Genomic DNA, 72,089 nt, shown 5'->3' with positions numbered 1-72,089 from the left:
TGCCAGTAAGGGGGCATGTCATTGGTGCAGCTTATATACAAGATGCATAACTTTTACCAGCTGTACATATACAATTATATACATTAGATACCCGGGTTATGCCAGCATGGACCATGCCACCATATATAGGATGTATAACTTATACCAGCTATATATATAAATATATACATTAGATACCCAGGTTAAACCAGCACAGTCTATATGACTATATACAGGGAGCTCTATTACTTATACAAGCTGTACATATATGTTCAAATAGCGAACATCGGGTCAATCTAGTATATTTAAATTCAGAAGATACCCAGGACATACCAGTATGCTCAATATCTTGGTCCATATGACTATATACAGGGAGATGTATAACTTATATCAACTGTACAGATATAATTATATACAGGAGAGAACCAGGTTATTTACCTCAAGGTCCATATCACTATATCATAGACTGCATTTTAATGGGGTGCGCAGTATAGAGTGACTTGGGTGGGACTAAGTAATGAGAATGGGGGTGGAGTGGTGGGAGGGGTTAGCACAGTTACGATTGGCAGAATAGTAAATAGGGTTACACTTAATATAAAAAAATAACAAAAACCTTCTAAACTGTATGGTGACTAATGCTAGAAGGTTGACAAACTGGAAATAATAATGTCTGAGGATAATTCTACATAGCGGGAATAACTGAGACCTGGTTAGATGAAAGATGTAACTGGGATTGTAAAAACTGGAAAAGGGGAGGGGTTTGTCTTTAGGTAAAATCCTGTTTAAAGCCCACATTACGGGAAGATGCATGTGAGGGACATGAACATGTGGAGTGTTTATGGATAAAAATAGGGAGGGAAAAATAATAAAATCCTCATAGTGGTTTTCTATAGGCCATCAAATATAACAGAAGCCACTGAAAATCTATTACTGAAGCAAATAGATAGAGCGGCAAATCACAATGAGGTAATTTTCTGGGGGGGGGGGGGGGGACTTTAACTATCCAGATATAAACTGGGAAGCTGAAACCTGTGAATATCATAAAGGTAACAAGATTCTGTCAATAGCTAAAGACAATTACCCTAACCAACTTGTTGTTGTTAGTCGTTTAGTCGTTCACGACCTTCAGTGACCCTAAAGGCGAGCTCCCTCCATGTGTTTCGGTTTGGCACTGCCTCTTTTAGCTGTGTGATATCCATGCCACTATCAGCTGCCAAGCCATGGTCCTCCTTGTTCCGTGCTGGGCGTAATCACAATAGAACCTCTATGACATCACAAGGCAGCCTCAAGCCTCAACTGCCAGACAGCCAGGCTTATTGCATACTGTCTAGAGATGAGCGAGCATACTCGTCTGAGCTTGATACTCGTTCGAGTATTAGGGTGTTCGAGAGGCTCGCTACTCATGACGAGCACCACGCGGTACTCGAGTCAATAACATTTACTTCCCTGAAATGTTAGCGCCATTTTCTGGCCAATAGACATGCAGGGAAGGCATTGCAACTTCCTCCAGTGAGGTTCCAGCCCTATCCCACCCCCCTGCAGGGAGTGGCTGGCGAGATCAGGTGACCGCCAAGAATTTAAATCTTTCCCGCCAGCTGCTCGCCTCAGACACGCGCTGGCAGAGATTCGGGACAGTGCTGCTGCTATAGGGAGAGTGTTAGCGTCTGCAAGAACCCCAACGGTCCTTCTTAGGGCCACAGATAGAGAAAAGAAAAAACGGTAATCCTGCGCTGCTTTATGTAGAACAAAGACCGGTTCTTTTTATAAGATTACAGCGGTCAGTAATGGTTTATAATCAAAAAAACATTTATTATTACAAACTGAGGTCACAGCCTCATATAAAAGTAAATAAATACTTGTGGAACAAATATGCGACGCGTTTCGACGTGCTGGACGTCTTTCTCAAGCATACATAAGACCAAAAACAGCCAAGTATATATAGCACAATAAATTACATACCCTTCCCCGAAAAGGTCACCGGAGTTGTGCTTGGTTCCGGTGTACAGCGCCATCTTGGGCCATGAGTGATGACGTTAACTCATAATGCCCTATGAAACACCTCCGAGTCGGCTGCGAGAGCCGACGTACGGGACTTGGTCACATGACTCCGCATCATGAGTCATGGCTTTTCTGGCCAATTGAAAGACAGGGAAGGCATTACAACTTCCCCCTGCGAAGTTCAAGCCCTATACCACCCCCTGCTGTGAGTGGCTGGGGAGATCAGATGTCACCCGAGTATAAAAATCGGCCCCTCCCGCGGCTCGGCTCAGATGCCTTGTGAGTTAGCTGAGGGAAAGTGCTGCTGGTGCCGGAGCTGCTGTAGGGAGAGCGTTAGGAGTTAGTGTAGGCTTCAAGAACCCCAACGGTCCTTCTTAGGGCCACATCTAATAGTGTGCAGTACTGTGTTAGCACTGTATTTTTTTTTTTTCAAAATTGGATCTGCAGAGCGTTGCGCCCTGCAATAGGGACAGAAGTGGTGGTTAGGCAGGGAGAGTGTTAGGAGTGAGTGTAGGCTTCAAGAACCCCAACGGTCCTTTCTAGGGCCACATCTATCCGTGTGCAGTACTGTCCAGGCTGCTGTTAGCAGTGTTGCATTTTTTTTTCTTTCTCAAAACCGGCTGTGCAGACCATTGCACCCGGCATTAATACTACAGGGATAGAATTGTGTAGGCAGGGCCAGAAGACATATATTATTCATTGAATAGACGCAGTGTGGCTTTTCCTTTGAAAAACAAGGGAAAAAATTCTATTTCGCCTGCCTCTGACAGTCCTCAGGGCTCTGGGTACGTGTGTGCTGCGTGCAGAACGTAAAAAAAAATCAGACGCAGCCAGCTACGTTTTACTGCAGGCTTGCGCCAATTTCTTTCCTGCATGGGAAATCCCTGATCTGCTGTAGCGAATAACTTTGCATCACTGCAGTTCTTTGACACATTTGCAGGGCCACAACACAGTTATTAAACTTAGTATTCATTGAATACACGCAGTGTGGCTTTCCTTTGAAAAACAAGGGAAAAAATTCTATTTCGCCTGCCTCTGACAGTCCTCAGGGCTCTGGGTACGTGTGTGCTGCGTGCAGAACGTAAAAAAAAATCAGACGCAGCCAGCTACGTTTTACTGCAGGCTTGCGCCAATTTCTTTCCTGCATGGGAAATCCCTGATCTGCTGTAGCGAATAACTTTGCATCACTGCAGTTCTCTGACACATTTGCAGGGCCACAACACAGTTATTAAACTTAGTATTCATAGAATAGAGGCATTGTGCCTTTCCTTTGAAAAACAAGGGAAAAAATTCTATTTGGGCTGCAGGCTTGCGCCAATTTATTTCCTGGCTGGGAAATCACTGGTAATACAGCATGCTGAGGGGTAGGGGTAGGGGTAGGCCTAGAGGACGTGGACGCGGCCGAGGACGCGTAGGCCCAAGTGAGGGTGTGGGCACAGGCCGAGCTCCTGATCCAGGTGTGTCGCAGCCGACTGCTGCGCGATTAGGAGAGAGGCACGTTTCTGGCGTCCCCACATTCATCGCACAATTAATGGGTCCACGCGGGAGACCTTTATTAGAAAATGAGCAGTGTGAGCAGGTCCTGTCGTGGATGGCAGAAAGTGCTTCGAGCAAGCTATCATCCACCCACAGTTCTGCGCCGTCCAGTGCTGCAAATCCGAATCCTCTGTCTGCTGCTCCTCCTTCCTCCCAGCCTCCTCACTCCACTACAATGACACATGCTCAGGAGCGGGCAGACTCCCAGGAACTGTTCTCGGGCCCCTGCTCAGATTGGGCAGCAGTGGTTCCTCTCCCACCAGAGGAGTTTATCGTCACTGATGCCCAACCATTGCAAAGTTCCCGGGGTCCGGGGGATGAGGCTGGGGACTTCTGGCAACTGTCTCAAGACCTTTCAGTGTGTGAGAAGGACGATGACGATGAGACACAGTTGTCTATCGGTGAGGTAGTAGTAAGGGTAGTAAGTCCGAGGAAGGAGCGCACAGAGGATTCGGAGGAAGAGCAGCAGGACGATGAGGTGACTGACCCCACCTGGTGTGCAACGCCTACTCAGGACAGGTCTTCAGAGGGGGAGGCAAGGGCAGCAGCAGGGCAGGTTGCAAGAGGCAGTGGGGTGGCCAGGGGTGGAGGCAGGGCCAGACCGAATAATCCACCAACTGTTTCCCAAAGCGCACCCTCGCGCCATGCCACCCTGCAGAGGCCGAGGTGCTCTAAGGTCTGGCAGTTTTTCACCGAGACGCCTGACGACCGACGAACAGTGGTGTGCAACCTTTGTCGTGCCAAGATCAGCCGGGGAGCCACCACCAACAGCCTCACCACCACCAGCATGCGCAGACATATGATGGCCAAGCACCCCACAAGGTGGGACAAAGGCCGTTCACCGCCTCCGGTTTGCACCGCTGCCTCTCCCCCTGTGCCCCAACCTGCCACTGAGATCCAACCCCCCTCTCAGGACACAGGCACTACCGTCTCCTGGGCTGCACCCACACCCTCACCTCCGCTGTCCTCGGCCCCATCCACCAATGTCTCGCACCGCACAGTCCAGCCGTCGCTAGCGCAAGTGTTTGAGCGCAAGCGCAAGTACGCCGCCACGCACCCGCATGCTCAATCGTTAACCGTCCACATAGCCAAATTTATCAGCCTTGAGATGCTGCCGTATAGGGTTGTGGAAACGGAGGCTTTCAAAGCTATGATGGCGGCGGCGGCCCCGCGCTACTCAGTTCCCAGTCGCCACTACTTTTCCCGATGTGCCGTCCCAGCCCTGCACGACCACGTCTCCCACAACATTGTACGCGCCCTCACCAATGCGGTTAGTGGCAAGGTCCACTTAACTACGGACACGTGGACAAGCACAGGCGGGCAGGGCCACTACATCTCTCTGACGGCACATTGGGTGAATTTAGTGGAGGCTGGGACAGAGTAAGAGCCTGGGACCGCTCACGTCCTACCCACCCCCAGAATTGCGGGCCCCAGCTCGGTGGTGGTATGTTCGGCGGTGTATGCTTCCTCCACTAAAGCACCCTCCTCCTCCTCCTCCTCCTCAACCTCTGTCTCGCAATCTAGATGTGTCAGCAGCAGCAGGACGTCGCCAGCAGTCGGTGTCGCGCGGCGTGGCAGCACAGCGGTGGGCAAGCGTCAGCAGGCCGTGCTGAAACTACTTAGCTTAGGAGATAGGAGGCACACGGCCCACGAACTGCTGCAGGGTCTGACAGAGCAGACCGACCGTTGGCTTGCGCCGCTGAGCCTCCAACCGGGCATGGTCGTGTGTGACAACGGCCGTAACCTGGTGGCGGCTCTGCAGCTCGGCAGCCTCACGCACGTGCCATGCCTGGCCCACGTCTTTAATTTGGTGGTTCAGCGCTTTCTAAAAAAGCTACCCACGCTTGTCAGACCTGCTCGTAAAGGTGCACCGGCTCTGCGCACATTTCCGCAAGTCCCACACGGACGCTGCCACCCTGCGCACCCTGCAACATCGGTTTAATCTGCCAGTGCACCGACTGCTGTGCGACGTGCCCACACGGTGGAACTCTACGCTCCACATGTTGGCTAGGCTCTATGAGCAGCGTAGAGCTATAGTGGAATACCAACTCCAACATGGGCGGCGCAGTGGGAGTCAGCCTCCTCAATTATTTTCTGAAGAGTGGGCCTGGTTGGCAGACATCTGCCAGGTCCTTGGAAACTTTGAGCAGTCTACCCAGGTGGTGAGCGGCGATGCTGCAATCATTAGCGTCACCATTTCTCTGCTATGCATCTTGAGAAGTTCCCTGCAAAGCATAAAGGCAGATGCTTTGCGCTCGGAAACAGAGGCGGGGGAAGACAGTATGTCGCTGGATAGTCAGAGCACCCTCCTGTCTATATCTCAGCGCATTCAGGAGGAGGAGGAGCATGAGGAGGATGAGGAGGAGGGGGAAGAGACAGCTTGGCCCACTGCTGACGGTGCCCCTGCTGCTTGCCTGTCATCCTTTCAGCGTGTATGGCCTGAGGAGGAGGAGGCGGAGGAGGAGGAGGAGGAGGAGGAGGAGGAGGATCCTGAAAGTGATCTTCCTAGTGAAGACAGCCATGTGTTGCGTACAGGTACCCTAGCACACATGGCTGACTTCATGTTAGGATGCCTTTCTCGTGACCCTCGCGTTACGCGCATTCTGGCCACTACGGATTACTGGGTGTACACACTGCTCGACCCACGCTATAAGGAGAACCTTCCCACTCTCATTCCCGAAGAGGAAAGGGGTTCGAGAGTGTTGCTATACCACAGGACCCTGGCGGACAAGCTGATGGTAAAATTCCCATCCGACAGCGCTAGTGGCAGAAGGCGCAGTTCCGAGGGCCAGGTAGCAGGGGAGGTGCGGAGATCGAGCAGCATGTACAGCCCAGGCAGTGCAACAGTCTTTAAGGGCCTGGACAGCTTTATGGCTCCCCAGCAAGACTGTGTCACCGCTCCCCAGTCAAGGCTGAGTCGGCGGGAGCACTGTAAAAGGATGGTGAGGGAGTATGTAGCCGATCGCACGACCATCCTCGGTGACGCCTCTGCCCCCTACAACTACTGGGTGTCGAAGCTGGACACGTGGCCTGAACTCGCGCTGTATGCCCTGGAGGTGCTTGCTTGTCCTGCGGCTAGCGTCTTGGGTGTTTAGTGCGGCTGGGGGAATCATCACAGATAAGCGTACCCGCCTGTCAACCGACAGTGCCGACAGGCTAACACTCATCAAGATGAACAAAGCCTGGATTTCCCCAGACTTCTCTTCTCCACCAGCGGACAGCAGCGATACCTAAGCAATACGTAGGCTGCACCCGCGGATGGAAGCATCGTTCTCTCTCACCATCCAAAACGGGGACATTTCTGCTTCATCAATCTGTGTATAATATTCCTCCTCCTGCTCCTCCTCCTGAAACCTCACGTAATCACGCTGAACGGGCAATTTTTCTTAGGGCCACAAGGCTCACTCATATAATTTTTCTAAAAATTTTTTATACGTTTCAATGCTCTTAAAAGCGTTGGAACTTTAACTTGAAACAATTTTTCGTTAAACTGGGCTGCCTCCAGGCCTAGTTACCACTTAAGCCACATTAACCAAAGCGATTAATGGGTTTCACCTGCCATCTTGGTTGGGCATGGCCAATTTTTACTGAGGTACATTAGTACTGTTGATACACCAATTTTTTTGGGCCCTCACCTACAGTGTAATCATAGCAATTTCTATGTTCTTCGCCTGCACTCATGGTACAGAAAGGTGTGTGGGGTTGGCCTACACTTTAGCTACATAAATGTAACTTGGGCCTTGGCTATACTGCAGCTACTGGAATGGAACTAAGACTGCACTCCCACTATACTGCTGCTTCGGAATTGTTCCTGGGGCCGGTGTAGGCTGCTACTATTACTTAAATGGAACTTAGACTATGCTCCTCCTATACTGCTGCTTCGGAATTGTTACTGGGGCCTGTCTTGAGTGCTACTATTACTGAAATGGAACGAAGACTGCGCTCCCACTATACTGCTGCTTCGGAATTGTTACTGGTGCCTGCCTGTCTTGAGTGCTACTATTACTGAAATGGAACGAAGACTGCGCTCCCACTATACTGCTGCTTCGCAATTGTTACTGGGGCCTGTCTTGAGTGCTACTATTACTGAAATGGAACTAATACTGTGCTCCCCCTATAATGCTGCTAGTGATATGTTAGTGGGGCCTGTCCTAATGCTACGGCTGAAATGTTACGAATTATGGGCTCTGCCTATACCGCTGCTAATGGTATGTCTCTGGGGTGTGGAAACAGAGGCTTCCCAAACACATGATGGCGGCGAGGCCATTTCCCACCAACGCGGTTACTGTTAAGGTGCATATAACCACGGACACGTGGAGAGGACACGTATTGCCTCAAAAACATCCCCCTCCTCCTCCAACAATGAAAACATTCTTGGCAAATGCCTTTGCATTGGTTCGTCTGGTGGCAGTCCAAGAATTTCACCTTTACCGACACAACAAGAGAGCCCCCCCACCATCCCTCCGCCACGGCCCACTTAATCCTGGCCACATTCCGAAAACCAACAAAATACAACCGCGCTACTAGGTCCGCAGTCACCACCACATTACCATCAACGCGGTTACTGTTAAGGTGCATATAACCACGGACACGTGGAGAGGACACGTAGTGCCTCAAAAACATCCCCCGCCACGGCCCCCTTAATCCTGGCCACATTCCGAAAACCAACAAAATACAACCGCGCTACTAGGTCCGCAGTCACCACCACATTACCACCAACGCGGTTACTGTTAAGGTACATATTACCAGTCTGACTGGGGCATGCAGACACCTTGACAGAATGAATAGTGTGTGGCACATAGGTTCCCCATTGCTATGCCCACGTGTGCAGCTCCTGATGGAGGTGGCACAGGATTGGATTTCTCATTGCTTCTGTACAGCATTGTGGGCTATCGCCCCACCACTTTTAAAGAGGGTCGCTGCCTAGCCGTGCCAACCCTCTGCAGTGTGTGCCTGCAGTTCCTCCTCATGGCAGACGCACTTCTAAATAGACATGAGGGTGGTGTGGCATGAGGGCAGCTGAAGGCTGCCCAGGGACACTTTGGTGTGCGCTGTGGGGGGGAGGGGGGGCGGTTGGGCAGCATGTAAGCCAGGAGAAGTGTCAGTGGAGTGTCATGCAGGCAGTGATTGTGCTTTGTTGGAGGTAGTGTGGTGCTTAGCTAAGGTATGCCATGCTAATGAGGGCTTTTCAGAAGTAAAAGTTGTTGGGAGGGGGGGGGCCCACTCTTGCCAGTATTGTGGCTTAATAGTGGGACCTGTGAACTTGAGATGCAGCCCAACATGTAGCCCCTTGCCTGCCCTATCCGTTGCTGTGTCGTTCCCATCACTTTCTTGAATTGCCCAGATTTTCACACATGGAAACCTTAGCGAGCATCGGCGAAATACAAAAATGCTCGGGTCGCCCATTGACTTCAATGGGGTTCGTTATTCGAAACGAACACCCGAGCATCGCGAAAATTTCGGCCCGAGTAACGAGCACCCGAGCATTTTGGTGCTCGCTCATCTCTAATTATAAACCATTACTGACTGCTGTAATCTTATAAAAAGAACCGGTCTTTGTTCTACATAAAGCAGCGCAGGATTACCGTTTTTTCTTTTCTCTATCTTTGTATGATCCGACCTCTTATGAGGCACAGATTTTTTGGTGACAACTGCAGCTCTCCAGTGATTTTAATTCAGTGGATTTCCTGTTAAAGAAAAATGCTATATGCCTACCTGGACACTAGGTGCTGACTTGTTTACCCTAGGGTGACATGTCTGGCACCAGGTGAGTTGATACAATTTATGATTGATTGTCTGGAACAGTGTTTGGCGCTCTCCTTGACTTCCTTTTTTTCTTAGGGCCACAGCTCACCTAGTGCACTACTGTTGTGGCTGCTGGCAGCAGTTTTGCACAATATTTTTTTATATATATATATATATATATCGGACGTTCAGGCTGCAGCGTTCTCAGGCTGCAATCTGTACTATGTAGTATAGGGGCAGAATTGGTCAGGCAGGGACAGTGGGTAGTGTAGAAGAACCCCAACAGTGCTTCTTAGGGCCACATCTTACCGTGTGAATTTCACTTGTTGCTGCTAGGAGCAGCTTTGCACCAAATTTTTTCTTCCACCTTGGGCTTTGCAGACTATTGCGCTCTCAGTCTGCAGCCAATTCTACAGAGTATAGGGGCAGTATTGGTGAGGCAGGGACAGTGCTACTGTAGAATCCTCTCAACAAGTACCCCAAAAAAGCACCTGTTTAGGGCTATCTGTGACCGTCTGCATTTAACTCCGTGTCTGCTGGTAGTTGTAGTACCTCATTATTGCACAGCTAGGCATGCTTGCAGTCTTCTGAATTATTTTTTTCCTGGCTACAGTTTGCATTACATAAGCGCAGTCTCACTCCAACTGCACGCCAATAAGAATTTACATTTTTTTACCCTGCTGTGTGTCTGCTGTAAATCGCACGCACGGTGACAGACCCCCATACAGGGAAACTCACATTGGCGCAATATACCCTGCATTGCATTGCACAAAAATTACGAAAAAAAATAAGGAAAATCATTACAGCTAGCTGTGACTCTCTGCATTTCACTGCGTGACTGGTGTGAGCTCAGGGAGTATCAGTATTGCATATTGCACAGCTAGGCGTGCTTGCAGTCTTCTGAATAATTTTTTTCCTGGCTACATAAGCGCTGTCTCACTCCAACTGCACGCCAATAAGAATAAAAAAAATTTTTTTACACCGCTCTGTGTCTGCTCTATTCATAATCCACCATGCTGAGGGGTAGGGCTAGGGGACGTGGACGCGGGCGATGACGCGGAGTCCCAAATGAGAGTGTGGGTATAGGCCGAGTTGCTGGTCCAGGTAAATCACAGCCGGCTGCTGCGGGAGTAGGAGAGAGGAAAGTTTCTGGGGTCCCCAGCTTCATATCACAATTTTTGGGTCCACGTCATAGACCTTTATTACAAAATGAGCAGTGTGAGCAGGTCCTGTCGTGGATGGCAGAAAGTGCATCCAGCAATGTCTCCAGCAACCTGCCTTCAATGCCGTCCACTGCTGCAACTCTGAATCCTCTCGCTGCTGCTCCTCCTTCCTCCCAGCCTCCTCACTCCATGAAAATGACACATTCGAGTGAGAAGGCAGACTCCCAGGACCTGTTTTCAGGCCCCAGTGCTGATTGGGAAAAAATGGTTCCTCTCCCACCTGAGGAGTTTGTTGTGACCGATGCCCAACCTTTAGAAAATTCCCGGGGTCCGAGAGATGAGGCTGGGGACTTCCGGCAACTGTCTAAAGAGCTTTCGGTGGGTTAGGAGGTCGATGATTATGATGAGACACAGTTGTCTATCAGTGAGGCAGTAGTAAGGGCAGTAAGTCCGAGGGAGGATCGCACAGAGGATTCGGAGGAAGAGCCGCTGGACGATGAGGTGACTGACCCCACCTGGTTTAATAAGCCAACTGAGGACAGATCTTCAGAGGGGGAGGCAAGTGCAGCCGCAGGACAGGTTGGAAGAGGCAGTGGGGTGGCCAGGGGTAGAGGAAGGGCCAGAGCGAATAGTCCACCAGCTGTTTCCCAAAGCACCCCCTCGCGCCAAGCCAACATGCAGAGGCCAAGGTGCTCAAAGGTGTGGCAGGTTTTCACTGAGAGCGCGGATGACCGACGAACAGTGGTGTGCAACCTTTGTCACGCCAAGATCAGCCGGGGAGCCACCACTGCCAGCCTCACCACCACCAGCATGCGCAGACATATGATGGCCAAACACCCCACAAGGTGGGACGAAGGCCGTTCACCACCTCCGGGTCGCAGCACTGCCTCTTCCCCTGTGCCCCAACCTGCCACTCAGATCCAACACCTCTCTCAGGACACAGGCACGAGCGCCTCCCGGCCTGCACCCACACCCTCACCTCCGCTGTCCTCGGCCCCATCCAGCTATGTCTCTCAGTGCAGCGTCCAGCTGTCGCTAGCAGAAGCATTGGAGCGAAAGCGCAAATACGCCACCATGCATCCGCACTCTCAAGCTTTAACCGTGCACATAGCCAAATTGATCAGCCTGGAGATGCTCCCGTACAGGCTTGTGGAAACTGAGGCTTTCCAAAACATGATGGCGGTGGCCCCGCGCTACTCTGTCCCCAGTCGCCACTATTTTTCACGGTGTGCCGTCCCAGCCCTGCACACCCCATCTCCCGCAACATTGTACGCGACCTCACCAACGCGATTACTGGCAAGGTCCACTTAACAATGGACACGTGGACAAGCACAGGCGGGCAGGGCCACTATATCTCCCTGACAGATTGGGAGAATTTAGTGGAGGCTGGGACCGCTCACGTCCTACCCACCCCCAGAATTGCAGGCCCCAGATCGGTGCTGGTATCTGCGGTGGTGTATGCCACCTCCACTAAACCGTCCTCCTCCTCCAACGCAATCTGTACCTCACAGTCAAGACATGTCAGCAGCAGCACGTCGCCAGCAGTCGGTGTCGCGTGGCGTGGCAGCACAGCGGTGGGCAAGCATCAGCAGGCCGTGCTGAAACTACTCAGCTTAGGAGAGAAGAGGCACACGGCCCACGAACTGTTGCATGATCTGACAGAGCAGACCGACCACTGGCTTTCGCCGCTGAGCCTCCAACCGGGCATGGTCGTGTGTGACAACGGCCGTAACCTGGTGGCGGCTCTGCAGCTCGGCAGCCTCACGCACGTGCCATGCCTGGCCCACGTCTTTAACTTGGCAGTTCAGTGGTTTCTGAAAGGCTACCCACACTTGTCAGACCTCCTCGGCAAGGTGCGCCGGGTCAGCGCACATTTCCGCAAGTCCACCACGGACGCTGCCACCCTGAGGACCCTGCAACATCGGTTTAATCTGCCAGTGCACCGACTGCTGTGCGACGTGCCCACATGATGGAATTCTATGCTGCACATGTTGGCCAGGCTCTATGAGCAGCATAGAGCAATAGTGGAATACCAACTCCAACATGGGTGGCGTAGTGGTAGTCAGGCTCCCCAATGCTTTACCGAGGAGTGGGCCTGGATGGCAGACATCTGCCAGGTCCTCGGAAACTTTTAGTAGTCTACCCAGATAGTGAGCGGCGATGCTGCAATCATTAGCGTTACCATCCGCTGCTTTGCCTGCTGAGAAGTTCGCTGCAAGGCATAAAGGCCGACGCATTGCGGTTGGAACAGAAGATAGGGATGACAGTATGTCGCTTGATAGCCAAACCACCCTCATGTCTATATCTCAGCACGTTTTGGAGGAGGCGTAGGAGCAGGAGGAGGGGGAAGAGACAGCTAGGCACACTGCAGAGTGTACTCATGCTGCTTGCCTCTCATCTGTTCAGCGTGTATGGGCTGAGGAGGAGGATGAGCAGCCATGTCTTGCGTATTGGCACCCTGGCACAAATGGCTGACTTCATGTTAGGCTGCCTTTCTCGTGACCCTCGCGTTAGACGCATTCTGGCCAACACGGATTACTGGGTGTACACACTTCTTGACCCATCGTACAAGGAGAACCTTTCCACTCTCATTCCCGAAGCGGAAAGGAGTATGAGAGTGATGCAATACCACAGGGCCCTGGTGGACAAAGTGATGCTAAACTTCCCATCTGACAGCGCTAGCGGCAGAAGGCGCAGTTCCGAGGGCCAAGTAGCATGGGAGGCACAGAGATCAGGCAGCATGTTCAGCGCAGGCAGGGGAACACTCTCCAAGGCCTTTGCCAGCTTTATGGCTCCCCAGCAAGACTGCGTCACCACTCCCCAGTCAAGGCTGAGTCGGAGGGAGCACTGTAAAAAGATGGTGAGGGAGTACGTAGCCGTTCGCACGACCGTCCTCCGTGACGCCTCTGCCCCCTACAACTACTGGGTGTCAAAGCTGGACACGTGGCATGAACTTGCGCTGTATTCCCTGGAGGTGCTGGCTTCCCCGCTGCTAGCGTCTTGTCAGAGAGGGTGTTTAGTGCAGCTGGGGGAATCATCACGGATAAGCGTACCCGCCTGTCAACTGCCAGTGCCGACATGCTTACACTCATAAAGATGAACAAAGCCTGGATTTCCCCAGACTTCTCTTATCCGCCGGCGGAGAGCAGCGGAACCTAAAGATTCTTTTCGCTGCAACCGCAGATAAAAGCACTCTTCTATATCACCGGAAAAACTGGGCATTTAGCTTTGTCAATTTGTCTCTGATATTAGTCCTCCTCCTTCTACTCCTCCTCCTGAAACATCATGTAATCACGCTGAACTGCCAATTTTTCTGCGGCCCAAAAGGCTCATCTATTTTTAAACAAATTTTCAACGTTTCAAAAGTATTGATACTTTAATATGAAGCAATTTTTTTAACAGGGCTACCTCCAGGCTCTGTTACCAATTAAGCAACAGCGAGCTGTATCTTTCAAAAAATATTTATGGGTTTCACCTGCCCTCTCAGTTGAGCAATTTTTATGGGGTACATGTGTACTGTTGGTAAACTAATTTTTCTGGCCCTCGCCTATACTCTTATCCAACTAATTTTTCCAGCCTTCGCCTACACTCATGGTACCCCAATGTTTCAGGGGTTGGCCTATACTCTTGCTACAGAAATTTTACTGGGGTCTGCCTGCCTATACTTCTGTCACATTAATGTTACAGGGGTCTGCCTATACTTCTGCAACAGAAATGTTACAGGGGTCTGCCTATACTTCTGCTACAGAAATGTTACAGGGGGTCTGCCTATACGTCTGCCACATAAATGTTACAGGGGTCTGCCTATACGTCTGCCACATAAATGTTACAGGGGTCTGCCTATACTGCTGCTACATAAATGTTACAGGGGTCTGCCTATACTGCTGCTACATAAATGTTACAGGGGTCTATTGTGCCTCACCAAAATTTCCAACTTGGGAAATAAAGTTGCAGGTAATATGGAAGGTAGTTGACAAAACTTGTCTCTGGTTTTGCTTCCAATAGTACAGCACGCCACCAAATGCAGATGCTCAGTGACAAGAACGCTCCAACATGGGAAAACCCATAGAATGATCCAGGCCAAACAAAGTCTAAAGTCATTAATTATCTGATCAATGATTCAAACCTCCAGGATGGAGACCGTCAAACCCGAAATTATATGGGTAAGAATGGTTGTTTTTAAACCAGCGCAGGAGAGTGTGAACGCCATTATGAGGAAGAACCCAGACAACGAAGCTTAAAATGCGTAAACAGAGTTCTTTGTTTTACATATCTGCTCCCGTAAAGATGCTTTTAAGGAATATACAATAAAGGTCAAGTTTTTATAGTATCCTATGAATGCTGGTGGTATTTCCTTGGACAGTGCAATGTTCTCCTTTTTAAATAGTTATTCTGTTCAAAATAGCATGAATCATGTAACTTAAACTCATAGCAGACTTAAAAAGGGGAAATTCTTTATAATAGTCATTACAAATGTTTACCTAGTTGGATCTCTCCTAGAACATACTTACTAAACAAATAGCACAACCCGGTAGTAAACTGGGAGAAGGGGGACATTGTTAAATGGAGCCCTGGTTGTTTGTCTGGTTGCATTTCTGTCGATCTAGCTTCTATTCAGGCAGAAGAGCTGCCGGAAGTCATCACTGACCTCTGTGATGTGTTTTCCCCAGAGGGGACAGACAGATTGTCACTGCTCAGACAGGGGGAGTGTGCAATTAAACTCCTCCCTGACTACGAGTTCCCCAGGAGCCGCATAACCCCCCCTAAGAGACTGACGCTCAAAGATTATACCCAAGAGGGTTTTAGGATGGATCCTGAGAGGGTTCAGAAATTGAAGAAGTGTGTTGCTACGGCTCCGGCACTGGGGCAGCCAGATTCTTCTGGGCCGATTATTGCCGAGGTCCAGACAGAGTTACGGCGAGCAGTTCAGCGGAGGAAGCGAGTTGCTTACAGTCACCGCTCAGAGGGGGCGGAATTCCATGTTGGAGACTTGGTTTGGTTGTCTACCAGAGTTATAAAACCCAAACAACCGTCCGCTAAACTGGGCCTGCGATTTATAAGTCCATTTAAAATAACTGAGAAGAGTAACGCGGTTGCTTTTCGGTTAGAAATTCCCAGGGCGATGAAAATTAACAATGTTTTTCACAAATCTCTGCTCAAAAGATTCATCGATCCTGGGACTGACCCTCCACCCCCGGCTCCTGTGCTAGCGGATGGGGAGGAGCAGTTGGTAATAAGTCACATTTTGGACTCCCGTCGAGTCAAAAAATTTCACAGATCAAACCCTGGTCGTCCTGTGATCCTAAGGTTCCTGGGGCCCCTCCTAGAAAGGTGGGTACTGTTGCAGCCGTTCTGAGGTTCCCACCTTGCTTTCAGGCCAGACCAGGGTTTAGCAGCATTTCTACCTCTCCTGGAGCTGAGAGGTGTGGTGGTTGCAAGATTAATGTCAGTCAGCACCTGGTGCTAAGTAGCTCTGCTCCTATTTAAGCAGGGCTAACAGTCACTCCTGTGCTGGTCAATCACTTCAGTCCTATGTTGGACAGCGACAGAGCAACACAGAGTGGTGGAAGCTCTTAAGATTAAGCTAAGTTCTTTGCTGTTTGGTTTTGTTTCTCCTTTTGTTTTGTGCTAGGGCTCCCTTATAGGGACTGGTCAGTGGCCCAGGCACGAGTGCAGGCTCGCACTTATCAGTGCGGTCGGTCTGCCGAGTAGGCAGGGCCCCCTCCCGGGTTAAGGGACAATAGGGAGAGCATTCCCCTTTAGTTTTTGTTTCCTTTTGCACAGTTGTGCCTTTGATTTAGGTAATTGAGGTTGCACGCCCAGAGGACGCAACATATACAAGTTTGGTATCATAGTAATCGTACTGACCATATAATAAAGTTAATAAAGTATGTCCTTTTTGTTGCAGTTTGTGCTCCATAGAAACAAGATGCACCGAAAGATGGCGGAATGTTGTTTTTTTCCGTTTCTCTCCACTTAGAGTTTTTTTAAAAGTTTTTCAGTACATTATATGGTACATTAAATATCACCATTGAAAAATACAACTCAACCCGCAAAAAACAAGACCTCATGCAGCGACGTCGATGGGTAAATAAAGGAGTTACGATTTTTTAAAGGGGTGGAGGAAAAGAAGAAAATTTTAAAAAAGCAAAAAAGTGTTGTCACTAAGGGGTTAAAAAGGGCAACTTGTACGAGGTGAACAGAACAGCCAAGTAAGGGCTTTCCCCAAGGAAAAGCTTTAAAGCTAGCTATAGCTGTTTCTTGTGCTTGAGAATTTTTTTGTGGGGAGAAGGAGGAAGAGAAAGCATGGCTGAAGCAGGAGAAGGATTGCAGCAGCCGTCCCACCAGCAACAGTACCTAGAGGGCGGAGTGTGCTCCTCCTGGAAACATGACAGCAGATTTTTCATTTGGGAGGTAAACAGGAGGAGGAAACATGTCGGAAACAAGAGGAGAGCAGCAGCAGGGCCACCAGCAACAGAAGCTCTGGCCATTCCTCCAGCTTAGACACCCAGAAGTCAAAAGGGTCAACGCTATATCTGAGTACATCCACATGGATGCTGACATACTCTTGGATCATCATGGATAAGTGCTGCCTATGACTGTGAGTCCTACCTGTGTTGTTGCTGTAGGCTGCAATGGGCTGAAAAAACAATGCCACACCTCTGTTAGACTTTACCTGCCACCGTTAGTTGGGCTGCTGCAGCAGCTGTAACATATGCAATATGGAATTCCACTATGTAAGCACGTCACAGATTAGGCAGTTGAGTGATAGCCCGAACTATCTCTGCACCTCTGCCAGACAGGAGGTGGCAGGGTGTGAACACCGAAAGTGCAAGCAGCGTTTCTTGGTCTTTTCCAGCAGGTAATGTAAACTTGGGTAACTGTTTGGGAAGCGCTGCTCTACCAGGTTCATCACACGGCCAGGCAAGGTACATGAGTGAGATTTCCAAGGCAAAGGGCTTCCAGCAGGTTGGCCCCATTGTCACACACAGCCTTGCCTGGCTTCACATTGTGTGGGTTCAGCCACATGTCTGTCTGGGCCTGCAGAGTCATCAAAAGCTCTTTGTTGGTGTGGCTGTGTTCCCCTAGACATATGTTTTAGGGCAGCATTTTGGGGTTTACCATGTGTAGTACTGTATGGAAGCCAGGCTTTGTCATATATGGATATCTGTGCTGATGAGGAGAGTGTTGAAATGTGGTTCAAAGAGGTAGAGGAAGAGGGGGTTGAGGAGGGAACAGACATGGATGAATGTCCCAAAAGTCCTGGAGGTGAAATGTAGACCACCACTTTTGACTTCATGCCTCACCTGCAGAATATTGACCCAGTGTGCTAAGAAAATGTAACACCCTTGCCCATGCTTGCTGGACCACATGTCCATGGTCAGATATACCCTGCCTTATGGACATGTGGTTCTGCAAAACCAGAGATACATTATCACTCACATGGAAGGTGCAGGACAGAGACGGCTTTTTGCCCTCTGGTCCAGTCAATGTTGGTGGAGGTGGCAATGATGGTGGTAGCTTAACTTCTGCTCTCCGTTTCTCACTCCTGCCTCTGAAGTCTGCAGCCCAATCATCAATTTTGGAAGAGAGACCTGAAGTAGGTGTGCTACTGCCCCTACAAAAAATTGTCTTTCTGTGCTCAGAGGCCAGTGCATGAGCAGATAGGTAGACAGAGGAAGAGATAACTGCAGGAGAGAAAGGGAAAGCAGGATGAGCACTATCATACCTTTAAGGGGTCACAATTGAGACCCGGCCCCTTGGTTAGGGAGGCCCACGAGGCCCCCGCCATATGTTGTCTAACCACTGCGGCCCATGGGCCAGCTCTGGGTTGAGCTCAAGGAGCGGAAGAGTGTTATCCAAGGCAGTCAATTCCATGCTGTAGACTTCCATAAGTCAGACCGTGGCTCTCCTTTCCATAAGTCATACCAGCTGAACATATATAATTATATACAGGAGATACCCAGGTTATATCAGCACAGTCCGTATCAATATATACAGGACATGTGTAACTTAGGCTGACTGTTCATACACATTGTGCTGAGGTTGCTTACATTCTTGCACCATTTGCAGCTGGGATAAGACAAGCCTTAGCTATATGTGACCCATGTGCTTGCACAGGGTGTCACGTACCAGTTTGCAGGGCGGGCATCAGGTAGATGTAGCTTGGGGGTGATAGCCCCCTTAGATCCGACCAGCCAGATGATTTTCTTCCTTCATGTGGCAATGTCTTGTAAGGCTACATGAATCATCATCCTCCTGGTTTTGTGTTTCTTCCCCTCTGAGGTGCGGCTTTCAGCTCATAAGAGCTTGGTTCTGGTATCATATTTAGGTACTGCGCTTAGTTCTGGTGCTTTATTTAAGTTATAAGCTTGGTTTTGGTACAGTATTTTTTCATTGAGTTGTTGTATGTTGGTATGCTGCTATCCTGTGTTATGATTTGTGGCCACCATCTTGCCTTATCTATTTGGCTCGCACCATGCTGGCTTCCAGTCAGTCTCTTCCTGAAGGACTCACATGCGGACACAACAATGGTTGTATTATATCTAGTAACTTCCCCGTAAGATAAGTGCAAATGCAGACGGCCAGGTCAGATTCCGTCTGCAAGATTCTCGCAGTGGGATGGGAGCCTGTGCCCCTTCAGTAACCCCTGGCTTACCTGTCTGGCGTGTTCACTCTGCCCTTTGGGTGTGCCGGCTGGTGCACAGCCGCACAGGCGCAGTGCAGAACCGGCGCAACAGCAATGACGTTGCCATGCGAGCCTCTGTGAGGCTTGCACTGAAATAAGACATGCTGTGATTTCTATCCTGTGAGTGGAATATCACAGTTGATTTCCGCTCGTGGGCATGGAAATGTATTTTTCAATGCATGTCCTATGGGCCTGTATTTGCTGCAAGATCCTGAGCCTCGGATCCCACAGTGCAAATATGCCTGTGTGCATTAGGACTTAGGTGTTCTGGATCCTGCTAGAATTGCTAGTTGTTTGCAGTTAGTGTCTTCTTAGTTGTGATTCTGTCTGGTCTTGACTACTCGGCATTCTCTACCCCTTATCTCAGTTTCTTTTATTGAACTACACTTTCTACCAGCTCCATATAGCCAATGATGTCATTGAATGGCTGTGATTGGCTAATGCAGTGCAGTTAGCCAATCAGAGAATTAGCTTTCTGGAGGCGGGGCATTCACGCCCCTACTTCCAGAAAGCAATGCTCTGTCGGCGAGGAGGAGGTACCGACAGCCTGCAGCAGCGCCGCGGGAGGTGAGTATTGCTTTTTTTTCCCTACACCGTATTCCCAGCGTATAAGTTGACAGTTGGGGGGTCGTCTTATACACCCGAAAATACGGTAATTTAGAAATTGATTGCAGCAACACATATCACAAAATTTGGGGCGGGCCATGTCTACCATTATGTAGTGTCCCTTCTTTTTACAACATTCTGTAAACGTCTGGGAAGTGAGGAGAACAATTGCTGGAGTTTTGGGAGAGGAATGCTGTCCCATTCTTGTCTGATGTAGGATTCTGGCTGCTCAGCAGTCCTGGGTTTTCTTTGCAAGATATTTTGTTCCATAATGCATCAAATGTTGAAGGTCTGGACTGCAGGCGCCCATTCAACACCCAAACTCTTCTTCTGCAAAGCTATGCTTTTGTGATAGATGTAGTATGTGGTTTAGCATTGTCTTGCTGAAATATACAAGGCCTTCCCTGAAAGAGACGTTGTCTGGATGGGAGTATATCTTGTTCTAAACCTCCATATACTGTCAATATTGATAATGCCTTTCAAAATGTGTAAGCTGCCCATGCCATAGGCACTAATCCAAACCCATACCATCAGAGATGCAGAACTGTGCGCTGATAACAAGCTGGATGGTCTCTTTCCTCTTGAGTCCGCAGGACACGGCGTCCGTAAGTTACAAAAATAATTTCAAGTTTTGATTCATCTGACCGCAGAACAGTTTTCCATTTTGCCTCAGTCCATTTTAAAGGAGCTTAGGTCCAGTGAACACGCCAGCACTTCTGGACTGTGTTGATATATGACTTCTTCTTTGCATGATACAGCTTTAGCTTGCATTTGTGGATTGCACAGCAAACTGTGTCCACAGACAATGATTTCTAAAAACCATTTCTGAGCCCAAGCAGGGATTTGCATTTCAGAATCACGCCTGTCTATAATGCAGTGCCGCCTGAGGGCCCATAGCTCTCAAGCATCCAGTATTGGCTGTCTGCCTTCTACCTTGTGCACTTGAATTTCTCAAAATTCTCTAAATCTTTTGATGATGATTATGTAGCATAGCTGGTCGGATTTTCCAATTCTTTGCATTTTACGTTAAGGGACATTTTTCTGAGTTTGTTCCCTAATTTTTAGAAACAGATTTCACAGATTACTTAGCCTCTGACCATCTTTGCTTCTGAGAGACCCTGCCTCTCCAACACATTTTTTTATAGACTGTTTTATGACTTAGTAGAAAATCTATCCTCTAGCTGTTTTTCATTAGTACCAATTTGTAAGGAAAATGGTCCAGATTGGAATCCTCAGGTTGTGAGCAACCCAGCAGGAACAGTGTAGGGTACGTAGTCAGGAGGAAGCTGGAGGTCACACATAGAGAAGGAGTAACAGTAAGGCAGCAGGCAGGTATGTAGTCAGGAGGAATTCAGAGGTCATACATGGAGAAGCAGTAACAGCAAGGCAGCAGGCAGGTATGTGAGCTTGACTAAAGGCTGAAATCTCAATAATCAAACAAGGGAGGCATGCCAGGACCAGGTTTAAATAGCATGACTAATCAATGAAAACTAGGTAGGGCCTCTTCAGGAAAGCTGGAGCAAGGAACCAGGATCAAAGTTCAGCAGAGAAGCCCTCTACAGGAAGAATAGGGTACTGGGAAGAGTCCTCGTCTGGGACACAGGAACTCGAGCGGTCAAGTCCAGACAGTAGTCTGCGTCTTTCAAGATGCCCAAATCACAACTAAGCATACCCTCACGCATAAACAGATGTAAATAGATACAATGCAAGGTATTGGTTCGTATTTTGGCCAAGATATTTAAGCCCGCGAACCCACTTCAAGCGTTGTACACTCTGTTATGTCATTCACACTCACAAACAGGTGAAACTCTGGCGGAAACTCGGAAACAGCAGACCTAAATCACAAACAGACATACACTGACTGAAAAACACCACCAAGCATACCAGCATGCATAAGCAGATGTTAATAGATATGATGCGAGGGACTGGTTCGTATTTTGGCCAAGATACTTAAGCCCTCTAGCCCACTTTAAGGGTCCTCGTTGTCTCGTGGGTCCCTACTTTCACAAGACAACTTCCACATGAAACCTGCCTGCATGCGGGGTGATTGTCCCAACACGGACGGCCTCGTGCTGGAACCTAGGGACCTACCTAGACGACACACAAAACACAGCAGGAATTAACACAGTTCCCACCAATATACCAGGGATTTGCATACAACACAGCACACCATGCACCCTAAACAGGACTTTTCACACCACATGTCTGGCACATGCATCGACACATAGGAACAGGACACTGTTAACACTGAACAAACAGAGGAAAGCCTAGCAGCCTCTAGCAGAGGAGCTGCTGTACATATGAGCAGCAGACCGGTGGTGATTAGCTGGCTGCAGAAATCCACACCCAGACAGCTCAATCAACCCCCACCTGTGGGGATGCACTGTTGGAAACCTATGTAGAACAGATCACCCTAACAGTACCTCCCCTTTAAAAAGGGGCCTCCGGAGACAGAGGTTTGAGACCCGGGGGACTGGCTGGCTGGAGAAATCCATACCCAGCTATCTCAATCAACCCCAAACTGTGGGAGGCTGCACTGCACTGGAATCTAACACCTGTGGACATCCCAGGGCCTGGCTTCTGGGGTGCCTCCGATGAAAGGCCCTGGTGAGAACAGGGGCGTAAACATTGCAGGCTGGCTCCCAAAAAAATTCTCCTCCGGACTGTACCCCTTCCAGAGTATTAAATACAGTAATCGGTATTTGAACATCCTCGAGTCCAGGATTCTCTCGACAACATATTCTTCTTCCCATTGGACCTTTACCGGTGGAGGAGGGGGTTACATTCTTCCTGGAAGAGGATTTTGTTTAAACTTTTTTTAGCAGAGAAACATGGAAAACAGGATTAATCTTCAAACTGCTAAGAAGCTTCAAATGAAATGCTACTTGGCCAACTTTTGGGCAAGGGCTAGAGAATATCTTAAGTCCATGAAATTCCCTCCTGCTCCAGAATCCAACATGGCAGTACATTGTAACTTGTGACCCCCAGCACCAATCTGTATGGGGAAGACAGAATAAATTTGTGAGGAAGGTGCCTCTATCTTCTCTTACATTAAAGAGGGTATGGCCTGAGACCCTGAATCCATCAGTTCGGAAACATCTGAAATGTTTCTCATTTTGGTATTGGTGAAAGCGATGGTTCTTTGGCACCGATTAGAACAATAATGGGCAAAATGTCCTGTGTTCCCGCAATAAAGAGAGAGACCCTCTGCTCGACGCTTCTCTTTCACAGTAGATGGTGGATAGGGGTCCACGAATAACATCAACTTGTATAGGTTCTGATCTCTGGTGGACATATGGAGCAGGAGGACTGAACGAATAGGCAGAGCGATCTCCAAACCCCCACTGTCTCTCCTTCCTTCGCTCAGTGAGTCTTTTATCAATATGGATACATAATAGAATGAAGTCCTCCAAATTGTCTGGAGTCTCAACTCTAGTGAGCTCATCCTTAACTAGATATGATAATCCTCGCCATAACTAGCTTTTCTGAGCAGCCTGATTTCATGTGGTATCGGTTACCCAGTGACGAAACTCTGCAGTATATTCAGCCACTGAGCATTGCCTGTCGCAAGGTATGTAACCTTCCCTCTGTGGAGGCGCAGCAATTAGGGTCATTGAAGACTTGATACATAGCAGTAATGGAGTTGTCAAAATCATTGAGGAGGTTACTACCTTTTTCCTTGTTGACCTATTTTCAGGCACCCAATAAGTGGTTATGTATCCTGCTTATGCAGATCTCATTAACCAAGTGGCAATGTCCCTAGTACTCTCATCCATCTCTTCACACTATTATTAGGTGTATATTAGCATATCATGTCATCCTATATAGGATATGGTTGTGAGTCATAGGCTCTGACTCCTATTAGTGATGCTACATATGGACTTGGATGTCCTGATATATCCACTGTTGTATTGAGTGCTGCTGGTAAAAAATTTTGAGGATTCTGTATACACGAAGAAGCAGTCACAGAAGTGCAGCAGGCAGGTACGTAGTCAGGAGGAAGCCAGAGGTCAAACACAGAGAAGTAGTAACAGCAAGGCAGCAGGCAGGTACATAGGAGGAAGCCAGAGGTCTTACATGGAGAAGCAGTAACAGTAAGGCAGTAGGCAGGTACATAGTCAGGAGGAAGCCAGAGGTCATACACGGAGAAGCAGTAACAGCAAGGCAGTAGGCAGGTACGTAGTCAGGAGGAAGCCAGAGGTCATAAACGTAGCAGTGACAGTAAGGCAGTAGGCAGGTATGTAGACAGGAGGAAGCCAGAGGTCATACACGGAGAAGCAGTAACAGTAAGGCAGATAAGTATTGAGGAGGAAGTTGAAGGTCATACACAGAGAAGCAGTAACAGTACGGCAGCAGGTAGGCATGTGAGGCATGCCAGGACCAGGTTTAAATAGCCAGACTAATTAATGAAAACTAGGTGGAGCCTCCTAAGGAACAGAAGCTCGAGCAATTGAGTCCTGACACACTTTTTTCAGCCTTTTGTTACTGCTGTCCCAACTTTTGTGAGATCTGTTGTGGTCATCAATTTCTAAATGAATTAATTTTTTTCAGTTGAAGTGGAACAATGTCTCTCTTTGACCTTCTGATATGTGCTCTCTGTTCTATTGTGAATACAATATGATTACATGAACATTTTCAAATTATTGCATTCTTATTTTGTCAACATTTCATTACATTTTACAGTGTCCCAACTTTTTTGGAATTGGGGTTGTACAATATATGTAGATTTTTTTCTTATGACGGGTGGGCGTAAAAAAACATTTCTCACAGGGCGCCATCTAACCTAAGGATGGCATTGGGCTCAGAGGGGAGGAGGTAGTCCCCAAGCCACTGCTTGAAGTTCAGATCATGGAAACAAGATAGTTCTTAGTTAAAGAGAACTCCAGCCACTACTCGGACGCCTCTGCCCTGTGCCAGTCACTGCACTGGCTGCCCGTCAAATACAGAATACAATTTAAACTCACTACTCTTATCCACAAAGCGCTCCACAGCACTGCAATGCCCTACATTATCTCCCTCATCTCAATTCACCACCCAGCCGGCGCCCTCCGCTCTGCTAACGAAATCAGACTAAGTGCCCCTCTAATTTGAACCCCTCATTCCCGCCTCCAAGACTTCTCCAGAGCAGCACCGGTCCTCTAGAACACACTACCAAAAAATATCTGGAGAATCACTGACACACTAAACTTCAGGCTTGCTCTAAAAATGCATCTCTTCAGGCAGCGTATCATATCCCCTAAACCAAACTCCTCTGTACTCCGCCTGATAACATGCTCTGTCTTACCGACTGCAGTCAAACCAATTCAGCCACTATACGGCCTGACCATCGTCTATGTGTATAGCATCCCTCACTCTCCACCTCTCCATACCATGCACATCTCCAGCCCATTTACCTTCTGTATCACCCCATTACTTGTAGTGTGTAAGCTTGTTGAAGCAGGAACCTCACCCCTACTGTTTCCATTTGATTACTTCATGCAACCATTGTCTTGTTTTATTTCCCTTGTCTTGTAAGCGCTGCGGAATATGTTGGCGCTATATAAATAAAGATTATTATTAATGACTTCCTATTCATTTTCACATATATTCTTTTGAAGTGCCGTGATCTATATTGTATATAACATGTTTTAATTCATTATACTTCTCCACATATTTGAAGACTTCATTTCATTTACTCCACTTCCGGTATTTGGCACGCTTGCCATACTATATCCCAATTTTGAACCGTGCATTTACATTGGCTGCGTGCCATTTCCGGGCATTGGATCACATTCTTGGATTTGGCACCTTTTTGTTGGAACACACGTATGGTCTCAAGCATGCATGTCCACTGTGCGAATGCAATTACATTCTATCCACTCTTATGTCACTGCCAAATCATGGATATGTCACAATATTAATCCAACTTCATATCCTACCTGTAATAAGTCTGTGCTTGAAAAAAGGAGATATAATTCTCCGGAACGTGTTACACTTAGAGATGAGCGAGCGTACTCGCTAAGGCAAACTACTCAAGCGAGTAGTGCCTTATGCGAGTACCTGCCCGCTCGTCTCAAAAGATTCGGGTGCTGGCGGGGGAGAGTGGGGAGAAACGGAGGAAGATCTCTCTCTCACTCTCCCCCCCTGCTCACTCCCGCAACTCACCGCTCTCCCCTGCCAGCACCCGAATCTTTTGAGACGAGCGGGCAGGTACTCGCATAAGGCACTACTTGCTCGAGTAGTTTGCCTTAGCGAGTAAGCTCGCTCATCTCTAGTTGCACTACCACTGTACTTCTCTTCTTTTTGGATATAATAAATGTTTATACAACTTGTTTTTGGATGGAGCCTCATGTTGCCTGAGATTTCTGGAATCCCCCATACACACACATCAAGTGAGTACCTTAAAATTTGCCAAAAATGGTTATAGCATTGATTTTAACACTTTGAATGCAGGATTTTATTTGTTCCTGCTTTACGTGATTTACCTATATGGCAAATTTGAGCACTCGACAATCTCCATGCTGTCATTGAAAACTACCGGTTTATTCTTCTGGGAACTGTCGGTACCCCAGTTCTTGGGATCACTGAGATTCCCAAGGGCTGGACCCCCACTGATCAAAAAGTTATTTCCTATCCTGATGAGAGGGGATAACATTATATTTGTTTTTTTTCTTTTTCACTGAATTGAATGCGGAGACCAAGAACTTGTTCTAACACCCCTTTAATCATTTTACGTCTGCATTGCTCGTTTGTGCTGTCATGGCGTTAGCTATGAAGATTTTCAGGTTGCAAGAATATCAAACCAGTAGTTAGTCAGGTGGCAAAATAAACAGTGTAGTTCTAATGCAAACATTGAATTAGGTAAAGCAATGAAAGGGGTTCTAAACACTGAAATGGAATTTATCAGACGTGAACCATGAAGGCAAAATTCATTACTCAGAGTTGATCCGATCTTCTGTAAGGTCCTTATATGTGCAAACTTCAATGAACGGTAAAGTTTCACTAGAGAAAGCGTGCCAACCTTGTGATTTATATTGGCATTTTCTGGGGCTCTTTTCTAGCTGTGGGGACATTTTAGTACTAAGGGCGCACTGTGTAGCTGGGACTTATGTGGCTGGTACAGTTATACTAGAGCATTACTTACCTGGTTCAGCCATAGAGGGGCACTATGTGGCTGGCTCACTTATGGTGGAGCAATGCATGGTTAAGAGTCTTTGAGGTGAGTCATTGTCCGTGGTGCTGGCAGTGCTGGCACTTTTATTAGGCATGGAGGATTGTGATCACTCACATATCAAACAATTTTTAGCTCTTAGTCAAGTTCCGAAAGTTCATGTGTTTGCAAAGTGTTATTACAATACATATTGGTCAATGTTTAAAAGCTGCATGGAGTTTTCTCGTCCTTTCGAACAATTTTTATTTAGGGTCTTCTTGTAAGTCCACGCTACTTCCAATCTCTGCTTCAGTGTCCTTTAACCGGATGCTGGTTGTCCTCACACATGAAACTACTACTGCCATCGAGGATAAAACTTCCTCACAAGTCAAAGCTGTTCCACAAAATAAGAACTCTGGTGTACAAGCAATTACTAGGTGAAGAACCACAGGAAGACATAAAAAGTGAAACAGGATGGAGGTAAAAAAAAAAAAACTTTACAAGAGTTGCTGTAATCCTAAAAAGGATGTAAAAAACTGATCTACAGCCTCATCGGGAAGAATTTCTGAAGATATGAGTGCAGATGGTTAGCTAACAGGTCCCTGTAGCAATCACCATTCAAGGATTGTGCTATGATGACCTAGACAAAAAAATGCTCCCTAGACTGTGACACTGCCACCACTGGCCAGTTGAACTCCAACAGTGCACCCATGGAAGATGGTTTCTTGCTGTTGACTCCATATGTGGACCCTGATATCTGTATGATTCAGCAGGAAATGGGACTCATCACTCTAGATGACCTTCTCTCAGGTGTTCAGGGTTCATTGATGCCTTTCCTGGGCCCATAAAAGGTGTTTTTTGGTAAAGATGCAGGGTCATCAGGGGCTACCTTGCCCATCTTCAACTATTAAACTTCCCGACTTTTGTACTGCTGGGTCAGTTGGTCCACTGTGGCATCTTGTTGCTGAGATAGTAGATGTGCCACCTAATGCTTCTCTCTAAAATCAACTGCAGATGGCCTGCCAATGTGTAATCTTCTGCCTGATGTCTTTCCATGGTTCAATCAGTCTTGGTAAACGCTAGAAACCATTTTTTGGGAACTGCAAACTAGCGCAACTATTTCAGAAATGCTAGCACCACACCTTCAGGCACCAACCATCTGCCTATGGTCATAGTCACTCAAGTCACCACATTAATCCATGACTCCCAAATCTTGCTGCACAAAGAAGTCAGCACATTATCTGAGCAGATACTGATGCAGCCATCACATGGTACCACGTTACTGATGACAAGATGTCACATGCCAGCTGTTTCTAAAGCAGTGATGTTTTAGTTGATATATTACTAATTTTATAAGGCCCCGATATAGAAGAATATATAGCTACTCTAATACTGCCCCAATATAAAAGAATATAAATACTATAATACTGTCCCCTATGTACAGGAATATAACTACTATAATACTGCCCCACTATGGACAAGTATAGAACTACTATAATACTGCCCCATATGTACAAGAATATAATTAATATGATACTGCTCCCTATGTACAAGAATATAACTACTATAATACTGTCCCTATATACAATATTATAACTACTATAATACTGCCCCCTATGTGCAAGAATATAACTACTATAATACTGCCTCCTATGTACAAGAATATAACTACTATAATACTGCCCCTTATGTACAAGAATATAACTACTATAATACAGCTCCCTATGTACAAGAATATAACTACTATAATACTGTCCCTATATACAATATTATAACTACTATAATACTGCCCCCTATGTACAAGAATATAACTACTATAATAATGCCTCCTATGTACAGGAGTATAACTACTATAATACTGCCCCCCATGTACAAGAATATAACTACTATAATACTGCCCCCTATGTACAAGAATATAACTACTATAATGCTGCTCCCTATGTAAAGAGAATATAACTAATATAATACTGCTCCTATGTACAAGAATATAACTACTATAATACTGCTCCTATGTGCAAGAATATAACTACTATAATACTGCCTCCTATGTACAAGAATATAACTACTATAATACTGCTCCCTATGTACAAGAAGATAACTACTATAATACTGCTCCCTATGTACAAGAATATAACTACTATAATATTGTCCCTATGTACAAGAATATAACTACTGTAATACTGCCTCCTATGTACAAGTATATAACTACTATAATACTGCCCTCTATGTACAAGAATATAACTACTATAATGCTGCCCCTATGTACAAGAATATAACTACTATAATACTGTCCGCTATGTACAAGAATATAATTACTATAATACTGCCTCCTATGTACAAGAATATAACTACTATAATACTGTCCCCTATGTACAAAAATATAATTACTATAATACTGCTCCTATGTACAAGAATATAACTACTATAATACTGCCCCTATATACAATAATATAACTACTATAATACTGCCTCCTATGTACAAGAATATAACTACTATAATACTGCTCCTATGTACAAGAATATAACTACTATAATACTGCCCCTATGTACAAGAATATAACTACTATAATACTGCCTTCTATGTACAAATATATAACTACTATAATACTGCCTCCTATATACAAGAATATAACTACTATAATACTGCCCCCAATGTACAAGAATATAACTACTATAATACTGCCTCCTATGTACAAGAATATAACTACTATAATACTGCTCCTATGTACAAGAATATAACTACTATAATACTGCCCCCTATGTACAAGAATATAACTACTATAATACTGCCTTCTATGTACAAATATATAACTACTATAATACTGCCTCCTATATACAAGAATATAACTACTATAATACTGCCCCCAATGTACAAGAATATAACTACTATAATACTGCCTCCTATGTACAAGAATATAACTATTATAATACTGCTCATATATACAGGAATATAACTACTATAATACTGCCCCTATATACAAGAATATATCTACTATAATACTGCCTCCTATGTACAAGAATAGAACTACTATATTACTGCCCCCTATGTACAAATATATAACTACTATAATACTGCTCCTATGTACAAGAATATAACTACTATAATACTGCCTATAACACTGGACCATGAAGGATTTTACCTTTGACCTATTTACGATTTAAGCATTGAATAGCCATAGTACAGTATATTGCACTATTATGTTAGTGATGCTATTGGTAATATTTGGATATTGTAGGGCAGTATTATCTGGGCACTGAATGGCAGTATTGTGGGTGTATTTTATAGAAGATATTATCTGGCACTGTATGATGGTAGGCAGATGACAATTATCAGAGTTTAGTACTCAATTTCTAGAATAAAAGCATCCGGGAGACAGAATCATCAGGCTCTCTAAGTTCATCTGTATTCTCCATTCCTAATTAAGTCTTTCAGCCTCCTGCAAAATTACTTAATTAAATAAGCCAGCATTTACAAAGAAAATACCATGAACATAATTTTCTGTTTGCATCATAATTGTGAAATGAATAGAGAGGGGCAATTAGCACTCAAATGGACAATGTGCAAAGTGCTGTTTCGCAAGAAACGTAATTATAGAAATGGGGGAGAAATAAATTACAGAATTCAGTAGCAGAGGAGGCGGGTCTGTCTCAAACAAGTGAGTGCAGAGATGATAAAAATTATGTAGTGCAGTACTTGATAATGAAAAACCGCCACAAGATGCACATGTTCACATGTGGCGGATATACTGTGGATTTTCCACAATGGAAATGGCTTTGGAAAATCTGCTGCATATTACAGTAGCGGCAAAGGGAATGGGATTTTGGGAAACTAGGACCAGTGTTTTGCTTTATTTGTATCCTGATTAAGGTCTGTGACATCTCATCATTCCTACACGTTATGAGAGTAACTTAAAACGTATCGGCTAGAGATGAGCGAGCACATCCTTAGCGAGTACCTGCCCGCTCGGAAGAAAAGTTTCGCTGCCGGCGCGGGTAAGAGGTGAGTTGCAGCAGTGAGCAAGGGGGAGCGGGGGGGGAGACAGGGAGAGATCTCCCCTCCGTTCCTCCCCGCTCTCCCCCGCCGACGGAACCTTTTCTTCAGAGCGGCAGGTACTCGCTAAGGGCAATACTGATCGAGTAATTGCCCTTAGCGAGTATGCTCGCTCATCTCTACTTAAAACGTATTGGCTAGATATGAGCGAGCACGCTCGTTTAAGCCTGATGCTCGATCGAGCATTGATATTGTCGAGTAACTGATTTCTCGACCGAGCACGGTGCATGCTCGGGTAAATTGGAGAGAATGATCCGGAAAAGTGCTTGAGTCTCCCATTGACTTCAATGGGGTTCGTTACTCAATCCCAGCTCTCGAGCATTAACAAAAGCTCGACTCGAGTAACGAGCACCCGAGCATTTTGGTGCTCGCTCCTCTCTAGTATTGGCTCATTTTGCCTGACATCAGATATTTTAGTGTTATACAAAGTTTGTGGCATTTTCATATTTGCTCTCTGCATCTTAATAGTTTTTCTTCGTTTTTTTTTTTTTAAATAAGGGGATTGTACCAAGTTTCCATTCGGCAAAAGAGTGTCTGAATCATTATAAGCTTGTATATGCATAATGACTGCATTCACTACCATTCTCTGTCTCCTTCATTGACATTTAGGCACCCACCCACTGCTCTGGCACCACTGGCCATTTAAAGGCTATGTGCCTCTTGGCACTCTCTTTTTTTCTTTAATCAATGTGTCTTTGGAGATAAACCTTTTTTTGTAATTGGTTTTCATTAAAGACTGTCTTAGTGCTTGGTTTCTATGCTTGTGTTCTTTTCCAAAGCCCTGCATGATGGAGGACTGACAGATTTACAAAATCGAATATCCTTTATATCTCCATGAAACACTGCAACCTTTCAACCACACTTGGTCCTTCTTTTCTCAGTGCTTAAGAAAGACCAAGTGTTGCAATTTTTCATAGAAGAATAAAGGATATTGGACTTTGATGCACCACTAAGGCCGTGACGGAATATTGGTAGCGATATGCTCACCGCAGAGAACTGACAGTCCCACCCCCCCCCCCACCCCCACGGTGGAATATCTGACAGATAGGCTGACCACGGAGTATCGCAGCATGCCGCGATTTGAATCCCGCAAGCGGAGAATCGCTATGATTCTCCGCTCATGGACATTAGGTCTGCGCTTTCCATAGCAACCCTATGAAAAGCGTTCACTGCGTTACCCGTGGCCGGATTATCGCCGTGGGTAACGCAATGAACAATCGCCCATGAACAGACAGCCTTATGCTGCCACACATTTGGTTTTTTTGTGCATTGGATTGGGAATCGTGGTTCAGACTCCAATGTGGCTTTGCATTTCTAGTGCCTTGCTGTTAACAGCTTTTCAGGTTGTGCTTCTGGTACATCCTTTATTGTTTGCCTAGATTTACAAAATCTGTCAGTGAGAATAAACTGAGACTGTCTTTCATTCCCTACCATAGCCTGCTCTCCTGTCTGTGAAGAATCAGCTGTGAGAGGGGCCACATTACACAGCAAGGCATTTGTGAGACGTGATCACTCAGGGGCTTTCAGCAGTGATAGAAAGAAATTAGCATACAGTGATTTGTAAGTTCATGGAAGTCTTCCACACAGGGAAATGCAGTCTATGGAAATCAGCATGTCATTATTTATTACATTCACTCCACGTTATAAAGTAGCAAAAGAGGATACACAACCTGTGATATATATGGATGGAGAAAACTTATTACACAGGGCTGTATGACAGTGTTGGGAGATGCTAATCATCTTACTAACCCCTATTCCTCAGCATATTGCACTTTCTAGTACTGTTTTGTTATGCTCTGCCTTCCATCCACATCGTAGCATAGATATGGCCATTTACAAGGGACAATCATCATTTAGAGTTGTTTAAATTCCTGTGCTCCCACGGGAACTTGAACGATAGTCATCCTATGTAAATGTATAAAGAGACTGGACGACTAAGCGAGAGTTATTCAGTCATTCAGTATCTGCATGTGGAAAACTGAAGAACTAGCCGTTCAGTGTAAACGGCAGTCAGTCACTTCTGAAGGACTATCTACTTACAGTGAATGGATGTGGTGGAGGGAGAGCGCTCCCCAGCCGCCCCGCCTCCATGCTGGTCACGCCCTGAGCGATCCAGCGATACTCGCTCTGATGTAACAGCCCAGGAGGAGCTTCACTGGAACCATTTGCCTGACAGCTCATCCTGTGTAAATGGGGCTTCAGGTTGGGTTTTTAGTCCAGCTCATCTCCCACCAGCTTGTAATTTGACCTAGAAATAATAACACAGAGCTGTCAACTGCACCATACTTATCTGTTCCACCATACCAAGCTATCTCCCATTAGAAAAAAGTAAACTGAGAGATAGCATTGTGCAGCATGGATAAGGCATTTTAAGTGCATGACAATGAAAGTGCAAAGCAAAAAACAGATAAGTGCATCATTTTTTTCTGCACTGACTTTTGACTAGAGATGAGCGAGCACGCTCTGTAAAGTCAGTTACTCGAAAGAGCCTCACTCATCTCGAGTAACTGCCTTCTCCTCCGATCATGGGCGGGGGGGGGGCGGGGGTAGTGAGAGAGAGATCTCTCTCACTCTCCCCCCCTACTCTCCCTTGCTGCCCCCCGCTGCTCCCCTGAGCACGCTCTGAGGAGAAGGCAGTTACTCGAGATGAGCGAGGCTCGCTCGAGTAACTGACCTTACCGAACGTGCTCCCTCATCTCTACTTTTGACCCATTTACATGTGACGATTATCACTCAAAATTCATTAAAGTGAACAAATTTGAGCAATAATTGTGCTGTGTAAAAGCAAATAAAATGCTCACTATTCATATGCAAGTCGTTATCGCTGACTGTTAGTCAGCATAAAAACCATCGCTGGATCGCTGGCTTCTCATTGTGCATAAATGCTCCCTGCTCAAAGCTTCACATAGAAGGTGAGATGCTGAGCGAGAAGCCCGTGATCCAACAACAAAGTCTAAACACTCTGTACAAGCGCTAACAACCAGCACCCACTCTTATGAAAGCTGTAAAAATCTGTGTTGCCCATAACAACCAATCACAGCGCAGCTTTCATTTTACCTCAGCACTATAAGAAATAGCAACCAATCATAGTACAGCTTTCATTTTACGTCAGCAGTATAAGAAACAGCAACCAATCACAGCGCAGATTTATTTTTTACTTCAGCAGTTGAAGAAATAAAAGCTGAGCTGTGATTGGTTGCTATTGGCAACAAAAATTACAGGGAAAGTCGGTGACTTTTCGATTTTTAATTATGCCAGTATTCGTTGCCCGGTGCTAAAGAACTCTCGTGCAAAATTTCACTCAAATTGGACCAGACGTGTGGATGTGTATATGACACAAGTAGGGATGAGTGAGCATGCTCGGTTAAGGCAGTTACTCGAGCGAGCATCGTTTTTTTCGAGTAACTGCCTACTCATTCGAAAAGATGCAGGGGGGAGCGGGGGCAGTGGGGGGGAGAGTGAGAGAGATCTCTCTCTCTCCACCCCTCCTGCAACCTCCTGCTCATCCCCACCGCCCTACGAATCTTTTCAGACGAGTAGGCAGCTACTCGAAAAAAGCGATGCTTGCTCAAGTAACTGCTTTAACCGAGCATGCTCACTCATCTCTAAACACAAACAAACAGATTTAGCGTTTTCTATATAGGATTGGTGCGTGCACAAGTGCTTGGTATATTCCATATATTGGGTTTTTACTTATCTGAATACTATTGAGTTCTGCTGCTAAAACAGTAATTAAACAATTGTGTACTTGACAAGCCTGATAAGTACATTACTAACATAATTAAATGAAGCACGGAACTTCAGACACGCCTTAAAACCGCACCTATTCAGGGAGGCATACTAAATATCCAGATCCAATCCCCGACCCCCACAACATACCCCCTGCCCCTCCCTAAGGCTTCCCACACTTTGCCTATCATGTACATCTTCTGCCCCTGTACCTCCTTATCACCCCCCCTTCTGTTTTCTGATGACTAAATACCCCATGTAATTATCCTACTGTTTGTGCTCCCCCGTGCCTCATCTCCTGCCCCTGTACCTCCTGTGTTGCCTTCACCCGGTCTCTCTCCAAATAACTGTACACCACATATAATTATCGTACTGTTTGTGCTCCCCCGTGCCTCATCTCCTGCCCCTGTACCTCCTGCATCTCCTCCACCTGGTCCCTCTCCAAATAACTGCATACCACATGTAATTATCTTACTGTTTGTGCTCCCCCGTGCCTCATCTCCTGCCCCTGTACCTCCTGTATCTCCTCCACCTGGTCCCTCTCCAAATAACTGCATACCACATGTAATTATCATACTGTTTGCGCTTGCCCGTGCCTCATCTCCTGCCCCTGTACCTCCTGTATCTCCTCCACCTGGTCCCTCTCCAAATAACTGTACACCACATGTAATTATCGTACTGTTTGTGCTCCCCCGTGCCTCATCTCCTGCCCCTGTACCTCCTGTGTTGCCTTCACCCGGTCTCTCTCCAAATAACTGTACACCACATGTAATTATCGTACTGTTTGTGCTCCCCCGTGCCTCATCTCCTGCCCCTGTACCTCCTGTATCTCCTCCACCTGATCTCTCTACAAATAATCATATACCACATATAATTATCGTACTGTTTGTGCTCCCCCGTGCCTCATCTCCTGCCCCTGTACCTCCTGTATCTCCTCCACCTGATCTCTCTACAAATAATCATATACCACATATAATTATCGTACTGTTTGTGCTCCCCCGTGCCTCATCTCCTGCCCCTGTACCTCCTGTATCTCCTCCACCTGATCTCTCTACAAATAATCATATACCACATATAATTATCGTACTGTTTGTGCTCCCCCGTGCCTCATCTCCTGCCCCTGTACCTCCTGTATCTCCTCCACCTGATCTCTCTACAAATAATCATATACCACATATAATTATCGTACTGTTTGTGCTCCCCCGTGCCTCATCTCCTGCCCCTGTACCTCCTGTATCGCCTCCTAACGGTCTCTCTCCAAATAATCGTATACATGTAATTGTCGTTCTGTTTTGTGTTGCCGCGTTCTTTCAAAGCGCTGCGGAACACGTTGTTGCTATACAAATAAAGATTATCATTAATAACAAGGGTCCACATTTTCAATCTAGGTAACAAACATGCGTGTTTCCATGGTTTATACTGAATATGTGCCAATAAGGTCATTTATATGTACTGCACATCACATTAGGTGTAAGTAACGAGCACCATTTGCTTGGATTGAATGTCTGAAAATAAGTAAAGACCTATGTTATACTTTTCAATCATGATGTATGCACTCAATTGCTAAAGTACTATGTTCTAAGTGTAACACATATATCTTTATTATGAAGCTGTCTCAAGCCATAGATAGCGGGTTTATTGCTGCACATCTAAGCGCTGGCTCCTTTCTTGTGTTAGTGCCATAGTTGCTGTTGTGTCTCTCACAGATGAAGTCACAGACAGAATCCTGGAATCTGATTTAATTCTAGTAGTCCTTAAAGGAGTTCAGGAAATTATTTATCAGACACAAAATAAGTACCTTTCTGCTGCCAGGCTAACTAAATACAAGGGTGCTATCCTAACACCATCTAACCTCACCGTTATGGCTTCAAAGGAGGGAAGACCAGAGTAAGCAGAAAGAGTTAAAACTACAACTGCCTTTAACTCATGAAATCAGAAAATTAAATGTCAAAGAGAATTCCATTGTTAATGTAGCTTTTAAGTTTCTTTGTAGATGGCTTCAGATATTACAAAGTTGGGTCACGTAAGACAGGATATGCACTGGCCATGCAATGTGAAGTAGTAAGTACTACTACAACAACCACTCCCACGTAGGATGTCAGCCTAGGAGGTGGAGCTGATGGCATGGAAGATGGCTGGAGGTAAGACTAAGCTACACACAAGGTCCAGGTACTTTTTGAGCATCACCTGCAATTATGGGCTCATTAACATAGTAGAAGCTTTGTGGGGTCCCTGGCAAGCCAATTAGAAATGCAGAACCTTTATTGGACTTGTTGACAGCACTAACATTATCCAAACAGGTTGCGATCTTCAAAGTCCAGGCGAACACCAAAGGGACCACTCCAGAGGCGAGAAGAAACAGGAGGGCAGATGACGTTGCTAAGGCTGCAACTCAGTTGTCTTTGAGCAAGGTAATGGTGGCTGCTCCAGCACCCCTTGAAAAGGGGATTGACCTTTTCTTGTTATGTCTTGCAGGCACAAACACCACACAGTGAGGTGGAGCAGTGGAAAGCAAAATGAGTTGGATAGGAAGATGATGATATCTGGCGTAGAGGTAAACTGGCCTGACTCCCATAAGTGTCGTACCCCATGATGACGCATCTAGCCCATGGATTGACACATCAGTCAAAGTAGGTAATGTGTGGTAAAGTGTCTTCTGCGTGGATTGCCCCAGGGTCCATCTTTCCCATTTCAGAGTCTGCAAGTCGGCCAAATCCAACTGCCAGAGGCGGTCTGATATGAGTATATCTTTGACTGTTTTAACCCTCTCCAATCCACTGTCTGACGTCTAAAGACATTTTGATTTTAGGCTGCACAGCTCCGATATTGGAAGACGTCCGTCTGGGTTCTCTTACTGTATATTGCCAGCCTCTCTGCTGTCGGAGCCTATCCAACGTGTCACCTTATGCAGTACTGGCTTTAGCCAGCAGATAGCGCCATTGTATAACAGCAGAAAAAGAGTAAGCCCCCTAGGAAAACCAGGATACAGATTGGATTGGAAAGGGTTAATCTGTTTTTAGCTTGTGACCACAGCTACAGAAAAGAATATAGCTATTGTCTGAGGTAATATGTCAATATGGAGTCCCCTGGGGTTAAAGAGGGTGATAGGGCACCACATTTTGTTAATGGAGTTCTTGCGAGGATTCAGAATCTCTTGATGATTGTACAAGTGTCTCACACTTCACGGTTCACAAAGTAGTGGTGAAAAGATAGACTCAATTGGAGGCACAAACTTTAAGATTAGCAAGGCCAAAGAGAAGGAATATCATGTTTACTCATTACTTTATACTCTATCAGTAACACGTCAAACAGAAATAATTCTTTAAGATTTTCTTTGGTCAGACCCCAGGTACAGAGCTGTGCTTCCCACAACAGGCACATAAGAATGGTACAAAACAACATAAAGTTGGGTCAGGGGTATTGAAAGATGATTTTTCTGGAAATATATATATATATATATATATATATATATATATTAGTTCAGACATTACTAACAGCATAAGTCTGCTGCATGGTTATTGTTAACTAGTAATTATTAGGAAATTATAGTACCAGTGTTTCTGGTGGCACAATGCATTATGATCCCCACACATCACACACAAAGCAGCTTGATTACCACACATCACACACACAACTTGGCTCCTCCCACAGCAGTGACGTCACCACTGCTCCTTCAGCCCACTGGATCTCTGTGGTGGTGGTAGGTCCATGTGTTCTCGCAGGACTGCTGAGTTGTAGGAAATCATAGTACCAGTGTTGCTGGTGGTGCAATGCGCCACACAGCTCTGCTACATGGTACATGCATTATGATCCCCACACATCACACACACAGCTATGCTACACCCCACACATCACACATACAGCTTGACTCCTCCCACAGCAGTGACATCACCACAGGTCCTTCAACCCACTGGATCTCTGTGGTGGTAGGTCAGTGTGTTCTGTCAGGACTGCTGAGTTGTGTCTTCTGAGATAATAACGGTTTAGTTGTATTCTCGGTGTGTTATTTTTGTCCTCCGTTCCAAGAGCCCTAACTGTGTTGTTCTTCTGTTGGGCAGACTCTGTGTTTTATATATGTTGTAGGACCTTCAATGGCATCACCGGGGGGTGGAGCAATGACCTTACCAGGGGTGGAGCATAACAAATCACTCACAAACATACATACAGACAAGTGGTTGTTAGTAGTTGATTGTTTATCAGATGTATATTGGAAATATTTACATCTTGGTTTGCTTTTTACATAGCAGTAAACCTGTCAATGATGCCAGTCCAATACCTATAAGCACCTCTCCTCTTTGTAAGACGACTCATCTTCAACAAGCAGACACAGCCAAATGAACATTATGTCTTAAGCTGCAGCCTAAGACGGTAAGAGAGTGTCTGAAATGGCAATGATATGGAGCTAAGCAGTCTTTTCCAATGGACAACCATAAGACCTTTTGTCATGTCCAAACTGCACACGCTGGATCCATAACCTGAAATACTCATGCAAATGCACACAACACTGTGATAAACATCAAAAGAACAAGGAAAACACTGTCCCTGAATAACCTTACCCAGGGAAGGGATCTGCCTCAACGCAGGTAACCGGTCCTGAGAAGAGCAAACCTGACCCTATGTGGGATAGGAGAAAACCACAGCAAACAAGATGTAAAAGGTAATAACTGCTGTACTTAGCTTAGAGAAGACTTCGGGCAAAAAGGAGATTCAGCTCCAAGCTCTGACTTCCAACATAGCTAGAGCAAGACTGATATTAAATAGCACTGAACCCAAGCACAGGTTAAATAGTCCTGACTAGAGATGAGCGAACGTACTCGGATAGGCACTACTCGTCCGAGTAATGTGCCTTATCCGAGTACCGCTGTGCTCGTGCTCAAAGATTCGGGACGCGCTGCGGAGCGGGGAGCTGCAGGGGAGAGCCAGGAGGAACGGAGGGGAGATCTTTCTCTCCTTCTCTCCCGGCCGCTCTGCCCCGCTCCCCGCTCCGACTCACCTGTCAGCAGCGGAGCGCCCCGAATCTTTGAGCACGAGTACAGCGGTACTCGGATAAGGCACATTACTCGGACGAGTAGTGCCTATCCGAGTACGTTCGCTCATCTCTAGTCCTGACAAATTGCCCACAGGTGAGGCCAAGCACGTCTCACCTAATACCACTCCCAACAGAGACAGAAGATAGAGAAACACATACAAAACCTATACCAGAATACTAGAAAGTAAGCGATTTGCAACACGGAGGATAATTAGGCCTACCTGTACTCATCAGCAGGTGAAAGAATGATTGTACAAGGACTGAGGCATTCATTAGAATTATAAGGAAGAAGAAGTGCTGAAGTCTCCCCTGTGGGACTAGCCCATGGGATTTACCTAGTTTAGGGATAAAAGTGGGGAGGATGTGAAAGATGATGATCTGTGTTACACTTGTTATTTAAACTCAGTCCAAAGCTTGTAGAAGCATTGTGTCCTTGTAGTGGAGCTTTGAGAATTTCCGGAGACTATATTTAGCCATTGTATCCAAATTCTTTTATCAGTGTAAGATAATGTAAGCACACGTTCTATTATGTATTCATTTACAAGTACATTTTAAGATGTTGTCTCCCGTGATTGGACACTACGCCATTCTTTGTTCCACTTTGTTCTACAGTATAAATAAACTTAACACTTAACTGGTACCTCAGAAAGAGCACAGTGGTGACTTCATGCAGTTAATGTCTCTTGTTCTTTCTCCAATGATGATCGTTAATTTGGACACATGAGAGAACTCCGGTCCTAGTAGCTTTATTGCCAATTTTAAATTTAATAGAGTATTCCAACAGCAAAAAATATTGGCCTAGCATTGCCAAATAAATACGCAATACAGCTTAAAGGAGTATTCCCATCTAAGCTTTTCTTGGCTGAGATGGAAAAACATAGCCCTCAGTTTCCTTCCCTCTGTCAGAAACCGCTAAGCATTTTGTCCAAAAAGTTAAACATCCAGACAAATTGATGGTCTGGGCGTATTTTCAGAAAAGGGTCCAGGTAGTAAAAGGAATGATGGATCAGTTCCAATATCAGAACATGATTGAAAATTGCCTGTCTAATTAGCTCAATGAGTGGTTTTTGGACAGGAACTACATTTTTATGTAGGATGGATCTCTGGCACACAACAAAAATGTGACACGTGATTAATAACTGCAGAATTGAGGCGCTTCCATCACCGGCCAATAGCCAGACATGAACCCAATACAGAACATTTGGTGCCACGATAAAAATAAAATGAATGCAGTAGGGCCTGCAACCCACAAGGTTACACTATTTGAGAGACTATTGTAAGTCCACTTCCATGATCCCAAAATAAAGAACATGAGCATAAAAGCTACTGAGTGCTGTATAGGGTGAAAGTACTATTAAAAGTCAAAGGGAGGCACGCAAAGTATTAAAAATATGTTGTTTGATGTTACTTTTGTACAGTATTATGTTAATTAAGAAAATTATTGCAAAAACCCTGTTATGCTATTAATTTGGCCATTAACATATACCTACAGTATGAACTATTAAACAAAGTTACCGCAAATAAAAATCTACACGTTGACTAAAAATACTCCTTAATGCTGGGGTCACACGGGGCGCTTTCACAGCGGAAATCTCTGAGTAGGCTGACTGCTCAGGGATCACTGAAAATTAATCGGCAACTCCCAGGCAGCAAGAACTGGATCTTATAAGGAGGAAGAAAAGCCGATTGGCTGACAGACATGTCAATCACCAGCCACACCTCTCAGACACTAGCAGGACTAATTAACCCAGACTAGAAAACACAGGAGCTGTTAACCCTGGCTAGTCTGTATAGAACCTACAGAAACTAGGTGAGCTGGCAAATAATTAACCATGTGCTGAATGAGACGTGACAGTCACCTTGTGGAAGGCACAATAGAAGCACTATTACTTTATTGGATGCATAGGGAGGGCAATGATACTTTGTGGGGGGCACAACAGAGGCACCTGGGCAGTATTACCTTGAAGGGGCTACAAAAGGGGTACTATTACTTTGTGTGGGAAACAAAGAGGCCAATTTTTCTGTGGCGCACTAAAGGGGCGGTATCACCTTGTGGGCACAAAGGAAGTTTATCACTATGTAGGGTCACCTAGAAGAGTATTATAACTGTGAGGCATAAAGAGGCACTATTATTTTGTGGTGTGCACAATAGAGCAAGTATTACCATGTGGGGGCACCATTTCTTTATGGGTAGAGATGAGCGAGCATACTCGCTAAGGACAATTACTCGATCGAGCATTGTCCTTAGCGAGTATCTCCTTGCTCGGGAGAAAAGGTTCGGCTGCCGGCGCGGGTGACAGGTGAGTTGCGGCCATGAGCAGGGTGGAGCAGGGGGGAGGGAGAGAGAGAGAGATCTCCCCTCCGTTCTTCCCCGCTCTCCCCAGGAGCTCGCCGCCGGCAGCCGAATCTTTGCTCCCGAGCTGGCAGGTACTCGCTAAGGGCAATGCTCGATCGAGCAATTGCCGTTAGCGAGTATGCTCGCTCATCTCTAGTTATGGGGGTACTAGTACTGTATGGAATGGTGTAGATAAAAAAACTGGAAATAAGACACGACCCTTTGATGAAGATGCATTTATTGTCGGATACATTTTTCTATTTTTATTGATAATACCAGCTTAAAAATGTGTTTTGAAGCAATGCAATGTTTCTTCATCAGTAGTGCTGAGGATACAGTATACTTATATATCTAACATGATAGACTGAGGGAAGACATGAATTGGGGTACAGATAAAGTAATATAGGGGAAGCAAAAGATAGGGGAAAAAACAAGAAGAAAACACATTTCAGTGCAAATAACATAAAAATGATAATCATAAACGACTGGATTCAGTTACTGGCAAACACATATAAAGAACAGCATCAGAAACAATTATACATGGTAGTCAGGGTGATATTGCCAGCTAATGTATAATAATAGTAGTGACAGTGATGTCAGCATGACCTGTATTGATGGGGCACAGTAATAGTGGAAAACATAATACCAAATAAAGAATAAGTAACAAGACCCAAAGAATTAATAGTTACCGACCAGTACATTAAACAGAGTAAGTGGATTCTGACCACAGTGAAATCTATATGCATGAAAGATACCAAATAGACAATCAAAATAGGAAATGACAATCAATAAAAGGTAATTTATGAATATGCAGACCGTATATTAATGGGTAAAAATGAAATCATCACATAGTTGTAATTTAAAAAAAAAATGGCAAAAACATTACTAGTAATAAAAATCTGGTAATAATGGGAGAGCTGCCTGATGAACCTTGTGGAACTCAAGCTGATGTGGTGTATAGGGGCTTCGCGGTCTGCAGGTTGGATTGGGTAGAGAGCAGGGCAGGTACCGCACACGAGTGTGAAAGCATTTGTTGTAGCAGGAGCAGGGCATGGGGAATTGAAACTGCTTGGTGTGCGAGAAACAGGGAGAGCATGCGTGGTCCACCACATCGGGTGTTGGGCGAGCGCGGCTTCCTGACACCGTCAGACCACGCATGCTTGTGGATGTATATATGTCAAAGGCTGCGGTTCTTTGGTGTACAGGGGGATAAATGCCGTTGATGTGGAGAACGAGCGCTGCCTGCTATTTTTCACTATACCACTTCATGCATATACCACTCTTCAGAGGTGTAACTTGAAGCTCTTGGGCCCCAATGCAAAAACCTGTAACAGGGCCCCCAACTATAATGCTTTATTCATAGTACTGGGCTCCCTATATGGAGAGGAGAGGTCTTATTGGCCCCTAAGGATCCTGGGCCCGGGTGCAGCCGCATCCCCTGCATCCTCTATAGTTATGCCTCTGCCACTCTTTTCCACCATCAAGACATCCAACTGGGCCTAGGATAAACTCATTGCTACTGCATCTATATCTATTGGGATAGTTCCACTCCTTTTTCTCTGTCTCTCATAACATACTGTGTATTTGGCACGGAGAGGGCTGATGATAGCAGAAGGATGGGGAGAGTGTGCAGAAAGAAGTTGTCAGTGGAAAAAGTTTTCTTCACCCAGATAAAGAAAACGAAAAAAGACGTCAATCATAGCAAATGTCACCTAGGACCACTGGAGGTAACTACACTGTAATCACTATTACTGTGCAGAACTGTAAAGTGTCCGACTACTTGATGACTGCATTATTTCGAGATACACTAGAGCTGAGCTGCTGTATTTGAGCCGGACATTTTATCAAAGTTGCCTTCGGTTGTCACCAATGTGTGTGTGTATATATATATATATATATATATATATATGTGTGTGTGTGTGTGCGTATTTTTTTTTAACTACGACTGACAGTGATGTATTGATGGGTCATGTAGCAGACCCAACAAATGCAGCTAAAAGTCATGCAGAAGACGTGGCTCATCCTGAAGAGGGGGTACCTGCTGGGATGGGGGTTAGGAGGCCCAAGTTAAGCTTTTGCACCAGGGCCCATGAGACTTTAGCTACACCCCTGAATATCATAGAACTTTATCATGACACTTGGAGATTTCTTATTTGTATACCGTATTTCTGCACAGGACTATTTATAATGTTAATCAACGATGTACTCTTGACATTGAGGATACAAATAACACCACATTACATCTGACAGATGATCACATGGTCCCATAAATCACAAGCTTCGCTGACTCTAGAATATGGGATTTTATAAAACATCAATTATATCCAAATTGAAGATGCAGTCAGTGAAACAATTGCAACTTCAGATGTCACATCTGGCTCCACCACAAGTCTAATCTTCAGGGGATTTTTCTCCATAGAGTGCACTTCTGATGTGCATACATAAATACAGAAAAAAACAGCACGGCAAGCCTTTACCTGGTGGCAACACAGCTTCCTGCATGGCTTTATTTACATTTGGGATTTTGTGCTTTAATGCAACAAAATATTGATCCTTCTTTTGGTATTAAAGTACTTATAATCTGCACAGTATTATAGTAGTTATATTCTTGTACATAGGTGGCAGTATTATAGTAGTTATATTCTTGTACATAGGGGGCAGTAATATAGTAGTTATATTCTTGTACATAGGGGATAGTATTATAGTAGTTATATTCTTGTACATAGGGGGGCAGTATTATAGTAGTTATATTCTTGTACATAGGGGATAGTATTATAGTAGTTATATTCTTGTACATAGGTGGCAGTATTATAGTAGTGATATTCTTGTACATAGGGGAGCAGTATTATAGTAGTTATATTCTTGTACATAGGTGGCAGTATTATAGTAGTTATATTCTTGTACATAGGGGGCAGTATTATAGTAGTTATATTCTTGTACATAGGGGGCAGTATTATACTAGTTATATTCTTGTAAATAGGGGGCAGTATTATAGTAGTTATATTCTTGTACATAGGAGTAGTATTATAGTAGTTATATTCTTGTACATAGGGGGCAGTATTATAGTAGTTATATTCTTGTACATAGGGGGCAGTATTATAGTAGTTATATTCTTGTACATAGGGGGCAGTATTATAGTAGTTATATTCTTGTACATAGGGGGCAGTATTATAGTAGTTATATTCTTGTAAATAGGGGGCAGTATTATAGTAGTTATATTCTTGTACATAGGAGTAGTATTATAGTAGTTATATTCTTGTACATAGAGGCAGTATTATAGTAGTTATATTCTTGTACACAGAAGGCGGTATTATAGTAGTTATATTCTTGCACATAGGGGGCAGTATTATAGTAGTTATATTCTTGTACCTAGGGGGCAGTATTATAGTAGTTATATTCTTGTACATAGGGGCAGTATTATAGTGGTTATATTCTTGTACATAGGGGGCAGTATTATAGTAGTTATATCCTTGTACATAGGGGGCAGTATTATAGTAGTTATATCCTTGTACATAGGTGGCAGTATTATAGTAGTTACATTCTTGTACATAGGGGGCAGTATTATAGTAGTTATATTCTTATACATAGGAGCAGTATTATAGTGGTTATATTCTTGTACATAGAAGCAGTATTCTAGTAGTTATATTCTTCTACATAGGTGGCAGTATTATGATAGTTATATTCTGTAGATAGGGGGCAGTATTATAGTAGTTATATTCTTGTACATAGGGGCAGTATTATAGTAGTTATATTCTTGTACATAGGGGGCAGTATTATAGTAGTTATATTCTTGTACATAGGGGGCAGTATTATAGTAGTTATATTCTTGTACATAGGAGGCAGTATTATAGTAGTTATATTCTTGTACATAGGGGGCAGTATTATACTAGTTATATTCTTGTAAATAGGGGGCAGTATTATAGTAGTTATATTCTTGTACATAGGAGTAGTATTATAGTAGTTATATTCTTGTACATAGAGGCAGTATTATAGTAGTTATATTCTTGTACACAGAAGGCGGTATTATAGTAGTTATATTCTTGCACATAGGGGGCAGTATTATAGTAGTTATATTCTTGTACCTAGGGGGCAGTATTATAGTAGTTATATTCTTGTACATAGGGGCAGTATTATAGTGGTTATATTCTTGTACATAGGGGGCAGTATTATAGTAGTTATATCCTTGTACATAGGTGGCAGTATTATAGTAGTTACATTCTTGTACATAGGGGGCAGTATTATAGTAGTTATATTCTTATACATAGGAGCAGTATTATAGTGGTTATATTCTTGTACATAGAAGCAGTAGTCTAGTAGTTATATTCTTCTACATAGGTGGCAGTATTATGATAGTTATATTCTGTAGATAGGGGGCAGTATTATAGTAGTTATATTCTTGTACATAGGGGCAGTATTATAGTAGTTATATTCTTGTACATAGGGAGCAATATTATAGTAGTTATATTCTTGTACATAGGGGGGCAGTGTTATAGTAGTTATATTCTTGTACATACGGGGGCAGTATTATAGTAGTTATATTCTTATACATGGGGAGCAATATTATAGTAGTTATATTCTTGTACATAGGATACAGTATTTTACTAGTTATATTCTTGTACATAGGGGGCAGTATTATAGTAGTTATATTCTTGTACATAGGGGGGCAGTATTTTACTAGTTATATTCTTGTACATAGGGGGCAGTATTATAGTAGTTATATTCTTGTACATAGGGGGGCAGTATTATAGTCTGTGGATGGTTGACAATGACACAGGTGGAGCTACTTGTGCTTGTCTCGCATCTCAATAATTTTCCCCCTCACAAACTCTAGTATATTACAGATTATGGAATGAGGATCCACTGGACCAACCAACCAAGCTAAGGCCAGTCCTGGAGTGGTTGGTAGCTGACTCCTCAGATAGGAGAACTGCAGACTGGTATTCAGAACGAACTCAGATTCAAGAATACAGGCAGAACTGAGAAGGCATAGATGGAACTCAGACCAAAGAGACAGACTACATACTCATGGGCAGACAGAGGCATGACTGATGCCAAACACCCAAAACACTCACCAGCATGCCCACACAATTAACCAGATTAGTTCATGAATTGGCCAAGTCACTTAAGCCACGAGCCCAACTTCAAGGGTCATTGTTGTCCTTACTCTAATGAGACAACTAACCCAGGGACACCTGCCTCCAAGCGGGGTGATCGCCCCAATAAGGGTTGCCCTGCGCTGGAACCTTGGGTCTGACTATCCCTGATGGTGTAGCAAATGTGGGAACTGTCAGCAGACAGAGGAGCACACAGATGCAGGACAGTGAATCGGCAAACTATAAACAGGAATGGGAACTGACAGAAAACTGACAGAAAATAAATATACAAATGGAGCAGATATTCAAGACGCCTCAGAAAGAACAGAAGGCCTGAAACAGACCCAACACAGAGAAGCAGACAAGACACAGGCATGACCAAACTCAGACTGCAAAACAGCCGCAAAAAATGGCCATATACTTAATGAAGAAAGAGGGCAGATAGCTTCATCCTCTCATCATGCAGGTAGCAGACTACCAAATGAGGGAGCTAATTACACCTGTGAGGGACACCAATGAAACAGCAACTCACACAGCCTCTTAATATAGAGGGGGGTAGCTGCTTGGTGTATACTTCCACACAGAGTGGATACAAAGTGGCAGACCTTCTGATACATGTAGTGCACCATGACCAGCAACCTATTAATGATACCATAATAGTTCAACGGGTTGCCCTGCACCTCAAAAAGTGAACCACATTGGTACTGCTGTGAGGGTATATATATAAATTGCCATATGTTTTTTATGCTTTTATACCTATATGCAAGTTATATTCAATTCCAAATGAAAAAAACTTATATGTCGCCTTAAATCAGATATTCGAAGGTTGAGAGAGATGTTCTAGAAATTCAGAGAAAACCACCGAACCAGACATGAAGGATGCATGTACTTGGCCGATTTCCCAGAAGCGCTGGAACAAGATATCAAGATGTTCAAATGTACATAATTTTCACTGTCTCAGTCCGCAAATCCGGACTTCCCATATATGGTTATGAGCCCATCACCCCCTAGTGGTGAGGGGACAAAGGGTATAAGATCTCATGTAATCTGTAATAAAGCACGACGTCGACGTGGGCACAGCTGAGAGCCATGTCCCGTGTGAGGAATGATACCAGATCCCTGTGTGGTGTCTCTTCTTGCGGCCGGCAGCAGGGCAAGTGGGGTGGGCCTGATTGGTGCTGTATTTAGAATTTTAACCCTGATAAATGGCGCAACCAACTGGGGCGGTAAAATCGGAGCTTACAGCGCAATTCACCCGGATCCACGCCACTGAGAAACCGTCCTGCTGCAAACCGAGCCTGATCAACTCACTTACAACTCCAGGTAAGACAAACATATATTTATGTTGTGTTTTACACTGCGAGTCTTGCAGCAGGACTGACTATCTGTGGTTTGTGACCGGACGGGTTGGGTTAAGAGTTCTACACGGTAACTCGTGTGGGCTCCGGGTTTGCCGTCATGGACCACTGACCGTGATATGCGCACCAATGGCTCACCCAGAAACTAGTCTGTAGTCTATTTGTTGTTGAAGTCGGTAGCGTTTTAGCGATAGTGGAGATTGTTTGTTGTATCTGCAGAATTTTTTTTCTCTTACTTTTCATTTGATCTCACAAGAGAAGGGACCCTCAGGTTAGTTTAGTTAGTTGTTAATGGTTTAGCAGAGAGGGATGCATTTTGTGAGATAAGGCCTCATAGAAAAAGGGACTCTCGGTTGTTTTGCCTTATATAAGGGGCTAACGATTTGATTTCAGAGAGATGCATTTTTATGGGACTGGTTCCATAAGGAGAAGGGACCCTCGGTTGTTCTGCCGGTATATAAGGGGCTGACAATTTGAAAATTAAGAGGGATGCATTCTATGGAGCGTGTTATTATTATTATTTGTTGTTGTTGTAATATGCGTAAGATCTTATTAAAGAAGACAGAGCCCCTCAAGGGCTGCCGCCGTGTGGATGAATTTGTAGAATGTAAGAAAACTTATGAAAATGTGTGACACCGACCCGCACGGCAGATTACAAAATGGTGTCTGGGAGGGAGGTCTTTAGGACCGAGAGGTGCCTTGGAAGATCAAGGTTTGCTAGGAGAAAGAGAGACAGTCAGAGAAAGTTACGTATATACACATTATTTGTTTAAGAAAGTATCCGTAAGTGAAATGTTGAAAAGTACAGTAAGTGATCAAGAGGGCGTCAGGAGAGTGTCTATTGAAGGTTATATTGGCAGTTAGGTAGGGGAGAGAAGTATGAGTAACAAGCAAGTCGATAAGAAAGTTACAATGCACGTGATTTGTTGGTAAAGAGAGATGGAAATGTGTATAATACAAGATAGATAATAGATAATATGTATAATCCATACTAGGTGGATATATATGTGTATATATATATACTGTATGTGCAAATAGTTAAGTGAGATTGCTTTTAGGGGAGAAGAGTTTTGTTGACATGTAGCTGCGACTCTGTGTAGCCTTCCAAGGTCAGGAAGATAACAGCGAGAGAGAAAATGCAATAACATCCTTGGTTAATATCTTGGCTTGCTTACAATGAATTGAAATGAATTTAATTAGTTATACTGTCTTAGTAGGCAGGGAAATATAGTAATTTCTAATGTATATTCTTACTTATACAGGGGTTGAAAATGAATGTTGCAAGGTCCCAGGATATGTGTTAATTATGATTTCAAAATGCAGGCAATAGTTTAAAGGGGTGGTCTCGCGAAACCAAGTGGGGTTATACACTTCCGTATGGCCATATTAATGCACTTTGTAATGTACATCGTGCATTAAATATGAGCCATACAGAAGTTATTCCACTTACCTGCTCCGTTGCTAGCGTCCTCGTCTCCATGGTTCCGTCTAAATTCGCTGGCAGCTTGCTTTTTTAGACGCGCTTGCGCAGTCCGGTCTTCTCCTTCCAGCACGAGCCGCTTCAGTGTGCTCCCCGCTACAGCTCTTCTGCGCATGCGCAGACGAGCTGTCACTGCTCGGGAGCGCGCTGGAGCGGCCATTCTGTACCTTCCTCTGTTAGAGGAAGGTGCAGAAACTGGAGCTGCCGTCCTGAGAAGCCGCCCAGGTGTCCAGCTGTCCCGAGAAGCCGCCCAGGTAAGTGATGGGTCGGGGGTGATGTTCACTGACAGGTGAAGGCCCCGGAGCCCAGCGCTGGGCTCCGGAACCCAGCGCTGGGCTCCGGGGCCTTCACCTGGGCTCCGGAACCTAGCGCTGGGCTCCGGAACCTAGCGCTGGGCTCCGGAACCTAGCGCTGGGCTCCGGGGCCTTCACCTGGGCTGAGGGTCTAGCGCTGGGGAGCAGGGAGCGTAGCGCTGGCGAGCCGGGAGCGTAGCGCTGGTGAGCCGGGAGCGTAGCGCTGGGGAGCTGGGGGCTAGCGCCGGTTACCTGCTGCCTGGCGGTGGGTGACTGGTCGGCGGCTGCAGTGGGTCCGGTCGGTGGCTGCGGGGCGTCGTGTTGCCATGGAGACACAGCTGGCAGCGTCTCGGGAGCGCGCACGTCGGGCTGCAGCGAGCGACGGGAAAAGAGCCGGCGGCCATCTTGGGGAAACTTTTATAAGTTGCTGAGACGCTGGAACGGTAAGTACGAACCAGCTAGAAAAGTCATTTACAGGGGGGCTTAGTAATGTATACTTAATGGGGGGGACTGGGCAAAAAAAAAAAATCACTGCTTCCTCGAGACATCTCCTTTAAGCTAAAACTTATTCAGTCTGTTTCATATTCGCGGAGAGATAACAGTCAGGGTCACAAGGGGGGCTGAAAAATACCCAGAGATTCTAAAATACTTTAGCCTTTAATACAGCATATAATAGCTTCAGTAGATAAGAAATATAGAATATTTCAGTCACTCAGCAAACTTTTTCACATAATTTGTCATAAATAGCGTTCATTCACAATCTCATCTCAATAGAATCATGTACTTTATAATAGCACTCACCTCGGTGTTTTTCAGCTGATGTATGTATGTTTGTCAAACTTTTTTTTGTCCGTGCATCTGTGTGTACTGGTACACCTTCAAAGGGGGTGACGGAGCAGACTTGAGAGCATGGATGGATGAGAGTTGGTGACCCGTGTTCGGGCTGCGTGGAATGTGTGATGTGGATAATGACTGGGGATAAAAGTCCTCCCCATGCATGGGACTTTGCTTGGTTGAGATGTGGACGTGTGGACGGTTAAGCTGAAATGAAGCTGAGAAGACGGACGCAAGGTGCCAATATCGAAGGGGTGGAGCTAGATGATGTAATAGTACGTAGTAATGTTTCATCCTTCTTGCACAAGGGAGGGGGTGAGGATCTTGAGCAGCTAGTTTTTTTTTTTGTTTGTTTTTTGTTTTTTTTCTCCTGTCTGAAATTTGATAAAGATATTGCAGGCAGGACCAGACTAATAATGAATTCACTTAAAGGAATATCACATTTCAAATATGAGTAGGTGTTTGTAGATTATTCTGCCCCGGTGTAACTCATGTTTCTGTTATAGGTGCTAACATTTTACAGGCCTTATCTGCTTCCATCAAATCTTTTTACAATGTTATAATAACTTAAACCCGGCTACTATTGTTCCAATTGAGTACCCTGGTTTAAAGGGGGGGAGGAGAAGGCATAGGTGATTTAGGTATTGCAAGTCAGCCATTTTAGGTATTGCAAGTCAGCCATTTTTAAATTTTTTTGCAAGCCATTTTTAAATTTTTTGCAACAAGATTCTGATCTTTTTGAAATATAATACCAGCATGATTGTCCAGCAGTGATGCAACAAGAAAATTTAAGTTTAAAAAGTTACTGAAAGCCCTTGTTAATAATGCATATTTTGAGTTGTTTTTTATAGATGGTACCCAGGGTGATTGACGACTCCACACTGGATATACGGTGGTTACACAACAAGATGTCCTAAAAGCAGAATGTCTCCGCATGTCGCAGTACAAGAAGTGGAATTAAAAGCACTCACGGAGGCGTGTAGAGTGGAGGAAGGTAAGACGGCAAACATTTACACTGACTCCCGGTATGCATTTGGCATAGCTCATGATTAAGGCCCAACATGGAAGGCCAGACAGTTTTTACCTCAGCAGGACAGCCAATTAAGAATGATGCAATGGTGCAGAGTCTCATGGAGACCCTATTTCTACCTGACAAGGTGGAAAGCTCACACCAATTCCTACACCGGAGAAGCAAGAGGCAACGCCATCACAGACCACACAGCAAAGGCAGCGGCCCTCAAGCCGTGGAAGAAAGAAGAAAAGAAGAATTTGACTTTAACCAAAATCTTGGACTTTGATAAAAATCTTGGACTTTGATTTTGAACTTGGACTTTGATAAAAACATTGGACTTTGATTATAACTTTGGACTTTGACTAAAACTACAAATGGACTAAAAAGGGACGGCGTATGGTGAACAGTCAACAGAACTTGCTTACCATAGTCCCTATGCCCCATAATGGCCCAGCTGATGCACGAAAAGACGCACCTCTTAAAGCAACAATGATGACGACGCTTGAACGAGGACGGGTGGCTCCTTGGTTTTCTGTAGCTGCTGCATCATTTGTCCAATTTTGCATGATCTTTGCCGTAAAGCAACAGGGCAGAAGTAAATTTGCCACATCACACTTGCCTAGGCCACTCTACCCATTTCAGGGATTGCAAATTGGCTACACTCAGCTACCACTTGTTGGGAAGCATGAATATGTGCTTGTTGTTGATTTCTTTTCAGGTTGGAGACCTACCCTGTTACCAAAGTAAATAAGCAGGTAACCGCACAGAAGCTCATGAATGAGGTAATCCGCAGATATGGGGTATCGGAAGTGATTGAGTCAAACAAAGGTACAAATGTCACAGGTGAAATAATGCAACACATCATGTCTGTTTTGGGTATATTCCAGGCTTTCCACACACCCTACCATCCGCGGAGTAGTGGGAAAGTAGATACAAAAGGCAATGAAGAAAATGGTAAAATTTTGAATTGAGTGTCTTTCATTAGTTTTTCTTTTTCTTAGGAGGTTACATGCCACAGTAGCAGAGTTTAGGGAATGATTTTCTTGTTAATTTTGTCATAGGTTTCTCCAAGGAATTGTCAATAATGTATTCTGTAGTCTCTGCTTTTATCCCAGGTCCTACAGATGAGTGTCACTATCTAAAACCCAGGTGACAGGGTCTATGTGAAAAAGTTTGAGCGAGAAACCCGGTTTGAATGTCCTTACCAGATGTTGTTCACCACCCAACTGCAGTCAAGCTCGAAGGAAAACCCACTTGGATCCACACTTCGCACTGAAAAAACTAATGATCCTGCATATCCTTTAAATGCTATAATGTGGTACAATTCCTCTAACACACACCTTTGACTACTGTACACTAGCTCCCTGTTTCAGAACAAAATTAATACAATTGAATGTGCAATATGAAGAGTACACTGAGAGTGAGAATCCAACACCGCATCGTGCTAAGAGAGAAGTTGACGCTCCAGGTGGTAACTTTGACCCACATGTATACATAGATGCAATAGGAGTGCCAAGGGGGGTGCGAGATTAATTTAATTCTAGAGATCAGGTTAAAGCAGGTTTTGAGTCCTTATTTGCTTTTGTCACTGTTAATAATAATGTAGATTAGATGAATTATATCTTTTACAATCAGCAGAGGTTTGTAAACTACACCAGAGATGGTTTTGCAAGGGTTAACTGACCAGTTAGGGCCCACTGCATCCATGGCGTTCCAAAATAGAGTGGCCCTGGATATGATTTTAGCAGAAAGAGGTGGGGTATGTAATTTCCTGTTTGTGTATTATCCCTTTGATCAAAGAGTATGAGTAAGGGACTGGACAATGTGACACCAATGTTTCCCTTGTTTGAAAAAGATGAAGAGCCAGTTCCGATAATGCCAACCACGTATGTTACCAGAAGAATGGAGAAATGTACTAGTACTGTGTCTGCCCCGGTCTCATAAGATGGACTGTCAGTGGACTTCCCATTTGCCTAGGGAAAGTGCAGAAGACCTTAGGTTCCGGCGAGGGCACACCCTGTGGGGTGTTAACTTGTACAGATAGAGGGTATGGATGCCCGGAAATAAGCCCAGGGAATCCATGGCCTCCTTCTGAGGTGAGGTAGGGATCCCTCCCTTTTAGGAGTAGGGACTTACGGGCAGTGGAGAAACCCTGACACAAGGGAGAGACGACCGAGGAAGAGTGCAAGGTCTGATGCTTGATCTCCATATTAAGTTTTTTAGGGGGGTTTGTGAGGGTATATATATAAATTGCCATATGTTTTTTATGCTTTTATACCTATATGCAAGTTATATTCAATTCCAAATGAAAAAAACTTATATGTCGCCTTAAATCAGATATTCGAAGGTTGAGAGAGATGTTCTAGAAATTCAGAGAAAACCACCGAACCAGACATGAAGGACGCATGTACTTGGCCGATTTCCCAGAAGCGCTGGAACAAGATATCAAGATGTTCAAATGTACATAATTTTCACTGTCTCAGTCCGCAAATCCGGACTTCCCATATATGGTTATGAGCCCATCACCCCCTAGTGGTGAGGGGACAAACGGTATAAGATCTCATGTAATCTGTAATAAAGCACGACGTCGACGTGGGCACAGCTGAGAGCCATGTCCCGTGTGAGGAATGATACCAGATCCCTGTGTGGTGTCTCTTCTTGCGGCCGGCAGCGGGGCAAGTGGGGTGGGCCTGATTGGTGCTGTATTTAGAATTTTAACCCTGATACTGCCACCCTGGGCTCCCCCTGGCGTTTTAAAGCCACACTGCATGTGAATAATAGATAATAAAGACAAGGCATTAGTTAGATTTTGGCCAAGATACATCAGCTAACTAACCGCATCAAGGTTCCTTGCCTGTATTGGGTCCCTATACTACTATTGCCTCCCTCATCTCAATCCATCACCCAGCCCGGGCTCTCCGCTCTGCTAATGAAACCAGACTGAGCGCCCCTTTAATTAAACTTCTCATTCCCGCCTCCAAGATTTCTCCAGAGCAGCACTGGTCCTCTGGAATGCACTACCAAAGGCTACCCGAGCAATCCAGGACTTGAAGAATTTCAGGCGTGCTCTAAAAACGCACCTCTTCAGGGAGGCATACCGAATTCCCTAAACAAACCCCTCTGTACTCCGCCCGATAACATGCTCCCTGACCTATTGACTGCAATCCCTGCTAGCCATCATAAACCGATCCTGCAATCATACCGATTCTGCCATCACACGGCCAAATGTCTGACCATTGTCTATGTGTACAGCATCCCCCACTCTCCACCCGCCATACTCTGCACATCTCCAGCCATTTACCTTCTGTATCACCCCATTACTTGTAGTATGTAAGCTCATTGGAGCAGGACCCTCACCCCTATTGTTTCCATCAACTGATTACTATGTAACCGTGGTTCTGTAATTTTTGTATTATTTGTCTTTCTGTATTTCCCCGCCTTTGTAAGCGCTGCAGAATATGTTGGCGCTATACAAATAAAGATTATTATTATTGAAATAAATATGTCACAGAAGTGGAAATATAAAAACATAAAAACAATCACAGAAAACGGCCATATACTTACTGAGTGAGGAGTGCATATAGCTGCATCCTCTCACCATGCAGGTAGCTGACTACCAAATGAGGGAGCTAATTATACCTGTGAGGGACACCGATGAGACAGCCACTCATACAGATATCGAGGGGGGTGGATGCTTGGTGTATACTTTCACACAGAGTGGATACAAAGTGGCAGACCTTCTGATACATGTGGTGCACCATGCAGACCAGCAACCTATTAACTAGGAATTGGATCCCTTTAAAATATAACTTTTATTGAATTATGCAAAGATTGCACATGGAAACGAAAACATTTTGGTTTATTACTATCCACATTGTCAATGTTATCCCATATTAAGTCAGCTGCCAGTCAATGGCTATAGTTATATTTGCATGTGTTATTCAGCAGGTCAGTACAGGAGAGGATGACAAGATGGTCAAAAAATAATAAACGGGACACGCGTTCCCTATAGAGACCAATAACAACAAATACATTCTCCTAGCTGAAGGTACAGGGAAGTCTCCAAAGCACTTTCTGACTAAATGATCGGATTGACAGAGTCTGCTACACCATCTTCCAGGATTTAACATGGAGGGAAACTGCATGACTGTCTAGCTATGTTCTCAGTAATAGTAATACCCCAAAGGGAGAATAGCATGGCATAGCAATGGCTGCAGTCTAATACTGATATTAAAAGATGAAACCGCTCTTCAAACATGTTTAACCACCTAAGTGGTATCTTCAGGGTAAGGCCTCGGTCACACGGGCGATTTTGCGCGCGATTTGCGCATGCGCATCCGATCTGCGATTTTATAGAACCATTGCTTTGCAATGGTATCGGACACATGGGCGCTTTTTATGCGCTTGTCTGATAAATTATAGGACACAAGAAATCGCAGATCGTGCCTATCTGCGATTCCTTGTGTTCTCTATATGCGCTCAATGGGGCCGGCGGCAGCAGCACCGACCCCATTGAGAACATATACTACACAAATCATTCTCCTCTGCCACAGCTATAACAGCTGTGGCAGAGAAGAATGATGTTTGCCCATTGAATTCAATGGAGCCGGCATTACAGCCGGCTCAATTGAAAGCAATGGGCTTCCGGCGAGCGCAGGATGAATTTTCGGGAAGGGCTTAAAAATATAAGCCCTTCCCTGAAAATCATCCAAAAATGTGTAAAAATTAAAAAAATATATATACTCACCTTGTCCCTGCAGACGGAGTTCAGCCGCGGCCGGCCGGCAGTTCTCCTGAACTGCTCTGAGTAGTATTCAGCAGGCGGGGATTTTAAATCCCCGCTTGCTGAATGGGCTGCCTCTGATTGGTCACAGCCTTCACCAATCAGAGGCAGCTCTCACTCACCCATTCATGAATTCATGAATGGGTGAGAGAGTGCTGCCTCTGATTGGCTCAGCGCAGGGACCAATCAGGGGCAGCTCTCAGCTATTGAATCACAGAACTCCGGCTGCAGGGACAAGGTGAGTATATATATTTTTTTTTTTTACACATTTTTGGATGATTTTCAGGGAAGGGCTTATATTTTTAAGCCCTTCCCGAAAAATCATCCTGCGCTCGCCGGCAGCCCATTGCTTTCAATGGAGCCGGCTGTATTGCCGTCTCCATTGAATTCAATGGGCTGGACAGCGCTCCTGTGATTGGGCCCGTTTCAACGAAAACGCTGCTAGGAGCAGATTTTTCCGGCGATTTTTCGGCCCCGGTCACGCGATTTGCGGATGCGCATCCGTCATGCGATCCGCAAATCGCGGCAAAAAACGCCCGTCTGACCGAGGCCTAATACAGGAGCTACATTTTTGGCAGGCTTTTGGGCTTAAGTATCTTACCCCCAATATGAACTAATGCCTCGTACATTCTATAGCTATTCCCTCTGGCAATGCATATAGGTATGCAAGGTGAGTGTTTTGGGTTGTTTGTGAGTCCCTGTTCATGTCTGCCCATGAGTTCAGTTCAGTTAGAGGTGTAGTTGGAGCAGGTTGGAGCCTCTATCATGGATGAAAGCTTTCCACTGTCAGTTAAGTGCTGGTTTTCTTCCTTTTGCTTTTTGTTAGTCTACACAGTTTCTTTGTAGTGTTTTTTGCATCTCTCCGGGTACCTTATCAGGCATAGTCAGGTCCTAGGTGTAGACCGTGGGGTCGTCCTTACCAGGATGCTTACCCCGCTTTTAGACAGGGGTTCCCCATTCCCCTGAATTGTAAGGGATAGATTTCTCCATCTATCTTTGCCTGGAGTGGTGTAGTCTGTTAGCATTGTATTGTGTGTGCTTCTTGCGTTTATGTGAACGTCGCCTTGTGTCCGTTCTGGACGTGGTGCTCTTGGGCCATGTGGACGTGACACAAAGGATATATCGTTTGAACGCGTTAACGATGTCAGAGTTTGCTTGTTCATTCAGGCAGCCTGTATATACAGGCGGATACATCGTTGGCTAGTTCTAATGAGAAAACATTCCATTGTTCACATTGGCTGTATAAAGGAATAAGAAGGACTGAATGATCAGTATTTAAACCGAAGGATTGGTGAACGAACCAACAATGATTTTTATGCCTGCATAAAATGAACGATAAGAGAAAAGCAAACGATTTATCATTTGTTTGATCGTTACCTGTATTTACACTGAACGATTAATGTTAATTTTTGCTCCTTTTTGCGATGTTATGAACAATAATCGTTCCCGTGTAAAAGAGCCTTAAGGTTGGGGTTCACACAGCCGTACGCGGAATCGGATTGCGGAGGCCCACAGTGGATTCCAGCTGTGACCCCAGCCGTGACCCTGTGTATGGCTGAGTAATGTACTGCATATGACCGCATACCCACGATTATATACACCTTTTTTCTGTCACTTAGTGATTAAGTGGGTGCAAGCAGCCAATACGCAATATAATTGTGTCTGGACTACGGGTATATCCGCGACCATAGAAAACAATGGGCTCTGTGTTGTGGATTCTGCAGTAAAATAGAACATGCTGTGTTCTATTTTCTGTGAGCGGATTACAGAATTCTGACCGGCTAATGTGAGTAGAATTGTGTCATCTAATGCATTTGATTTATCCGCATATTACTACAGATCAAACGCTTGCAGAATCCGCAATTCCTATACAGTCGTGTGATACTGTCCTAAAGGCCTTTTTACACACAATGATTATCGCTGAAAATTCGCTCAAAAGCCATCTTCTGAGCGATAATCGTTGCGTGTAAATGTGCCCAACTTTTCTGCCAAACGATGATTTTATGTGCAGCATAAAATCCATTGTTCGGCAGAAGAGCTGATAGCAGGGACTTCACGCTGTGTTCTCTGCGGGGAGTGCTGATAACATTGTCTCAATTGTCATCCCTGTGGCAGAACAAAGGGAATGTATTCAGAGAACAGACCACCTGCTGTTCTCTGAAAATATAGCTCCCCGGGGCTCACACACATTAATAAGCTACTAATTGGCATTAGTATGAATTAGTAGTTTATGCAAAATGATTGCTCAAAAGCCATCTTTTGATTGATCATCTTTGTGTGTAAATGGGCCCTAAGTGTGCCATCCTATCAGAGTGGTTCATTTACACTTTGTTTTTCTTTGTTTATTGGGATATGATAAGATAATTTTCTGCTGTCACAACCAAGGTAAGATTCGCTGTATATGTATTATATTCTCTGTACATGACTATGGGGGTGGTCATCCTTCTCAAGCTGTATTTAGCAGCATTTACAGATATGCTTTACAGCAGCCTCATAGACCATTCACAAAGGACAGGAGAGGACACAGTGACTTCTTTGGGAGACTATTCTAGCACGCTATGTAACCTGTACAGAGGTCATTTTGCAGCGATGGGGGAGAAGATAAGCTGTAACCATCCCCTATTGCGATTGGTAGATCCTGTGTAAGGCTGCTTTCACACCTGTGTTTGGGCTCAGTTCAGGATTTGTGTCTCTCTGCTCTGTGGAGGGGCATAACTATAGGGGATGCGTGGGATGCGGTTGCACCCGGGCCCAGGAGCCTTAGGGGGCCCATAAGGCCTCTCTTCTCAATATAGGGAGCCCAGTACTATGAATAAAGTATTATAGTTGGGGGCCTCATTACAGGTTTTGCATTGGGGCCAAGTAGCTTCAAGTGACGCCTCTGGCTCTGTGGTTTCAAAAAAATGGAAAGCAAATGAAAAGGCTTCTGTTTGCTTCCATTCCATCAGGTTTGCAGTTTATTTGAACAGAAAAATAACACTGCAGACTGCGCTATTCTCCTGTCCAAAAACAACCTGACGGAATGGAAGCAAACAGGAGCCTTCTCATTTGCTTTCCATTTTTTAAAACCAATGGGGAAAAAAGTATCCATTTTTTCAGTTTTATTTCAGTTTCTCTCCCCCAAAAATGAAGCAGAGAGACAGAAACCCTGAACTGCCCCTAACGCCGGTGTGACAGCGGCCTTATCTATAAATAGTTATCTTTCGGTGTAATCCTGCCTGTGATGATAACAAGATGACTGCCCAAAAGTATTCTTTATAGAACAGGAACTATCAGCCTAGTATCAGGCTCCTTGGTCAGTATGAAAAATGCTGATTTTTAGGATTGTTTTAAAAATATAGATTGTGACTAGAGATGAGCGAGCATACTCACTAAGGCATACTATTCTAGCGGGTAGTGCCTTATGCAAGTACCTGCCCGCTTGTCTCTATAGATTCGGGTGCCGGCGGGGGGCGGGAAGCGGCGGGGGAGAGCGGGGAGGAACGGAGGGGAGATCTCTCTCTCACTCTCTCCCTCCCGCTCCCTCCCGCGACTCACCGCTCTCCCCCGCCGGCACCCAAATCTGTAGAGACGAGCGGGCAGGTACTCGCTTAAGGCACTACTCGCTCAAGTAGTTTGCCTTAGCGAGTACGCTCGCTCATCTCTAATTGTGACCAAACAATGTAAAAAAATCACCAAAAATTCTGTAAAAATATATATATAAAAACTTGGTTTATACAGTGGCCATTTATTAAGTCCAAGTTCTAAATACTCAAATAGATAATGAAATAGCAATAACCAATTTCACATCAAATATCTGATTTAAATGTAAGAGTTCCTGGAGAAATCAATACTATCTCCAAACAGCCAGGGGCATAGATGATGGGGGCACCCTCAGGGCTGGTGGTAGTGGAGGAGAGGAGGCTCCAACCCACCAGCCCTGTCCATTATCAAAGCAGGCTGCCTGCTTACTATCAAGGCTCTCCGCTATGCTAGGTCTGCAGCTGGACCAAAGAGAAGAAGGAGGGCAGGAACATATACCAGGAGGCTCAGTCCTGTTCTGCCTGAATAAGCGTCCTACAATGCTGTCCTGTGTAATGTATACGTATATATGTGTAATATATATGCTTGTAATATGGCTGAAGTGTGTGCGCGTGTGTGTGTGTATATCTCTCCAATCCATCCTGAATGCGGCAGCCAGGCTCATCTTCCTGTCCAGCCGCTACTCGGACGCCTCTGCCCTGCGCCGGTCACTGCACTGGCTGCCCGTTAAATACAGTATTCAATTTAAACTCGTTACCTTCATCCACAAAGCCCTCCACAGCGCAGCGCCCCCCTATATCGCGTCCCTTATCTCAATCCATCACCCAGCTCCGCTCTGCTAACGAAACCAGACTGAGCGCCCCTTTAATTCGAACTTCTCATTCCCGCCTCCAAGACTTTTCCAGAGCAGCACTGGTCCTCTGGAACGCACTACCAAAGGCTACCCGAGCAATCCAGGACTCGCAGAACTTCAGGCGTGCTCTAAAAACGCACCTCGTCTGGGAGGCATACAGCATACCCTAAACAAACCCTCCTGTACTCCGCCTGATAACATGCTCCCTGACCTACTGACTGCAATCCCTGCTAGCCATCATAAACCGCTCCTGCAGTCACACCGTTTCTGCCGTCACACGGCTAAACGTCTGACCATTGTCTATGTGTATAGCATCCCTCACTCTCCACCTCGCCATACCGTGCACATCTCCAGCCCCTTTACCGTCTGTATCACCCCACTATTCGTAGTATGTAAGCTCGTTGGAGCAGGACCCTCACCCCTATTGCTTCCATCAGCTGATTACCATGTAACCGTGGTTCTGTAATTTTTGTATTTTTTGTCTTTCTGTATTCCCCCTGTCTATGTAAGCGCTGCGGAATATGTTGGCGCTATACAAATAAGGTTTATTTTTTTTATATATATATATATATGCATAACCCAATGGGTTGCTGTGGCACCCAGAGACTTTGAAGATGGTGGCCTATGAGGCTCAGCTTTATGGGAAGTATAATACACTGCTATACCGAAGTATAGTAGTGTACTATAAGAACAATAAAAACCTTTCACCACTAAGCAATCAGCCTCCACAACGAGAGAAAAGTTTCAGATCACCCCTTCATCTGGTCAGCCCTCTTTCTCCCTCCTGCCCTCCCTCCCTTGTTTCTCCTGCTCCTTCTCTTCCCATCCATATAGACTTGTCAACAACGAGGATCAGCGGCCTGTGATACTCCACACATCGCGGAGGGAATGGAGAGAGAGAGACTTCGGCACACAAAAGTCTCCAAACCTCGACATCCAGCACCAGGAGGAGGAGGAGGACTATGCATCACCATACCATATAGTTATAATGTTATTCTTGCCCATTTAATTATCTAGCTTGATAATATGGTAGTGCCTGATTCAGCCAGTTTTCAATAACGCAACATTTCTCCAGAATGAGGGGAAGCTCCGTCCATTAGAAAGTCCGCTACCCACTATATCCCAGCATCCATTAGAGACCAGACGCTTGTTAAATAATGAGCTGCCCCATACCCTCTCTTTAGGGCATCCGTTCTTATCTGTCTTTTCTGCCTCTACATTTTCTACGTTCCTATTTATCACCAGTTTGTATTTTCTCCTATCTTGGAGGAACTACTCACCCTCTCTATTTCGGAGCAAATCATTGTCTAGTATCTGTCTCGTTTGTTTTTTTAAATTCTTCTTTCCTCCACTTTTTCCTAATAATATGGCACCACTCAAATTTAGTTCACTAAATATTCGGGGACTTAATGTTCCCCTGAAAAGATCGCAAGTCTTATATCAACTACACAAGCAGAAGGTCCAAGTGGCATTATTTCAGGAGACACACTTCAAAGTAGGGCTCGTCCCTGCCATACGAGATAGGTACTACTCGCATTGGTTCCACAGCACCAACCCTGACAGCCAGGCGGGTGGGGTCTCTATCGCGATACATAGATCCCTAGCTCACCACCTCCTAGAAACAAAAATTGATCCTCAGGGATGATACGTCCTCATTAAGGTGAAAATAGGAACTACTAAACTCACAATCGCAAATTGGTATGCGCCAAACCAACAACAGGCTGTAGCTAACCAAGCCTTCCTGAATGTGGTGGTTGGGTTTTCGGAAGGGGTTGTTGTGGCTGGAGGGGACTACAACATGACCTGAAACCCAGATATAGATTCCTCGGCGGGTAGGGAAAATGTTCCCTTTTGGGCAACGGCGGACCTTTAAAAACTCAATCCATGCACTCCAACTGGTAGATATATGGCGTATTCTACATCCACAGGACAAGGATTACACCTTCTTTTCACACCCACATAATTCCTATAGTCACATAGACTGCTTTCCCTCTGGGACACCATGCCCTGTCGTGGCAGTCTACGGCCACAATAGGGGATATGGTGTGGTCAGATCATGCTCCTATATTCCTGACCCTGACAATGCCAGATCAAAAAGATTGTCAGTGGACGTGGAGGTTGAATGACAACCTCCTAAAAGATAGTGTATGTGAAGCGGAAGTTAAAGAACAGATAGAGACGTTTCTTGTGACACATGCCGCAGAAACCCCTTCGGCTCCTATTGAATGGGAGGCACTGAAGTGCATCCTCGGAGGCATGCTAATCAAACATGGCTCCCGGCTCAAAAAAGAAAGGGCTATTATAATCACTAAACTTCTTAAGCAGATTCACACCCTAGAGTCTGCACATAAAAGAACTCTCTCACCAGATACTCTGGCAGATCTGGTTGGGGTCAGGGAAGAGCTGAAATCAAAATTAGATCAGAAATATCTCCACCTAAGAAACCAATACAAGCACTTTCAATATGAATACTCCAATAAAGCAGGCAAAGCCCTGTCCCGTCTGATCCATCCGATGGGCACCGACATGTATAACCCCACAGAAATCCTGGATATATTCCAGAAATACTATTCCCAGCTATACAACCTCAAGGGACAATTCGTAAACATGAACCAAACCTTCTTAAAAGACTGAATATCCAAATACGTAACTGAGACGGCCCTGCCGGTAATAAGCTCCGACTCCAGTGACGCGTTGGAAGGGGACATCACAGTAAAGGAGATAGAGGAGGTTATCAAAAGTACCCCAGCAGGAAAAAGCCCAGGGCCGGACGGCTTCACCTCTACCTTTTACAAATTTGTTAGACAGCACCTTGCCCCCTTTTTAGCCAGAGCTTTCTTCTCAGTCTCCCAGGAATCCCCGTTCCAACAACAGGCCCTTGAGGCACACATAAGTGTAATCCCAAAGCCGGGAAAAGACCCCACAATCTCCACTAACTATAGGCCGATCTCATTGATTAACATAAACATTTATGTTATCGACATAAAAATCTATGCTAACGTCCTGGCCAACAGGCGTTCTCCGCATCTTCCAAACATTTTAGACACGGACCATGGTGGGCTTTGTCAGAGGGAGAGAAGCCAGAGACATTGTAATAAAAACCCTGCTTCTTATTTCTAAGCTCGAGACGGTGCTAATCCAATGTGTCCGTTGTTGGTGGATGCGGAGAAGGCCTTCAACAGGGTTCACTGGGAGTTTCTTGCAGCTACCCTTAAACAGATAGGACTAGGTCCTAAATTCTTGACTAGAACACTCGCCCTGTACACTTGCCCCATGGCCAGGGTTAGGATAAATGGCACACTCTCCTCCCCCATCCACATTGGGAATGGTACCAGGCAGGGCTGCCTCCTGTGCCCTCCGTTATACATATTAGTGATGGAGCATTCAGCGATGGCAATCAGAAACAACCCAAATATCAGCAGACTGACAGTGGGGGGACCCATTATAAAGCAGCCTTATACGCTGACAACCTATTGTTATATATCACACAACCACATATCACCCTTCCCTCCTTAAGAATTCGAGAGATTTGGCAACCGATCCAATTTTAAAATTAACTACAGCAAAACTGAAGCCCTAAATATATCCCTGGGCCCAGAAACAAAAAACACATAATAGAACACTATTCCTTTAAGTGGCAACAAGAGGCCATAAAATATCTTGGAATACATATCCCAACGCATCACTCTAAGCTATTCTCCATGAACTACTCCACCCTGCCGGACCGCACTCTAAAAGACCTCTCCGCCTATTCCACCAGAGTCTTGTCATAGTTTAGGAGGATACATACCATTAAAATGGATGTCCTACCCCAGTTCTTATACATTTTCCAGCCCATCCCAATTATGGTACCCCAAACATTTTTTAATAAACTGAAGTTGGCACTGATCAGATTCATTTGGGGGGGACAGAGACCACGGGTGGGTATGCGCACGTTGTCATATTCCAAATCAAAAGGAGGGGCAGGCTTGCCTGACTTTAAAAACTATCATTTTCTAGACTGGCACTATCACCCTAACAATAAACAATGGATAGCATTGGAGCAAACCGACTGCACAGTTCTCCTGAGGCTATTCCCATGGGTGAAAAAAGAGGATAGGGCCCAATCTGTAAGTTCAAACTACTTTCTAATGGGTACACTCAGACTATGGGAAGTGTACAATGGGCCCTGTCCATAGAGAATAGTCCTGTGTCACCATTATTTGATAATCCAGCTTTCCCGCCAGGGAGGGCGCAAGAACGCTTTTTGGGCTGGGAGAATCGGGAGGATACCAGGGTCCAGCAGGTTCTGGGCAGACAATCAATGCCCTCTCTTCAGCAACTCAAATGCCAATTCGGAGATATTCCTTATCTCCTGGCTCGAATATATCCAGTTACGCTCCTTCCTTGCGCCTTGGGAAGGAAGCGACACCCCAGGTTTGGAATTGACACCCTTTGACGAGTTGTTTGAGTTGCAGTCCCCTGCAGAGCACGTATTGTTGCAAATATATGGTCTTCTGATGCAAGAGCTTAGTCACGCAAGCCCAATCTTCAAGTGGGCATGCAAGCAGGAGTTGGGGGGAAAAATCACACAGAGCGACTGGCAAAAGTCATTTATTTTCACACACAAGTTGACCATGGCATGCGTTTCGCAGGAGAAAGGGTACAAGGTGTTGGCTAGATGATACAGAAACCCAACGCGACTCCATGCGATATTCCCTTCGGTGTTGGATATGTGTTGACGGTGTGGGACTGATAGAGGCACCCTGATACACGTCTGATGAGGTTGCGATAAATTGCACCCCTTCTGGGAAAGGGTGTTTGCCACCTATAACTCGATGTGCAGAAAATCCATAAACAATACTCCGCGGATAGCTCTTCTCTGCATTCTACCTGGTTCCATTAGCGCCCAAAAGAGAGACCTGCTCCGTTTCTGTATTGCAGCAGCCAGAGCAGTTATTCCTCGCCACTGGCGAACCACACAATTCCCCTCCATGAAGGAGTGGCAACCCCCCCCCCCCAGTAATAAGCAGCCCTCCCCCCAGTAATAAGCACTCCCCCAGTAGTAGGCAGCCCCCCCAGTAATAGGCAGCCCCCCCCAGTAATAAGCAGCCCCGCCAGTAATAGGCAGCCCCCCCATAATAAGCAGCCCCCTCACCCGTAATAGGCAGCCCCCCCAGTAATAGGAAGCCCCCGCCCCCCAAAAAATAAGCAGCCCCCCGAGAAATAAGCGGGCCACATAACACGAGGCAGCGGGCCGGATTCGGCCCGTGGGCCTTAGCAGGTTAGTGTGAGAGTGCAAAAGTTCCCGGCGGGGCCGCGGACCGGCAGTAAACACCTAACGGCCCGGCCCTGGTCCGCGGACCGGTGGTTGGGAACCCCTGCTCTACAGAGTTCACCTGCCTGTTTCAATTGACCTACCCACGAGCCTTGAGGGGGACACAGGTCCGCCAAAATAAGGGACCGATAGAAATACGCTTAAGGTGCTCCCCCACCCTCCCCCTTTTTTTTTCCTCTCTCTTTCTCTTCTCTGATTTCTGTATATGTACGTTATGTGTGTTATTGTTGAAGTGCCTTACTACTTGGTTATACTTGTTTTCTAATTTTCTCAGATTTTCTCTATACCTTTTTTTTCTCTTCTTTTTTTCTTTTCAAATGAAAGGGATCTTTTATCTCCCAAACTATAATATTCTGTTATGATATGGGGCCCCACCTCTATTTCTCAGTCGGTTTTGCACCAATATAGTATAAGAATAGATGACTGAGGGGAGGTGGTTTAGGGGTCTATATTTGGGCCAGACAAAGTATTGGTTTTATTGGTTGTTAATATGAAGATTTGCCTAATTTTTGCACAATGTGAATTGAAGGTCCTGCGAGACCCGTCTTTATATTTATTTCTATTGCTATTTCTTAATGTCTGTGAAATATTTGAAAAATGTAATAAAAAGAGATTAAACACAAGAACAATAAAATATAGTAATATTCAAGTCCTCTAGTGAGACAAACATTAAAAATGTTAAACCGTGTGAAACAAATTGTAAAAATATAGATAATTAAAACATCAAAACCCAAGTTTTCATATTTGAAAAAAAATCACAGAACAGTAACCAAAAGTTAGATCATTGTTTAACCCACAAGGTGCAAGCTGTAATAATGTAATTTAAAAGCATGGCAAAAATAGGTAATTTTGCAAATTCTTACAAAAAATGAGATAGAAAGTGGTCAAAAATGTATAGAGATCATGAATTTGTACCATTAAAAAGTTTAACTTGTCTGACAACAAAAAACCCATTATACAGCACCGATGACATAATTAATTTAACATATTATTTATACGGCACGGTGAACGCCGTACAAGAAAAATGCCAGAATTGCAGATTATGTTAATCTTGCCTCTACAAAAAGACTGAATAAAAAGTGGTTAAAATGTTATATGTTCCCTAAAATGGGATTAATGAAGACTACAGCTCAGCCCACAAAAACAAGTCTGCATAGAAGTCTATCGATAAAAGATAAAAATCTTGGAATGCGGCGACACAATAGCAAATCTTTAAAAACAAAAAGTTTTCAGTATACAAAAATAGCAAAACGTAAAAAAACTGTATAAACCTGGTATCACCGGAATAATGCTGAGCCACATTATTTATTCTGCATGCTGAACACCTAAATATGAAGTCTAAAACCTAACAGCAGAATTTTTTATTTAACAATCCCTCTTGAAAAAAATTCACAAAAGTTATACAATACATCATATGCACCCCAAAATGATGCTATCAAAAAATACATCTTAGGGCTTATTCAGATGGGCATATATCGGTCGGGTTTTCACGCCCAGCTGATATACACTGCCCCTCTATGCAAGGGGAGGAGGCGGGACGGGAGCTAGTTCTCTCTCTCTCTCTCTCTCTCTCTCTCTCTCTCTCTCTCTCTCTCTCTCTCTCTCTCTCTCTCTCTCTCTCTCTCTCTCTCTCTCTCTCTCTCTCTCTCTCTCGCCTGCCTGCCTGACCAAAAATTTGCCAATGACGTCTGCTGTGTTGTGGCAGGGAGGGGCCAAAACAGGCACGTCACAGCAGGGAGGAGCCAAAAACTGGGGCGGGGTCGAACACGGCTTGATGCTCGTTCGAGTACCGAGCACCATCGAGTACGCTAATACTCGAACGAGCATCAAGCTCGGCAGACTTTGTTCGCTCAACTCTAATTACAACCAACAATAGTCTCGAAAGTAGAACACAGTTTGCAGTTTTTTAGGCATAGTACTTAGGATCTAACATTCAAGCTAAATATTCAAACAGCTTCTACTCAAACAGTTTCACCAAATCAGCCATACTTATATTGTTCCAGAAAAGCTAAATTAGAATTTATAAACTTACACGAAAAACCTGACAGCCAATTATTTCGAACACTAACAGGTAATTATCATTTGGTGCTATGGGGAACTAATTATTACACTTGGAGCATTTGTTTATATTTTTGTTATGATTATTGCATACAAATTGAAGCATTGCGAGCATTTCTGATTGCATTCTCAATCAATAGTACAAGGACATATGTAACAGCGCGTTCCTGATGATTGTGGGGCAGGAGTTCTCTGTTCTGCCTCACTTTCGGAAGGATCTAAAATGTATTTTTTTTCTCTTTTGAAATCGGTAGCGAAATGCTTTCATGTGAGGTCTTATCAAAGCTAATCACATAATTCTCAAAAAGTTTGGCATTTCATTTTGTTTGTGAGATTGGCGCCATCATATTACCTTATATGCTCTTTAGTTAGGAAACGTGGCATGTTTTCTATCTAAAACAAAAATATTGCACAGTCTAATAAAAATGCTAGACAACAGAAAAAAGACCTCCTAGCACTCCAGCGATATGGAAGAAAAAAGTGATGACTTACTTCATGGGGGTGCCTAGTCCACGGCACCCCTCAATCTCAAAAGGCGTGTAGAATATTAGATCGAGGAGATGTTTACAGAATTTCCAATGGATTTATTTGAACACAACGCGTTTCGGCCTTCTATGAAGCCTTTATCAAGCATGAAATATCTTACAGGCAGCACAAAATATATACATATAAAAGGTTACCTCCTCGTGTGTGTGTAACATGTCCGATTGGTCTCGGCGTCTCAATCCTAGCACGTCTTCCGGTCAGAAATGTAGTCACTTCCGGTGGCTGTAATGGAACGCAGCGGTGCGTGTCACCAATAAGTATATCGAAAGATAAAGTGACGTAGGTATTGCCATGTGACAGATGCGTCAGTAGAAGGTGTAGCGGATAGAGTGCCTTGTATTATGAAATGCACATAATTTCAATAAGGTGCAATATTGCGTAGCGCCCAGTGAACATAGGAGAGCGTAGACGCTGTCATGTAATCTTAGCGTAGTGACGTCTAGGAACGGCCGTAAGGTCATCACATGGGCTATTTTAAATCCCCGCCTGCTAATAGATCAGCACCACAGTGCTGGGGATAGCAGGAGAAGACGCAGCTGAGCCCCGGCAGCTGAAGGGAGGTGAGTATCAATTTGTTTTTTGTTTTTTAAACCACTTTTACTTGATTTTCAGGGAAGGGCTTATATTTAAAGCCCTTTCCTGAAATCAATTGCCGGCAGTAGAATCCACTACCGCAGCTGACATGTGTGACAGCTGCGGTAGAGAATTGAAGAATTCCTCTGCTGCATCTGTCATAGATGTGGCAGATGCAGCAGCAGGGAATTCTTTTAACTAGCGAGGATGAAAGAAACATCTGCCGAATATCCCAATAGAAATGTATAGGTGCACGCTAAACCATGGCTGCAACATACAGTAGAGGCAGAAACCAAAATTGGCAGCAGCACGCAAAATAAATTCACTATCAGAGGTATACAAACCTATAATCTAACCACATTAAATAATGCAAGGTTCTTAGTATATAATTTGATCAAATTACATTGGCCCATCTACCAACGTCCAGGTGACCAAGCTCTCAGATGGGTCCTAACATTAATACCAGGTGGATATCTTAACCTGGGAAAGCTGAGTTCCTACCTCTCAAATTGCTCCTCTCTTGGGACTAAGCCTACAAATAAAACCGGGGAGGGTAGGATACTATATAGATGTTCCAATAGGAGGGACAGGAGGTAAATGGGCGGCAGGTGTGCACGACCCAGTGAAGGCAGCCAAAGCTTCACAATATTTGTATAGAAAGAGAAAAAAGGGGGGGTCAGCACTACCCATTGGAAATATATCCCAATAGAAATGTATAGGTGCACGCTAAATCATGGCTGCAACATACAGTAGAGGCAGAAACCAAAATTGGCAGCAGCACGCAAAATAAATTCACTATCAGAGGTATACAAACCTATAATCTAACCACATTAAATAATGCAAGGTTCTTAGTATATAATTTGATCAAATTACATTGGCCCATCTACCAACGTCCAGGTGACCAAGCTCTCAGATGGGTCCTAACATTAATACCAGGTGGATATCTTAACCTGGGAAAGCTGAGTTCCTACCTCTCAAATTGCTCCTCTCTTGGGACTAAGCCTACAAATAAAACCGGGGAGGGTAGGATACTATATAGATGTTCCAATAGGAGGGACAGGAGGTAAATGGGCGGTAGGTGTGCACGACCCAGTGAAGGCAGCCAAAGCTTCACAATATTTGTATAGAAAGAGAAAAAAGGGGGGGGTCAGCACTACCCATTGGAAATATATCCCAAAAGAATATAACTACTATAATATTGCCCCCTATGTACAAGAATATAACTAATATAATACTGCCTCCTATGTACAAAAATAAAACTACTATAATACTGCTCCTATATACAAGAATATAACTACTATAATACTGCCCCTATGCACAAGAATATAACTACTATAATACTGCCCCTATGTACAAGAATATAACTACTATAATACTGCTCCCTATGTACAAGAATATAACTACTATAATACTGCCTCCTATGTACAAGAATATAACTACTATATACTGCCCCCTATGTACAAGAATATAACTACTATAATACTGCTCCCTACGTACAAGAATATAACTACTATAATACTGCTCCTATGTACAAGAATATAACTACTATAATACTGCCCTCTATGTACAAGAATATAACTACTATAATACTGCTACTATGCACAAGAATATAACTACTATAATACTGCTCCTATGTACAAGAATATAACTACTATAATACTGCCTCCTATGTACAAGAATATACCTACTATAATACTGCCTCCTATGTACAAGAATAAAACTACTATAATACTGCTCCCTATGTACAAGAATATAACTACTATAATACTGCTACTATGCACAAGAATATAACTACTATAATACTGCTCCTATGTACAAGAATATAACTACTATAATACTGCCTCCTATGTACAAGAATATACCTACTATAATACTGCCTCCTATGTACAAGAATATAACTACTATAATATTGCCTCCTATGTACAAGAATATAACTACAATAATACTGCCTACTTATGTACAAGAATATAACTACTATAATACTGCCCCCTATGTACAAGAATATAACTACTATAATACTGACTCCTATGTACAAGAATATAACTACTATAATACTGCCTCCTATTTACAAGAATATAACTACTACAATACTGCCCCCTATTTACAAGAATATAACTACTATAATACTGCCTCCTATGTACGAGAATATAACTACTACAATACTGCCACCTATGTACAAGAATATAACTACTATAATACTGCCTCCTATTTACAAGAATATAACTACTATAATACTGCTCCTATGTGCAATAATATAATTACTATAATACTGCCCCCTATGTACAAGAATATAACTACTATAAGGCCTTAGTCACACGGGCCTTTTTTCACGCCATTTGCGGATCGCATGACGGATGCGCATCCGCAAATCGCGTGAC

This window comes from Eleutherodactylus coqui, chromosome 13 (genome assembly GCF_035609145.1).
Source record: "Eleutherodactylus coqui strain aEleCoq1 chromosome 13, aEleCoq1.hap1, whole genome shotgun sequence".
Taxonomy (NCBI): domain Eukaryota; kingdom Metazoa; phylum Chordata; class Amphibia; order Anura; family Eleutherodactylidae; genus Eleutherodactylus; species Eleutherodactylus coqui.
The sequence above is the reverse complement of the archived record's forward strand: the minus strand, read 5'-3'. Positions refer to the sequence as shown.